We start from the raw sequence: 72,089 nt of genomic DNA, 5'->3' as shown, positions 1-72,089 counted from the left end.
TCCCAAGCGCTTAGTACAGTGCTCTGCACATAGTAAGTGCTTAATAAATACGATTGATTGATTGATTGATTGGTCCAAATTAAGCCATTAGAGACTTTTGCAAGTGCAGATCTAATGCTACTCCTGCACAAATCTACAAGCAATGTCACTTGAGTGTAGCTTACATTAAGGGAGAGCTCAAGGGTGAAAGTAAAAAAAGAATTCTTACTAAAACAGCCAAATCACTACCTTTCAGTCTCTGGTCCAGAAGACAGTGCCAAAATGACCCCACTGTCCACTTTAATTTATTCAAACCAGACTGGGCATACTGGAGGTGCCTTACTTCAGGTTCTTGTAGAGCATTCTACCTTAAGGCCATCCCTGCTGCCAACCAAGACCATGTGGATAAAAACGCTCCTCCCACCCTTGATAAGGGTCCAGTTGTGAAGGATGAGTGGGTTCTGAAGTTGTGAAGCAACATGGCCCAGGCAACTGCGGAGGGAAGAGAGGGTGAACAGGGCAAAGAGGAGGAGATCCTCCACCCCAAGGCTTCACCGGTCTACTTGTTTTGTTGTCTGTCTCCCCCTTCTAGACTGTGAGCCCGTTGTTGGGTGATGATCGTCTCTATATGCTGCTGACTTGTACTTCCTAAGCGTTTAGTACAGTGCTCTGCACACAGTAAGCGCTCAATAAATACAATTGAATGAATGAATGAATATACAGGCTCTGTGCACATACACTGGGGACATCACATAGCTGAGTCTTGCTCTATACACACCTCCAGAGGCATTTTGCAGGGGGTAGATTCACTCGGAGCTGACAACAACCCAGGCCGGCTCTGGTCGGCCCACAAAGCTAATCACTACTGCTGCTCCCTCAGAGAGGGAGGCAGTCAGCGAGGCAGCAGAAAAATTCACAGATGGGGTCTCTGATGACCGGCATAAACAATTTGGTTGCAAGGAACTTTGGAAGGAAGGCGCAGATGATCCAAACAAGAGCTGGAAGGGGCTCAGGATTTGCAGTGTGTCCTCAGGATGCCCTTGCAGGGCTGATATTAATTTCAGGAATGGACATGGTCTTAAAGTGAAACCAGGACCCAAGTGTCCCTTCCCAAGACTGCTGGATAAGGGTGATGTGATTGCAAAAGAGCTGGAACAGTGACAGCCAATGCTATGATCTCCCCATGTTGCATCCAGAACAACTGGCTGAGGTACAGTGGCCTGGTGGATAGAGCACAGACCTGAGAGCCAAAAGGACCTGGGTTCTAATCCCAGATCCGCAACTTACTTGTCTGCTGTGTCACCTTGGGCAGGTCACTTAACTTCTCTGGGCCTCCATTAGCTCATCTATAAAGTGGGGATTAAGACTGTGAGCCCCATGTGGGACAGGGATTGGGTCCAATCTGATTATCTTGTATATGGCCCCACACTTAGTACAGTGCTTGAGACATAGTGAGTGCTTAATTAATACCACTTATTATTATTACTTTATGCTTTATGGTGTGGCATTCCAGACTTTTCTGGTGAAGAGTGGGAATGCTGAAGTGAGATTGGGCTCATCTTCATGAAGTCAGAGTATTGCCTGTGAAAATAAGTTGAGCATCTCACTGCTTTTCACTGCTGGACAGTCTATCCAAACACTTTGACAAGCTACACCTTACTACATTTAGCTGTACTTCGGTTTTGAAAATGATGCTACCGAAGATAAGAGCCTATTGATACATAACCCTGTTGTAGTCTTTGCATTTGTAAGTGTTTAACAAATGCTACAAATATTATCTGTGCGGTGTTAATGAGTTCCTCTATTTCCTGGCATCCCCATCTCCACAAAAAACCTTAGCTCAGTGAGTGCCACAACTTTCCCAAGGAATTTCCACTGGATTGGGATGTCCATTACAGTGTTCTTCCAATAGCTCGATGCTATTTCACATTGGCCGAGACTAGGCTTCACCACTGGAAGTTACATATCAGGTTGCAGTCGTGAATCCTGATGCGAAGTTATAATTCAAAGGCTTAATATAGTGCACTGCATTCAGGAGGCACTCAAATACTGCTACTGCAGAGATGTTCAACAACACAGAACTTCAAATTGTCAGTGCATTCTGATAGTAGGTCAGTATTTGTACAACCCCGTGGATGGATAAGACAATAATGTAGTAATAAAAATAATAAATGGCACTTGTTAAGTGCTTACTATGTGCCAGGCACTGTTCTAAACACTGGGGTGGATACAAGCAAATAGGGTTAGACATAGTCCCTGTCCCACGTGGGGCTCACAGTCTCAATCCCCATTTTACAGATAAGGCAACTAAGGCACAGAGAAGTGAAGCGACTTGTCCAAGGTCACACAGTAGACAAGTGGTGAAGCCGGGATTAGAACTCATGGACGCCTGACTCCAAGGTCTGTGTTTTATCCACTATACTGTGCTGCTTCTCCCAAGCGCTTAGTATACCATAAGCATTCAGTAAATACAACTGACTGATTGCAGAGCACCGTACTAAGCACTTGGGAGAGTACGAAAGAATAAGAGAGACACATTCCATGCCCACAAAGAGCTTACAGTCTCTAGAGGAGGAAAGCCATGCTGATTCTCTCTAGTATCTATACAAGGGATCCCCAACTCCCTGAGGAGGCAGAGAGGGAAAGGGGGAGTGCGGGAAGGGTGCATTATGCAACACCATAAAACGTATAAAAAAAACCCTTTAGAAAACACTCAAAAGGGCTCTTGGTGTATTAACTGAAATGTGAAGACACTGGAGGTGGAAGTCTACAAGACTGCTGTGACCTCCCATTTCTTTTGAGACTGTGAAACCTGGACCTATTAAAGAAAGTACTCCAGGCTTCTAGAACATTTTCCCCAGTTCCAACCATGAAAGCCCTACTGAGAGCTCACCTCCTCCAGGAGGCCTTCCCAGGCTGAGCCCCCTCTTTCCTCTCCCCCTTCATCCCCCCCAGTGCTACCTCCTTCCCCTTCCCACAGCACCTGGATATATGTTTGTACAGATTTATTACTCTATTTTACTTGTACATATTCACTATTCTATTTATTTTGTTAATGATATGCATCTAGCTTTACTTCTATTTATTCTGATGACTTGATACCTGTCCACATGTTTTGTTCTGTTGTCTATCTCCCCGCTCTAGACTGTGAGCCCTTTGTTGGGTAGGGACCATCTCTATATGTTGTCAACTTGTACTTCCCAAGCGCTTAGTACAGTACTCTGCACACAGTAAGCACTCAATAAATACGATTGAATGAATAAATGAACTATATGCAACATCAAGAATCAGAAAAGGACTAGAAGCGTAGCAGAGAAGCAGCATGACCTAGTGGAAAGAGTATAGGCTTAGGAGTCAGAGGACCTGCCTTCTAATCTTGGCACTGTTACCTACCTGCTGTGTGGCCTTGGGTAAGTCACAACTTCTCTTTGCCTCAGTTTCAAAATAGAACTACATTTACAAAATGGAGATTCAATCAACTGTACTTACTGAGCACTTGGGAGAGTACGATATAACAGAGCTGGTAGACACATTCCCTGCCCACAACAAGCTTATAGTCTAGAGAGAGAGAGAGAGAGAGAGAAACTGGAGACAGTGGGTATAGACAACTTTCTCAAAGATTATGGACTGGAATAGTTGGAAGTTCTTTTTTTTTTTAAGGGTAAGGGAGATGTGAGCATGTTTGATAGCACTGGGGAAAAAAGTCATCAGAGAGTGAACAGTTGAAGATAGCAGTCAAGGAGGGGACAAGTGCTTTGACAAGGTACAAAGGGATAGGGTGGGAAGCACATGGTGATTCAATACCTGTTTTTCTTTCTACTTAGAATATGAGCTCCACTGGAAACCTGATGATCTTATATCTATCCTAATGCTTCATACTGACACATAGCAAAATTGCAATTACTATTAGGAGAAGCAGCATGTCTCAGTAGAAAGAGCCCGGGTTTGGGAGTCAGAGGTCATGGGATCTAATCCCGGCTCCACCACTTGTGGACTTGACTTTGGGCAAGTCACTTAACTTCTCTGTGCCTCAGTTACCTCATCTATAAAAATGGGGATTAAGGCTGAGCCTCACGTGGGACAACCTGATCACCTTGTATCCACCCCAGTGCTTAGAACAGTGCTTCACACATAGTAAGCGCTTAACAAATGCCATTATTATTTTTAGTAGTAGTAGTAGTACCAAAAAATGAGTTTCCAGAATGCAAATTACTGGAATTGAATCTAGCCCCCAGCAACATAGCTGAACAGGGCAAGATATGAGAAAAGAATAGGCGACGGTAAGATCTCTCAATTTATTGGGGATTTACTGCGTTCAGATCCTTATACTAAGAGCTTCTACAATATAAACAGATTTGCCAGACTTTACCTTCCCACAAGGAGCTTACAGTCTAGAGACTAAGTGGATAGAGCCCAGGCCTGGGCTCTGGGAGTCAGAAGGTCATGGGTTCTGTTCCTGTTTACACCACTTGTCTGCAGTGTGACCTTGGGCAAGTCACTTTACTTCTCTGTGCCTCAGTTACCTCATGGTAAAATGGGGATTGAGACTGTGAGCCCCATGGGACAGAGACTGTGTCCAACACAATTTGCTTGTATCCACCCCAGAGCTTAGTACAGTGCCTGGCACATAATAAGTGCCTAACAAATACCAGAATTATTATTAGAAGGGCAGCTGTTTTATGGTGTACTGAAAGGGGGTACAAACAAGTAAGCAGGGCAAAAAAAAAAAAAAAATACTCCTCCCAAACTCTGATGACTACAGTCAACAATACCCTTGCTGAATTAAAGTGATGCAGCACAGCAGATAAATGCAACACAGCAGATAAATAAAAAGTAGAGGGATTAACATTTGGCCATGTACCCCCTTAAGGACCATTACACCAGCCACACAACTCATGTAAATATTCTTATACTCTGTCGTGTCTCCTTTTCCTAATCTCTTTAATGTCTATTTTCCCTTTATGCTGTAAGCTTCTCGGGGGCAGGGATCCTCTCTATAAAATCTGTACTGTATTTTCCCCAGCACTTAGTACAATGCTCTGCACCCAGTATGCACTTCGTAAAAACCACTGACCAATTCATTCATTCAAGCATATTTATTGAGTGCTTACTGTGTGCTGAGCACTGTACTAAGTGCTTGGGAAGTACAAATCGGCAATGTATAGATACGGTCCCTACCCAATATTGGGTTCACAGTCTAGAAGGGAGAGACGGACAACAAACCAAAACAAGTAGACAGGTGTCAATACCACCATAATAAATAGAAGTATAGCTATATACAAATCAATCAATTAATCATATTTATTGAGTGCTTACTGTGTGCAGAGCACTATAGTAAGTGCTTGGGAAGTACAAGCTGGCAACATATGGAGACAGTCCCTACCCAACAGTGGGCTCACAGTCTAGAAGGGGGAGACGGAGAACAAAACCAAACATACTAACAAAATCATTTATAAAATAGAGTAATAAATATATACAAATAAAATAGCATAATACATATGTACACCTATACAAGTGCTGTGGAGAGGGGAAGAGGGTAGGGCATCATCAATCGTATTTATTGAGCGCTTACTATGTGCAGAGCACTGTACTAAGCGCTTGGGAAGTACAAATTGGCAACATATAGAGACAGTCCCTACCCAACAGTGGGCTCACAGTCTAAAAGGGGGAGACAGAGAACAAAACCAAACATACTAACAAAATAAAATAGAATAGATATGTACAAGTAAAATAAATAAATAAATAAATAGAGTAATAAATATGTACAAACATATATACATATATACAGAGGAGGGGTGATGGGGAGGGGAGGAGAGGAAAAAGGGGGGTCTCTGTCTGGGAAGGCCTCCTGGAGGAGGTGAGCTCTCAGTAGGGCTTTGAAGAGATGAAGAGAGCTAGTTTGGCAGATGTGTGGAAGGAGGGCATTCCAGGCCAAAGGTAGGATGTGAGCTGGGGGTGGCAAGAATGAGGCACTGTGAGAAGGTTAGTGGCAGAGGAGTGGAGCATTTGGGCTGGGCTGAAGAAGGAGTGAAGGGAGGTGAGGTAGAAGGGGGTGAGGTGATGGAGAGCCTTGAAGCCGTTAATTGATCAAAACCTGTATACTGATTTTGCATAGTTTACACAGGCATTGGATGCCATCAATTAATCGTCCAGGTTTCTGGCAATTGCTAAGCACATGTTGCTTTCCAATCAGAGAGGTAGGGATGAGGTGGTTTGTCAGCCCAGGAAGACAGAAAAGCCAAAGAAAACTGACTTAGAATTCAGTTAAAAATAGACACACATGTTTCCATGAAGATGAGATTGTATTGTGAATACTCCAAATATGAAGAGAGGGGAAGAGCAGAATTTAACTACCTCAGAATTCCTTCTAAGAAGTTGACCATTTATTCCAAGCACACGATTTATGGAACTGGGACCTTTGCACGGAACTACACTGAATAAGGAGCCAATGGCCTAGTCCAGACCCCTATACCCAGAGCATTGAGGAGAAATAAATCAGGAGACCGAGAATCTGGTTAGAATCCAAGAGTTAGCTCTACAAAAAGCCCCGATGCCCACGGCTGAAAATAATTTCCCGGACTGAATGATAGCCAGCTAGCGTTTAATCAATTACAACTGGAAAGACTGCAAGAAAAGATTCAAAATGGAAAAACAGCGCAGGCAGAGGTTTCAGGCTCCATACCCACATGGATTGCCTCTGGGATACAGAAGCTTCAAGCCATGTGAGTGGGACAAGATCTCAGACCAAGAGGAACCTTTACTCAGCGTGGCCGAGAAGCAGTGTGGCTCACTGGAGAGACCATGGGCTTTGGAGTCAGAGTTCATGGGTTCAAATCCTGGCTCTGCCAACTGTCAGCTGTGTGACTTTGGGCAAGTCACTTAACTTCTCTGGGTCTCAGTTACCTCATCTGTAAAATGGGGGTTAAGACTGTGAGCCCCACATGGGACAACCTGATTACCTTGTAACCTCCCCAGCGCTTAGAACAGTGTTTTACACATACTAAGTGCTTAATAAATGCCATCATTATTATTATAATCAACAATCAATGGCATTGATTGGACGCTTACTGTGTGTAGAGCACTGTACCAAGCACTTGAAATGGCACAATAAAGTAGAAACAATCCCTACCCTCAAAGTCCTTAGAAACAGCAGACTCTAATATTACAGGTAGGGGAAACAACTGAGTATAAAGATAGCTAAATATACATGCTGTTGGGGTGGAGTGACTGTAAGTGTTTAGGTCATTCAGACTCAAGTGCATAAGTGACACAATAGGGAGGAAAAATAGGATAAAGCGATTAGAGATTCATTAAGAAAGGCTTCCTGGAGGAGATATAGATTAAGTAGGGATTTGAAGGCAAAGGAAGTAGTGGTCTGTCAAATGTGGAGGAGGGAGATCCAGGCAGCAGGAAGGGTCTGAACAAGGGGTGGATGGTGGGAGAGGTGAGAACAAGGCACAGTGAGTAGAATGGAATTAAAGGAGCAAGATGTAAGGGCTAGATTATAATGGGAGAGGAACAGTGATAAGTAGGGGGTGGGAGACAGACTTTTGATTACAAAATGGAAGGAATCATAAATCCCCAAAATAAATCTTTCTGATCCTGGACACTTTTCCAGCAGTGCCAAGAAAAAAAAAAAAAAAGAAACCTCAGGCCTTTACGTCAGACTGGGGCCAAAGCTGGAGTGAACCTTCTTCCAGCTGAGTCAGAGGATCCAAAGCTGATAGGAACAAAGAAGCTTTGAATTTTACACAATTCCATATAAAGGCCTCCACCCTAGGCAGTAAAGACAATTACCTTCCAGCAACTACTGGAAGGTAGCATAATGGATAGAGCCTGGGCATCAGACGGTCACAGGTTCTAATCCCGACTCTGCCACTCATCTGCTGTGTGACCTTGGGCAAGTCACTTAATTTCTCTGTCTCAGTTACCTCATCTGTAAAATGTGGGTTGAGAGTGTGAGCCCCATGGGGGATAGGGACTGTGTCCAACCCAATTTGCTCGTATCTATCCCAGCGCTTAGTACAGTGTCTTGCACATTGTAAGTGCTTAACAAATACTATTAGTGTGGTAATGGAGCCACACTCCACTCAGCAGTGTGTCTCAGTGGAAAGAGCACTGACTTGGGAGTCAGAGGACGTGGGTTTTAATCCAGCTTTGCCACTTGTCTGCTGTGTGACCTTGGGCAAACCATATAACTTCTTTGTGCCTCAGTTACCTCATCTGTAAAATGGGGATTAAGTCTGTGAGCCCCACATTGGACAACTTGATTATCTTACTTGTATTACAAGTGCTCGGCACATAGTAAGCACTTAAATACCATCATTATTAGCCTCTTCCCTGCATTTCCATTGCCAGTGGGTTTGAAGTCCCACAGCTTTCACCCAGAGACTGGCTGTGATTTAGCAGTCAAAAACTTTCTAACCATGAATTACACCCCACTCCACCGCCTATGCATTTGGAGCTGTACCCTTTAAGCACTTGATATTCACCCACTCTCGGCTCCATAGCACTTATTTGTATACTATAATTTATTTTAATGTCTGTCTTTCCCTCTTGACTAGAAGCTCCTTGTAGACAGGAATGTCTCTACCAACTCTGTTGTCTTGTACTATGCCAAATGCACTGTTCAGTACCCAGAAAGTGCTTAATAAATACTGATGAATTGACCCAGAATGCCAGTAAATGGAAATTACTGTGGTTTCATTCTTACACTGTATAGCTAGAAAACAAGATCTGTATGATAAAGGGGAGACCATCTCTGACTTAACAACCATTAGGAAGGTGTTAGAGTCTTCTCTCCTGGTGGGAAGTATCAAAGTTACATCCTTATCGGGGTTTTATCTTCCCTCCTACTATATATGAACCTAGAGTTTAATGTAACTCAGAGACTTTAATCTGTCTTCAATGCATAAAAACACCAAACCTTCCAACATTATGTAAAATATAGTCACAAAGCTAAAATCACTTTGATTGCTGAACGGACACTCAGAAAACTCATGGCTTTGAAAAATTAAAATAATGTTATTTGTTACGCACTTACTAGGTGCCAAGCACTGTTCTAAGCACTGGGGGAAATACAAGGTAATCATGTTGGTCCATGTGGGGCTCACAGTCTTAATCCCCATTTTACAGATGAGGTAACTGAGGTACAGAGAAGTTAAGTGACTTGCCCAAGGTCACACAGCAGACAAGTGATGGAGTCGGAATTAGAACCCATGACCTCTGACTCCCAAGCCTGGGCTCTTGCCATTAGGCCATGCTGCTCCTCATGAATGTGCAATAACCAACATTGCCAATCAAAATCATCAGTTCCTTCAGATGCTGTCACAGAATGGGAGTTGAAACAAAGGAACAGATTGGGAGAGCTGAAGTTGAAAGGTTAAAAGCAATCCCTCCTGATGTGCTGCTCTATTTCATGTACCACATTTATCTTTCAGGAATGAAGAGTTTAATGAATATTACATTTCAGGTCACTGCATTATACCTCCTGACAAGACTCTGGCTGTTCTAGGTTATGCCAGGTTCCAAAGGGGGTACAGAGTATTATTAAAAGCCCATTGCCACAACATTTCATTCAGTTGCTTTATAACTGTTTTTGTACTCTACAGTGAATGCTGAATAAGTTTCCTCCATGTTATAGAAAAGCACCCTGGAGAGAAGTGCTAAGTATCAGAACCAACAAGGTATTCAGAGGAATTTCCAGTTGAAGTCAACATTGAGTAAAAACCTTTCTATTTTCAACACCTACACTGGAAATAGTTCTTCATCTGAGGGAAATGTTGGACAAAAGCCAAAGTGATACACTTGTGTTGCTAAGAAAGGACAGAGTCAAAACATATCCTAACTATCTTCCTCTTCTTTAGAGTATTTGATTGTTTAATAGTACTCAGATGTACTTACTGTATGCAGAGCACTAAGCTACAATAATAATGATGCGCATTTGTTAGACTGATGCCCCTTTTAGACTGTGAGCCCACTGTTGGGTAGGGACTGTCTCTATATGTTGCCAACTTGTACTTCCCAAGCTCTTAGAACAGTGCTCTGCACACAGTAAGCACTCAATAAATATGATTGATGATGATGATGATTTGTTAAGCACTTACTACGTGCAAAGCACTGGTCTAAGCGCTGGGGGGAATAAAAGGTGATCAGGTTGTCCCACGTGGGGCTCACAGTTTTAATCCCCATTTTACAGATGAGGCAACTGAGGCTCTGAGAAGTTAAGTGACTTGCCCAAGTTCACACAGCAGACATGTGGTGGAGCCGGGATTCAAACCCTTGACCTTTGACTCCAAAGCCCATGTTCTTTCCGCTGAGCCACGCTCCTTCTCAAGCCTGGGAGAAAACAATGCAAAAAAATTGGTAGGCACAGTCCTTGCCCACAAGGGGCTTGCAGGCTGGGAGAGAAGCTTACAATACTGCAGAGGTTAAATGAAATATAAAAACTATTGTACATTAAAATTGAGATAACTCTTCCTTCAGTGAAGTGGAACCCAGCAGATGTAGCTGCACACTATAATTGCTGCCTGTTTCCTGTCAGTCTGATTAAGTTGCACTGTCCCTGCTCCAAGTGTAAGAATCAGTGGCTTCCCATAGGGCACAGCATGAGCCAACTGGCGCATGCAGATAGATAACTATGCGCACCTATGGCTTGCCCTGTTAATTGTATAGATGGGTGAGATCATTGATGACAAAAATCTATAGGTGATGAAATCAAGTTCATCTCCTGAATTCACATTCCAGGAAATCCAAATAAACAATTGCTCCCTGAAATACTAGGACCTGTGGGCTAATCCAAGAATCCAAACCTGGTATTTAAATGGTTTTAGATAAAGAAGACTTTTCATAAACATTTATGAAAAGCCTACATTATCTAAATAGGCTTGGATTCCACCAGATCTGAAGTCAGACATTATGAGTCTATGGAAGAGCAGACCTATTTAGGGTCATTTTGTAAGCCTCTCATTCCAACCTAGAGGGTTAATCAATGACAAAAGAGAAAGAATATTGGCTAATGATGCAATGTCTAGTGGTTCAATATATCTTATACCAGTTATGATCCTTTAAACTACAAAAAAGTCTGCTTGCCTGGTGTGTTGCATGTGTATGCATGTCTGAAGAGTGATTTAATAGCCAATCAAAAGGTGGGTTTTTTGGTATTTGTTAAGCACTTACTACGTGCCAACCACTGTACTGGGTAGATAGGTGGTATGCAATCTGTGTCCCATCTGGGGCTCACAATCTAAGTAGGTATTCTCAATAACTCCCCTCAATATAGCAGAAGTAAATGTTTTGAAAAACGTTTTTGATGAAATACTTCTACGGTAAGATAGAATCCCTTAGACTTGTGTGTACAGCCTCAAAGAACAAATTCAGTTGGTATGTTGTTAGTTTAACATAGTAATCCTATGTTTCTCCCCCCCAAGGTGGATCTGTATTGATATCATTTAAATTTTTCTAAAGCTTTAGAGTTCATGCATTCAGGACTTTTATTCACAGATCTAAACAAGATAGTATGCATTGTCTGCCATACGTAACTCACTTCTGCATAATGCTGATGTTTGGAATATAGAATTTAACAAAGTAAGTTTAGGTTGACTTTTCTCTAATGGGAAGTTATGCTTTCCAGGCACAGGAACATATAAAGAACTAAAAAAAATACCCTTTGCTAATTTCCCAAACATCCACATTTTCTGCCTCTGATGATTTTCAAAGGACACCTAAGAAGTGCCTTCAACTGTGAATGTAGAAAAGAGGAAAGGAAAAGGTCAAGCTCAAGGACGACCTGGGTAAAGGTAAAGTTTAAGAGTCAGAGAACCTGGATTCTAATCCTGGCTCTGCCACTTGTCTGCTGTGTGATCTCAGGCAAACAAGTCCCTTATCTTCTCTGTGATTCAGTTACCTCATCTATTAAATGGGGATTAAAGCTGAGATCATCTTGCGGGACATGGACTATGTCCAACCTAATTAACCTGTACCTTCCCCAGCACTTAGTTGAGTGCTTGGCATATTGGAAGTGCTTAGCAAATGCCATTAAAAAAAGATCATTCTGTTCCTATGATCATACAAATAAAAGAATGCTTTGGGAATGAATCCAGGTTTAAGATGCAGCAAACACTACTTTCTTTTAAAGAAAGGTAATTCCCTCTGGAGCAGATGGGCTAACAGACTTTTAGCAAGTTTCCAGATAAGCTAAGTTAATTGCCAACAGATGTCTTCAGTGCCATATTAAGAAAGAGGGAGTTGACCACAATCTTAACTTGCAGGACAGTGGTAGCTATTTTTTTTTTTTGAGACTGGAGACAGAACTGAGATGAAAAATGGGGAACTATTAACATTGAATTTCACAAAAACAGCAGAAACTCTTCCAGGGTAAGTAAATCTTTAGGCAAAACACTGAGCAGGAAGTGAAGGATAGAGCAATTGAGAGGTTATGTAGTTCCAGAGAGGACTGCACTTAAACTTTTCCTAAAGTAAAGCTTTTCCTTAAACAGTTTCAGAGGATTCCTTAATCTGTACATTTACATCTAGGCAAAGGCAACATGAGAGCAATGCAGGGCCCAGGGCAGGTACCTTGAGGTCCATCTACTTACCACAGGCCTACTATCCACCTGGAGAGGAGAGTTTGGGGAAGGTTCATGAGTGATCTCAACGGATGCAAAAGCAGACAGGCAGAATGGCATGTGTCTCACTGTTCCTGTACTTCAGGAGTTGGGCCTATGATGAGGAAGATGGCACCAGGGGATTGGTTTATCTGTGATGTGCCCCATCCTTCCACATGTCTGATTGGTCAGAGCCACTAATTATAATTTAGCAAATTGCTTCTTGGCTTTCTGCTGGCTGAAGCCAATGTTGGTCCTGCATGAAACAGGGGCTAGGACAATTGTCCCACCTGACCACTTCAGCCTCTAACTGCTAATAGCTCAGTTCTTGGCACATAGAAAGCACTTAATAGATACCATCAGTATTCAACTCATCCCACAAACTTTTTCCATGTCTTTTCAGCTGCAGTGTAAGAGTAATTGCATTCATTGAGAATGTGTACCGTATTAGGTGCTTGGGCAGTACAGAATAATAAAATCGCATGGTTTCTCCCCAAAGTGAGCTTTCACTTCAGCTGGAGTGATGAACAAAAAAACCTTTACAACTATAGAAGTAAAAAAAAAAAGTTGTATGTGAGCACTTACAGTGTAAAGAGTGTTGAACAAAGTGTTGGGAGAATACAATGTAACAGTTGGTAGTTTCCCTGCCTACAGCAAGCTTACCATCTAAAACGGGAGACAGACATTGCTATAAGTAAATTACCGATTCATCAGTGCTGTGGGGCTGAGGGAGGGGTGAATAAAAGGTGCAAATCCAAGTGCAAGAGCAATTCAGAGGGAGTGGGAAAAGAGAAAATGAAGCTTAGTGGGGGAAGGCCTCTCAGAGGAGATGTGCTTTTAATAAGGCTATTAAAATGAATAAAAGCAGGTATACATCCTCTCTAGACTGCAAGCTTTTGTGGGCAGAAAACATGTCTACTAAATCCGTTAGGTGGTACTCTACCACCAAAAGCTTAGTACAGTACTCTGCACACAGTCAGCACTCAAATACAATTAATTTATGTGAGTGTTATGGAGGGTCTAAATTAGGTCAGAATTGAAGGCATGATATGGCACAATTATGGGAAATTAATTGGGGAATGTTTATTATATGAGGCAGGATTTAAGAATGCATTTGATTTAGGAAAGGGCTGCTTCTTTAGATGAAGAAAGGAGGGAAGGAATTCCAGGTCAAGGAAACAGTGTGAGCAAGAGGTTGGAGGTAGTTGTGTTAAGAGTGAGGTAGGGTTGGCTGAGGAGTAAAGGAGGAGGAAAAAAAAAGGTAATAAGAGCAGCTAGGTGAGCTGGGGGTATATTGTGGAGAGTTTTGAAGCTAATTGTGAGGAGTTTTTATTTGAAGTGAAGAGACACATGAGCCAGTGAAGGATTTTGGTGAGAGGAGAATTGTAGATCGAGCAATGCTTCAAGAAGATTATTTGAACAGCAACTTGTAGTATTGATAGGAAGCAGTAGTCAGAAATGACACACCAGGAGGATGATGCAATTCTAGCCAAGACAAGAGTAGAGCTTGTTTCAGGATAGTAGTAGTTTGGCTGGAAAAGAAGTGGTGGATCTGGGAAAATGTGCAGGAAAAGCCTGGCAGGATTTGGCAGTGGACTGGGTGTGAGAGTAGAATGATAATCAAATGGTGAAGATGGTGAAATGGTTGTCAGATGCAACAATTATGTGGTGGGGAATGGTGTTTAGGGGAAAAATGAAGAGTTTAGTTTTTGACATATTGAATTTAAGATGTAAAGGCATCCAGGTTAGAATAGAAGACAGGGCTAATGAGATATATTTGGGGATGTTCTACATAGAGGTGGTAATAATAACTCGATTTGTACTTCCCAAGTGCTTAGTACAGTGCTCTGCACACAGTAAACGCTCAATATGATTGAATGAATGAACTGATGCCACGAGAGCTTATGAGTTCCTCCAGAAGAGGGTTGTAAACCAAGACAAGTAGAAAACCTAGAACAGAGACTTTGGGAACACCCACAGTAAGAAAATTAGTGCGAGGTGGAAGCCAGACCAAAAAAAAAGCAAACAAAACCTTTGACAGAATGGTCAGAGAAGTAGGAGGATAATAAAGTTAGTACTCTGTTTGTAAAACAAAGGGCTGATATTGTTTCTAGGACAAGGGTGTGGTCCAAGGTGTCAACAGCAGCAAATCTTTGAACTTGGCTATAAAAAGGTCATTAGTGTTCTTAAAGAGAGCAGTCTCAGTGGAAGGGAGGAGAGAGACAAAGCCAGACTGCAGAGGATCAAAGAGTTGGTGGAAGGAAGGAAAAAAAAAAAAAAAGTCAAGAGATTATGTCACCCATTCTTGGAGTTTGAACAGAAATGGAAGAAGATCTATGGAGTAAGAATTGTCAGGGAATGGCAGGGGCAAGTGACGGATTTTAAAAAAATATATATATATAAAAGGGGAAACTAGCTTGTGTTTCAGGGCAGAGGGTTGATGAACTATTGGAGGTTGATCAGCTACAGGAGCTATTGGAGAGTGAGAGGGCTGACGATGTCTGTGAGAGACGAGGAGATTAGAAGCAAGTGATTCTTGAAAATGAGGGGTTAGGGTCAGAGACACAACTAGAGAAAATGATGGCTTTAGAAGCCAGTGGTAAATCTTTTTCAAGACAGCTGGAAAGCAGGAGAAAGCAGAAAGCAGGAATAGAGTGTTGAGAAGATTTGGTGAATGACAAGCCGGATAGATTTAATTTGAACAACAAAGTAGTTGACAAGATCAGCAGGGGTTAGGGAGGAATGAGGTGAGGGATTGGGACTTTGGTGGGAGATGAAGGTTTAAAAAGTTGGACACTTCAGGAAACTTTTAGAGCTGGAGAGGGTGCCTTAGAGCTCTATTTGGATGGGCTTCTGGCTGCTCCCCTAGCCTATGCTATATCCAGGGCCAGAGCAGGCCAGGATCACAGGCTCAACTGACTACTGTGTAGTCCTTTTACAGGAAGGGTCATCCCCGAGGAGCAGAGTACATGGCAAAGTCCCTATAGGAAGGTGGCTGTTTTCAGGAGGAGGGAAGGAGAAGGACTTAAGAACTTTGACTACCTGCCATTGTTTGAAGGGTTATTTTTTCCCCCATCTTAAGCTCATTCCGAACTCGTTTGGAACAATTCCAGAAACCAGGAATTCTGAGGGTAGACTTGGTCCCACCCCTAGCCAGGAGGAGTTGGGGTGTGGCCCTTTTGGACCCGAGCCAAGGGCACCTGTCCCAGTTACACTGCCTACAGAGATAATAGACATTCCTCTTTCTCCCTGCAGATCTACAAGGATTCACCTCCTTCAAAACCAGCTTCATCTGATTTCTTCCTGGGTTGATCATCTGTTCTCTCGACTTCGCCATTTTATTGAAAATAAGAAGGGAATGAACGGTCCCCCTTAAATTAATAAAAAAAGCAATCTAGTCTCAAATAGTCACTAACCTTCCCACTAATCTCTTGGTGACTGTGCATGAAAATATAGCCCCAGACTCACAGGTAGTAGTTTCAGTATTGTGGGACTATTTTGCTACTTTTAGACCTAGTGACATTTCTTTAAGACCCTACTAAACCCTTAGGTGATTGTGTGAAACTTCTACACATAGAATGGCAGTGAAATCCTTGAATCCAACTATGTTTATTTCTAAGCCATGGAACATCACATTTTGGACCAGAATACGGTATCTATCAATACCTATTTGTAATTCCCTATTCATTTTACCTTCTCTGCCAGAGCAATGGCTCAAACATTCTCCCTGCAGCACCCTTCCCCACCTCCCTGATCTTTGTAATCTTGAAAGTGTTGAAATGTGTGAAAATGTTGGTTGGCACATTTTGCCAGGGACTTCATATCACCTCAACCACAGATTCCATGCTGTTTGAAGTGCAAATCCTTAAGCCAATTGGGCAATTTTCCTGTCTCTTACACAAATCTATCCCCCAGACTGTGTTGATTTGCCTTGAGTCCTCCCAGTCTATAATGAATGGATCTTGTGAAGCCAAACAGTGATGATGATATTCCATGCTTTGCCACCTTAAGAACTCAAATAGTCCCTAACTTTGTGATCTTCAAAGAAGGCCCAAGGCCCTGGCAACTCTGGCTTGCATAATTATTCCCTTTTAGTTTTCCAGCAACGGCATCTTCAAATAGTGTGGATATCTGGGCATCAGCTTAATTGAATCCCCAGGGTCTGTCAGTTTCTTGCTTGAAGCAGATAAACTTATCCTAATCAGAAAAAACAACAACAAAAACTAAACCCGAATCTTTTGTCCAGGCACGCCCCTACAGAAACTTTTTGACTAATGTTGGTGATCAGTTAATTATTTTCTGGTTTTAGAGAAGCCACAGGATTAATTTTCTGTTGGTTCAACATTTTTTTCACCCTCTTTCTTTTTAACAGTAGGATCATAATGTTGGAAGAGACTATCCCATTTCTTAACTAACTCCAAGAACAGAGACACCACAAAGACTCTTGGAATTCCTCTGCAGTCAACGTTACAGCAATTGTCAGGCGAATTCCTTTCTCTTATTCTAACTCAATTTTTTATATGTTTGGTTCTCTGTGGAAATGAACTGAACAACATTCAAATAAAAAAAACCCCTCACTTCAGAGATTTGAAAACATTTAACTTTCTCAAGCTAGAAGACCCATTTCCACAACCTTTACTTAAGACCACTTTCCAGCTCTTTAGGAAAGTTTCTCCAGAAAGTTCTTCAAAAACATTTTTCATTTTTAATTTGGCAATTTATTATGTAAACATACTGCAAACAGAAAAGCAGCATGGCTCAGTGGAAAGAGCACCACGAACTTTGGAGTCAGAGGTCATGGGTTCAAATCCCAGTTCCGCCAATTGTCAGCTGTGTGACTTTGGGCAAGTCACTTAACTTCTTCTCAGTTACCTCATCTGTAAAATTGGGGTTAAGACTGTGAGCCCCCCGTGGGACAACCTGATCACCTTGTAACCTCCCCAGTGCTTAGAACAGTGCTTTGCACAGAGTAAGCACTTAATAAATGCCATTATTATTATATTAAATGGTGATAACAATAATAGCATTTGTTAAGCACTTACTATGTGCCTAGCACTGTGCTGAGCATGGAGATAGATAAAAGATAATCAGGTCCCACATGGAGCTCACAGTGTAAGTAGGAGGGGCAACAGGTGTTTTGTCCCCATTTTACAGATAAAGGAAGTGAGGCACAGAGAAGTTAAGTGACTTGACCAAGGTCACCCAACAGGCATGTGGTGGAACCAGGATTAGAATACAGGTAAAAAAGAGTGTGAGCACTATGTGAGATAGGGACTGTGTGGAACCCAATCCTCATATCTATTCCAGCATTTAGAACAATGCTTGGCACACAGTAAGTGCTTGACATGTACATAATGATTATTATTACATGACTCCAGGCCCCTGCACTTTCCACCAGGCTACATTCCTTCTGCCTATTAGATAGATTCCTCAAGTTTATAAGTAGACTATATAAATGCATATTTTTAAAAAAAGGAATACAGTTGCATAGATATCAGTATTTTTTTTACTATGGCTTACATATAAGGAATTTAGGGTACTTGATGGTACATTTTGTAGAATATAAGCTCCTTGTTGGAAGGAAATGTGCCTGTTTCTTAGTCTGTCCTTGAGAAGCACAGAATAGTATACGAAAACCAAACTATGTATTAAAAGAATACTAATATCACAAATACAACTATTTCCAAGGAAAATCATCTACATGGCAAATATACTATATTGCTTTTCTCTAGCACTTGTGAATGGCTAGTAACTCAAGATTTTGGGTTCCTTCTGATATGTGAAGCCATGTCAGTGTAAGATTCCTTAATATAAGGCTAAAACCTTCAACCAGGGATTCACCAGACCTCTGGGGTACTTCAAAGTACTCTCAGGACACAGTCATCAATCCAGATAGCAAGGGCGGTCAGCGTTGGGTTAGGAGGAGTATTATTATTATTACTATGCTACAGTAATAGCATAGGAACGAGTGATAAAAACTGAATTTTACTGAGGTGGCCTGATGTTTTGAGGAATGCAGGAGCTGTTTTTTTTTTTTTAAATCCACTTGCTCCATTTGAAGAGTAGCTCTAATCATTTGGGGATTTGTGTTTGAAGAGAGGGAGAAATGATAAATTTACCACTGGGCATTCAAGAATACTGAACAATGAGATGCATATAGTATTTTGTGGTACGATTTATACACAGAGTAATGTGATTACATCACATCCATCATCCACGTAGAATTTACTCAAATCTAGAACATTTCACCAGAAGAACCTCTCGACAAGTCTGGCCCCATTTGGCCTACAAGATTTGCATTCTCCTCCCAGGTTTCTCTGAACATACGCACTTCATCTGATTCATGGAATTGAGAGCAGAAGCCATGGTGAAGGGAAACTCCTTGCTGAAAATAAAGTTACCAGATATGAAGGTACTTGGAGCTGAATTAGTACCTGACAGGGAACGGACCAGTTGAAAACCACACTATACAACAGAAATTTGGGCAACTGGTGACAGAAAAAGAAAGAAGAGTGTGCGTAAGGGAAGGGTTGGATAAAAGAAGAGTCTGGATGTGAGGAAAGAGAAGTCCAAGGAGTGGTGGAAAAGTCCTTCAGATAAAACAGAATGCAAGGCACAGATTCTAAAAAAACAGATTGAAAACCCATCATTTTGAATGTTCAGCTTTCAATTCAAAACATCAAATATTTAAATATCTGTTTTGAGATAAAAAATCTATTTGGAGCAAAAAGGATGATAGTATTCATAAGTAAAAATGGACCACAGCACCAGTTACGTAGGAAAAACTCAAGTAAAAAAAGGATTTGACACTCAAAAGTGACCAACTTTCCCGATATTCCATTTTAAAGTGCAAGTCAATGAAACTAATAGCAGTAGATATACTGACAATTATTTACTCAAATACACTAACTATGGCAAAGTTAGGATGGACTTACAAATTGATATAAGTCTACTTTGGCAGCAAAAATATTGAGAAAAAACAGCACAATTAAAGAAGAGGGGGAAACTTGATTTTTCTCCAATTTTAAGATTTTTGTGGGGAAGAAATCTGATTTCTTGGGGTAAATCCATACCTTTCACGTAGGTTGTCAGGTTTATATGGGTTACCAAATGAGAAGACCAGGCCTGAACTTACCTAGGCAGATAAAAAAAACAACAACAAACAAAAAGAACCCCTCAAGAAAACCCATCAAAAAATAGAGCAGAGTGGAATATTAAAAGGATTGCCTCCTAGCTTCAGCCTCTTGTTGATACATGCCAGTAGCATGTTGGCTTTATAAACAACAACCATCTTGCCAACACACTCACCCTAACCTCCAGGACTTTCTGCTGTATTTCTGCCTACTCATGATTTCCTCTTGCTGTGGCCAGTCATTCATCCAGGCCAAGCACATTGCTTTGGTTCACACATCTTTACAAAGTGTTTTTCTTTTGTACCATTTTGAAGTACCTGCCGATTTCCTGAAAAACTCCTATGCAGTCTGCTGCGGGCTTCAATCTTCTGCCATGCCTGCAGGGATATTTTTTGTTTCATGTACTGCTATCCCTTGCCATGGATCAGACTATATATGTTCTAGCTTTGCTCTATTTCAGCCTGTTATAGGGTCCCCTTTAAACATTGATTAGCTAAGTTATACATTTTTATCATATTTAAGTTTTCTTCATAAAAGCCAGTCTCTCTGTTTCCTTTGTGGCCATGGCTGCATATCCCTGACCTCTCTCGTCTTTTTGGTAATTTGATAGCTCAGACAGAATTCCCAATTCTAGTTTGCAGTTTCACCAGAGTCACACAGAGAGGATCTCTCACTTTCCTTCTCCATGAAGGGATGCCTTTATATGTGTAACACAAACAGCATCTGCCTTTTTTCACTTCCCTATCACATTCCACGGTGTGGTGTGATATTGAAGATCGAGACAGATGCTCTTCTGCTGTCCAGAATCATTCTCTGCCATCCCAGTGTTTCAGATTTCTCCAGCCCATTGAACATGTCGATCTAACAGGTTTTCTTTTTTTTCCCCCCCTAAACAGATATCCACATATTAAGATGCATCTTACCATTTATCATTTCAGTAGTTTCCTTACAATTACTAAATTTCTGTTTGACAAGGTACCAAATAATTCCCTGATTAGGCTAGGTTTTCCTGTTGGAAGTGGAATGTGTTTTTCATTCAGTTCACTGGCGCTGGAGTAGGAAGGGACTTGAGGAAGCAGAAGTGTCAATGAAGTTTACACATTAAGGATGCTATGCTCTGTTCAGGTTTTCTAATTAGGATTATAAATTCTGTAGGCCACAATCCTTCTGAAAGACGTGGCTCCAGGAATGAGAATACCACAATGCAGAGTCTACAAAAAAACAGTTTCTTGTTTTTCATCCCGAGAATGATTCACTAGGTAAACCCAGGTGAGTCATCAAGTAGATATTTTTAAAATGCCCAGCTATTTTTCTGAGTAATAATAGTCAGGTTTGTGTGTTTGGGAGGTGGGGAGGGGGAAAGGAAAGTGAGAAAGGAAAATGTTTCAGCTCCCCCTACTGCTTTTTTCTAAGTAGTTAGCCAGGTAAAGAGCTACACAGTGGCCTGTTCTACCCTCGCAAAGGGATATGGAGAACTGGGACCATTTTTCATGGTATACATTTATAAATACTACTATAAAAAAAAACCCAAGGAACTTCTGTTTATTTCAGATGAAAATATTTTTGACTTTTTCACCTCGGTTCTCCATATCACTGGTAGTGAGAGTAGCGTAGTGGCTAGAGCACGGCCTGGGAGTAAGAAGGCCATGGGTTCTAATCCCAGCTCTGCCACTTACCTGCTATCTGACCTTGGGCAAGTCACTTAACCTCTCTGTGCCTCAATTACCTCATCTGTAAAATGAGGATGAAGACTGAGCCCTACGTGGGAAAACCTGATTACCTTGTATCTACCCCAGCACTTAGAATGGTGCTTGGCACATAGTAAGTGCTTAAATACCAAAATTATTATTATTACTACCCAATTTGCTTGTAACCAACCCAGCATTTAGAACAGTGCCTGGAACATAGTAAGGGCTTAACAAATATCATAGTTATTCCTCTAGACTGAAAGCTTGTTGTGGGCAGGGAATGTGACTGTGTTGTATTGTATTCCTCCAGGTGCTTAGTACAGTGTTCTGCAAACAATAAGCACTCAAATACCATTGGATGAATGAATAGTAGAAACATGGACTACACCAGTAAATGCCAATTCACCCCACGTAGTTCAGTGCATGGAAAGTTCCCCCCACCACTAATTGATCAATTTATCAATGGTATTTGGGTGCTTACTTTGTGCAGAGCACTGTACTAAGTTCTTGATAAGCTGTGGCATGCTGCCTTACAATATTCATTCAAAAACTCACAGTAATTAAGCACCCATTAATGATTGTTCTGTACTAAGAGTAATGGCTTAAGAGAAAAAGAGAGCAAGGCATGGTCCCTCTCCTCAAAAGCGTGTAAGGTCTTAAAAAGGGGAATGGACAACACATAATATATGACAAATATCAGTGATTCAGACATATTAAACTATGCAAGAATTAAATCAAGACAAACATCCTTCCCCTCCCCACAGCACCTATACATATGTATATGTTTGTACATATTTATTACTCTATTTTACTTGTACATATTTATTCTATTTTATTTTGTTAATATGTTTTGTTGCCTGTCTCCCCCTTCTAGACTGTGTGTCTGCTGTTGGGTAGGGACCATCTCTATATGTTGCCAACTTGTACATCCCAAGCACTTAGTACAGTGCTCTGCACACAGTAAGTGCTCAATAAACATGATTGAATGAATTTACAGGTACACAAATACTTGATTCATACAGACCCAGAATGTGAGCACCTCTATTTCGAGAAACTCACAGCCCAGTAGGAATTGTCTCTCCTTTCCAAACATAGCTCTAGGGTTAAGGGAGTGCATGCAGTAGTAGTTCTTGCTTTACGTATGGGGATGTTGAAGTTGAAGTACCTTGGCTCACTGGAGTCCTGCCAGTGAGCTGTGGAGCAGAATTGAACACCCTGCTCTCCTGAGACTCCTCGGAATAACACACCCCGTTCTACTTCAAAGTCCTGGGGGTAATGAAAATAAAAGCTGAACGTAGGTCCCTAAGAATGAAGTGGAAGGGGAACAGACAAGTTTGGTAGATTTGCAGCCTGCCAGGGCATATGGAAAATGCTTCAAGAGTGGACTATGAGGCTACAGGGTATGCTCTCCTCAACAACATCAGGGGAAAAGAGATGCAAGAAGAACAGAAGAAGGAAGGGGCAAAGAGATATAGGAAATAATCTCTAAATAGGGCCAGCTTTTTTCCTACATTACTTTAAGGATCTGCCCTTTTCCTTGCCATCCTTATGGCCATTATACAGATTTAAAAATTTACCACATACCACTGAATTGCTGTCAACAGTGAGAGGGGAAGAGACAGACAGTCTAATTGTGATCTTCCCTCATAAAGCTTCTTTTCTCTTCAGCCTATTAGGACAGAGGCTCATTGGTAGTTTTATATGGGGTACTTTATTATGGCTTGGATGATACCCTCTCAAAAACCTGCAAAGGCTCCCAATTTATCTCACTAAAACAAGACAAAATTCATAATTAGCTTCTCAACAGCCAGCTTCTTCTTTTCTGTCCTTCTCTACCACTAGCTTAAATTCTTCTCCCAACCTAACCTATGAATCTCCTCGGTTTGACCCAAGGCATATGTTTTTACCCCTGTGTGAAACTCACCTCCATTCAAAATCCACCAAACCACTCCACTCCCAACTTTCACAGGCCTCCTGAAAAACCTCTTCCTCAGTCATCCCAGAGAAGCACCGTGGCCCAGTGGAAAGAGCATGGGCTTGGGAGTTAGAGGTCATGGGTTCAAATCCTGGCTCCGCCACTTAGCTGTGTGACTTTGAGTAAGTCACTTCACTTCTCTGTGCTTCAGTTCCCTCATCTGTAAAATGGGGATGAAGACTGTGAGCCCCACGTGGGACAACCTGAACACCTTGTAACCTCCCCAGCGCTTAGAACAGTGCTTTGCACATAGTAAGCACTTAATAAATGCCATTATTATTATTATTATTACCACATCAGCACTCATGGGAAAAATGTATTGAGAAATGACTTTGTTTTAGTTCTTACTCTTTAAATGTATGCATGCATGTTGCCTTGGTTTTTGTGTCCTATTGGATTGTAAGCTGCTTGAGGCAAAGTCTGTGCTCTAGTAATGTAGCCATTCTGAAAACCCTGGGATTGTGGGTCCAGGGTTCTGGTGGCTACAGAGCTCTGAACACAAGAAACTAAAGTTTTCCCTCAACCCCTCTTCTTCCCTCTATAATGAAGGATGTTTCTATTGCAGGAGCCCACAATTCCTTCCCTCGTCCTTTGGCTGAAATCTGTATGCATCACTGCTGACCTTTTTTTCCCCTCTAGATATTTTGGGACATGCATGTGCCCTACTGAATAAATACATCTCTAATTCATTTATTTATATAGATGTTTGTCTCCTCTCTGGACTGTAAGCTCACTGTGGGTCTGAAACATGTCTACCAAGTCTGTTGCATTGTATGCCCCCAAGCACTTAGTATAGTGCTCTGCAAACGGTAAGCACTCAGTAAATACCATTGAATCAATGAATCTAAAGAAGGTAGCAGTCAGGTGTACCCAGCTAAAAATCAGAACACTTGGTCAGAAATCCATGCCCATAACAGTTGGCACTGGTTGCGATCAGTTACCAGGGCATGAATGGTTTAGACTGTAATTTCTACTCTGTTCTTAGAAATTGCGTTTCGTGGTCAAGCACTCAATTGGTAGTACAGTGCGGTTGTCTAGCCCATTCCTTCAATCCAATCATTTATTGCATGCTTACCATGTGCAGAGCACTATACTAAGCACTTGGGAGAATATAACAGAGTTGATATGTACCCATTCCCCATCTACTTTTGATTTATCACCTTGTTTCCTTCCCTTGACTCTCTTACTCCTGTTCAGGGCCCTGTCAGCAGTAGCTGTTGTTCAAGGAGTTACCTATCTTCAGATTTCAAGAATTGCTGGAAAAGTCTGGGAAAGATTGAGTCTCAGAATGCAAGGGCCTGGAAAGCAAGTACCAAACTAATTAGTAGCTATTGAGCACCAGCTTTGTGTAGATCACTGTTCTAAATGCTCTGAAGATGACAATATCATGAAAAGGAGCTTAAATCTAGGGTTGATAGACAGGCATTAAAACAATTTACAATTAGAAGGGAGTAGTGAGCAAATAATATAGTATGTGAAATAGTATGTACAGACGTGAAAGTAGAAGTAGTGAGTGTAAAGGTGATGCAAAAGTGTTGAGCTGTTAGAGGGAAGTGTATGCCTGGGATAGAAGAACAATTACTCAAGAAAAGTCTGTTGGAATTTCAGAAGGGTTTTGAAGATGGAGAAAGATAATATTCTAGTGGATTTGAAGATTGAGGGAAGAAAACCATTAACCAGGGGTTGGACGTGGAAGAGTCCAGAATGGGGCATAAAGAGGTGAGCTTGGGAGAAATGAGGGAGTGGTGCAAGATGGGATGGAGAAGGGAGTGGAATAGATAAAAGGGAGAGATGGATGGAGTGCCTTAAATCCCAACTCCTCTCGGCAGCTACCTAGAACCTGTAAAATTAACTCAAATGCAGCCAGGCTGAAGAACAGCAGAATCCTGACCCAAGGAAATGCCAACCCTAAGAATAGTCAGGCCCCATGACTTTGGAGATTATTCTCATCAGGGAGAGACTCATCTGGCAATGAAAATAGAAGGCAAACTGAAGTTAGAAACACTATTATTGTCCTGTTAAGTAATTCAAGTTTTTCTTTGTTTTGTTTTCAAAGGGAGTTTTAAATATCCAGATCCTCCCATGTGAAAGGATACATTCCTTCCTAATTACTAGAAAGACATTTCAAACAATATAAAGGTAATACTATATGCTAAAATAGAATACAATATTATAGAAAACAAATTATGAATCTTTGGATGCAAAAAACCCTGTGTTCAGCCATATCCTACTATTTCCATGATTATAAATTCATCTTACATACTGAAAGTGAACACTGGTTGTTTAAAACACAGAAATTCAACTGTCACATAATGTGAAATATATGTTTCTCTATGCATAGCTCACTAACATCTCTTTACATATGTTTGTGCATACAGTTATATATACATATATATACACACACACACACCATATTATAGAGGAGATTTTTCTCCTTCTGTCTACCAGCAATAGCTAGTCAATATTTACACTCTCAAATATCGATGATCCAATGCATACATAGGAAACCTGTAGAAAACATCTCCATTTTCAAATAGAGTTTTAATTATTTGTAAAGACTTCAACTGTTCAATAGATAATGTCATGGATTGGTCCTCACAGTATGAAATTCAACCATCCAGAACCCCCACAGTATTATAAATAGTCTTCTGAAGCCAGAGTTGATTGATGTTTGGCATAAAACTCTATTCCTCTGAGCATGTATATTCCTTCTGTTCTCTATTTTCATACTAAAAGTACTTGGACTGATTTTTTATTCAAATTTCCAATTTACGTAGGGTTTAAAGCATTAAATACTTAAAGCCCCTTTCTGATCTTTATTTCCCTTTTCTGTTTGATAGGTAACTAAATCTTTTCCTCAACGCAAATAAGGGTTGGAGATTTAGCACATTCCTGTGGGGAGAGGAAAGGTTTATTAATTATATTGAGAATCAAATAATATGCTTTCCTGACATTAATGATCCATCAGTTGCCACCCTAAGTATCCTATGGGATAGCTTTAAAACCTCTATCAGGATCTAGATTACTGCATTTATGGTTACTTAGAAGAAGGAATTTAATGAATGACATTCTGAATTTAAATCTCAAGATAGCTCAGATTCTCTTTTTAAATTGCAACAAAGAAAAAGTTGTTTTAACTGAATATCTGGGAGTGTGAAATGCAATATAAAATAAAAATAATCCCAAAGTACTGATCACCAATAAGATTAATGAAATGTGAATTTTCCCTTCCTGAACTTTGTTGGAGCTCTAAATTGTTTAGCAGTCCTGTTTAGAAACTACAGTTGTTAGGCCAAGTAGAGATTTAATTTTGAGAGCCAAAAGCTAGGAGAAAATGATGTAATTCGTAGAAAATAGCCACCATGCTATGAAGCAATGAAGAAACAGGAAGAACAATGCTTATCATACCCAAACTAGCCAGACAGGGAGAGGACACAGTAGCACTCAGTGAAAATAAGCCTCCTGTTGGAGAAAGAGACATGGATATAGTTGGGGAATATGCCATTTTCTTGACTTTAAGGGGTCAACTGTTTAAACACTGAAGAGTCAAGCATCAACTCAACTAATGTTCTGCTGTTGACAGCCCAAGTGCAGTTCAAACCAATTTGACATGGCTTCTGGTACAGCTCCTTAGAGTGCAAAATGATCTTCCAAAGAACCACAGCCATAGCTGACTGTTGAATCTTGTATGACACTTCATTTCTGAACCCCAGTTGAAATTTGTCTCAGAATTTTGCTATGTAAACAAAGAAATGCAAACTAAATCAGGAAGGTGGTCGTGTCCTTGGGGAACAGAATCATACTTGACACATAACAAAAAAAAGGGGACCCCATAAGCTCAGTCTATGGCCCTTAAACAATACCCAAAGCAAATACTCGAGAAGCAGTGTGGCCTAGCGGAAGGAGTCCAAGCCTGGAAGTCTGAGGAACTGGGTTCTAAACCTGCCTCTGCCATGCACCTGCTGTGAGACCTTGGGCAACTTATTTAACTTTTCTGGGTCTCAGTTCCCTCATCTGTAATTCATTCATTCATATTTATTGAGTGCTTACTGTGTGCAGAGCACTGTATTAAGCACTTGGGAAGTACAAGTTGGCAACATATAGAGATGAGTAATGTAAAGATTCACTACCTGTTCTCCTTCCTACTTAGACTGTGAACATCATGTGGGACCTATTTATCTTGTATCTATCTCAGTGCTTAGAACAGTGCTCGGCATATAGAAGGGCCTAATATCACAATTCTCATTGTTATTATTAAGGCAGCATAAGTTGTGTGACAGATTCTATTACTCAAAAGCCCTTTTAAGTGCCCCACTAGCCTCACCTATGAGAATTCACCATTACATTAGGCAATTCTGTCACAGCTAAGACTGTTTGTTTCTTTTTTAAAGAAATGTTAAAACTCTTCCCAACATCTTCTAGGAGGTCATTCTCTGAAGTCTCAAACTTCTCCACTTTTCATCCTTCAACTGGTAACTCAGTCCATGTACCCACTAAGCATCTAAGTTATACTACCCTCAGCTGTACTTATGTTCATATTTTTAAATACTCTATTACTCTCCCTATACACAATTAATTTTAGTGTCTAGATTGTGAACCCGCAGAGGGATCATATCTCCCTACTGATCTTTCCCAAGAACATAATACAGTGCTCTGCACACAGAATGTGCTCAATAAATGCTATTGATGATGGTGATCTCAAGATTCACACAGTATAGCTGAATGGCCCGATTCTGTTTCTGCTGGCATCACCAGCATATATGCTAGAAAAACCAACAACATATCCAGATTGTCCCTGCGGCAACAATCCACTGCTGGGAACAGCTGGTTTTCCATTCTCTTTGCATACTAGTATCCATAACAAACATCCACAACTCCATGCACAGCTATTATTGGTTGGCACAATTCTCATCCTATCCTCATGGAGGATAAGAACAATCCTAGACCAGGAGGTAATGAGTGACCTCTGAGGCCAGAGGACCAAGATAAGGAATTGAGGACTAATTAATCACTTTTCTCTCCCTTGGAAGTGCAGTCCCCTTCTGGACAAAGGCAGTGATTCTAGGGTAGTGATTTCTTCCTCCCAGGTGACATTGGCAAAGGATATTGCGACACCAAGGGCAGTGGATTGGATACACAACTTTCGTGCAGAGTCTGGAATTGCAGGAAGTAAAGCTGACTACATAATACTTCCCCTTTTCTTTCTGTGCATGAGGGAAAACCTTCTTAATTTGAGAACGAAACATGCTCAGGTGGCCTTTGAGGCCTCAACATACAATCACCTTTATCAGCATTCATTCAATCGTATTTATTGAGTGCTTACTGTGTGCACAGCACTTGGGAAGTACAAGTCAGCAACATATAGAGACGGTCCCTACTCAACAACAGGCTCACAGTCTAGAAGGGGGAGACAGACAACAAAACAAAGCATAGGTTCATTCACAACTGTTGGTTGCAGTCTGGTAGGTCCTGAAGCTAAAGAGGACATTACCTCATCTGCTTTAAAATTCTCCCAAATCATCCTCCAAGTTAGCATAATTTCCTCCCCTTACTTGCAAGCCATCCCAATTCAGGGTCACCTAACCTTGCCCTCCTGCTGAAATACACAGTGCCACCATATCCAGGGTGGATTAAAGCAGTGGTTCAAGGGGCTGAAAACAGGGGCTACAGACTAAAAGGTTGCTCCCCAACATATCATACAATGCAATGCACATTTAAGACAGCAGCTGCTAAGACAGTCACTACCTTCCCTACTTATTCGTTCAACTTGTATCATTCATCAAAAACCACCCCAAAATGTGGCCCGATCATGCATAAGCCCTGTGTCACTTCCCCTCCAGCAGGGAAAGTTGTTTTTCCTCCCTGCAGCTTCCTCCCCTTGGCAGGGACAATGACCAGAAGCCATTGAGGAGCCTCAGTCCCAGGCCAGACAATTCAGAAGATCCTAGCTCAGCTAAGTTGAGAAAGGGAAAGAGTCCTTACACCAGCTTGGAGAGCATCAGGGATGGAGGATCCCATCATCTCTCACCCTCTCTTTCTTGTTCCCTTCTTCAAAAACAGCTTGGCTGCAAGGGAGATAACCCAGGAGGGGTCTCACCAGGTGCAGCCTCGAGGAAAAGTTTGACTCAGAGCTGAACATACAGTTAGCCAGACTAGTAACAGTTCATGGGAGTTATGCCCAGAGCAAAAGTGCATGCTATCAGCTCACCTGGGCTACTAGAGTGAATTGTGAATTTCACATTGTGAATTTTTTGTACCTTCTTCAGTTCCATTTCAATCAGCATCTCTCTCCCTGCCCATCAACACTACATGCTGTTTCATCAACCCCCTACTCAAATTCCTGTCATGTCCAAGCATGCTGGTAGCTTGTCCTGATGACACTATACTAGACAGGATTTATGGAGAAAGGTGACCAGCATCTGCTGGGTGGTGAGCTGAAGAGAAAGACTAAGCAGGGAGTATCATAGGAATGTTCTAAAGACAAAATGAATAATAATAATGCTATTTGTTAAGCACTTACTCAACATTAAGATAATTAGGGCAGACACAGTACCTGTCCCACATGGGGCTCCCAGTCAAATTGCACTACCTCAAAGACATACAGCAAATAGACTTTTGGGAAAAAACAAACAACAACAAAAAACAAAACAAAAAGAAACCTAGTAACTGACAGGTCATCTTGGAATGCAGCAACTAGAATAGGTGTGGCTGTCCTCACAGCAGAGCCTGGGGAAAAAAGTGATATTAAGAGAAGAATTATAACAGCATGAAATGTAGTAAGTTGTAGCATCTCAGGAAAGGTAAGTCTTAACATTGGTGTAGTTGGAAGGTGCATCCCTCAGACTTTTCTACAATTTCCTTATGACTGATCCCCTCACTGACAAGTGACATCTTCAAAACTGATTACATGTATATAAAAACATATGTCCATTATGGAAGAGATTCAAATTCAGACATGAGTCATATTTACCACATACACAGAGTAAATCAACAACGCCCAGTTTATTTTCCCTCCCCCACTGCTGTTCCCTTTTCTCTCCTGGCACTAAGAAAGTTTTGCTAGGATATGGTGTCCAATAAAAACTTTCCTCTATATAAAACTAATTTTAACCTTGCAAAGAAAAAGTGCAAGTGATCATCCAAACTTTTAAAAATATTAATACGACCAGTATAAGTTGCCTTAACTGGATTAAAAGGGACCATAAGCCTACTGTTTTGAGTCAGGAATCTAGAGTGGCATGTTTACCTTTTAGTAACCATATTAACAATAAACTCTATTTTTCTCCATTTGTATCGACCCCTCGGCCTGTAGCATTCCCTTTGAAGTCAATAGGAGCTCTGCGTTTGGCTTGGGAGAAGGAACAGAGCCCTTAAAATTATAATAATTAAAATAAGAACACCTCAGGGCCACTACCAGACTCAATCATCACGCCATTCCCCATTTATTCCTGGGAAACCCAGCTATGAGCTAAATAATTTGAATGTATAGTGAAGCTATTATGATAAGTATGCTCTTTGAGTTAGGTGTCCTCTGCGATCTTCATGCCTGTGTAAACCCCAACAACATCACGGAGTTTTATTAGAGTATGGCCATTGGTCAAGAGCTTCCTGCTTTCAGGCTCATGCTCCTACAGGCTTTATGCTCAAAGGTATTTTCAGTATCAAAACCACTGTTTTAGGATTACCGCATAACAATCTGTGAAGCCTGGGTTTTCCTTCTTGGTATCCATTTCCCATCTAAATTTCATAAGATCATCAAAGAAGGATGGGGGTTTGGGGCATAGAGAGACGGGGATGTTTTATAATCCACAGATTCAAAAGAAAAATGCAGGTCAACACAGGGTCTGGACCTAAGCAATGAAAAAGATGACCATTAAACATTTCTTACTGAGAATAGCAGAATTCCTCATTGAATTCCATATATATATATGGAATATATATATATGGAATATATATATATATATATACACACACACACATATATATATATATATATATATATATATATATATATATACACCACTTAACAGGCATCTCAAACATTATTTTAGACACACACATTATATATATATATATATATATATATATATATATATATAGGAACTACATCCTCTACTATAGGCAGGGTGAACACAGTTGTATACTGCACAGCACAGTTTTTAGCTGGTCTTCTCCCTGTATAAAGTAATGTTTGAGATGTCTGTTATTAAATGGCATCAAGAGTCATCTTATGTCTTCACTGCAAGTCCTCTTACCACGCTTAGATGGTAGGGTGGCTTTTTGAGGCCTTTGCAGATACCAGACAGCCAGATGCATGTGACACACTCAGTAGATCTGCAACAAAATGTAATCATGTTCTTTTATAAAAAAATTAAAGTGGACAAAGGCATCCAATGCCATATTTGCAAGATAGGGTAGATTAGCTAAAGCCATACTTGCCAGTGTAACAGCAACTGACCACCTATCAGATGACCCACATCTCCTTATTTTAACCTGCCCAAAGTGACATAGCCAATATATATTAGGCACAATAAAATATCAATGTCAAAGCCTAGATGTTGATAAATAGGTAGGATTTGTTAAAATATTCTGTCTTTTCCTCTATTTTGGTGTCTATGACTCCTCACTTGCCCTTTTCTTTGTTATCATCTAAACTTTCCTCTTCTTTTTTTGAAAGAACATCTCTAACACTATTTTAGACAGGGAGGAGACCAGCTAAAAACTGCTATCCAGTATACAACCATGGTCGCCCTGCCTAGAGTAGAAGATGTTGTTCCTCAACATATATATGGAATTCAATAAGGAATTCAGTTATTCCCAGTAAGAGATTTGTAGTGGTCATCTTTGTTATTGCACATGTCCAGACTCTATGTTGACCCTCAGCAAGTGCTTATTGAGTGCAGAGGACTATGCATAACATTTAGAAGAGCTAAGCGGAAGCAAAACATTTGTTTCTGCTTTTAATTGAATGGGCTAGAGATAAAAATGTCTCTAGAGCAAGGAGGGATAACAAGGATCATGTATTAGAGGGACTATGACAAATGAAAGATCAGAATGAATGTTTGAAGGTATGTATGTATAATAATAATAATAATAATAATAATAATAATAGTGGTATTTGTTCAGTGCTTAATACGTACCAATCACAAGGTAGTCAGGTTAGACACAGTCCCTGTCCCACCATGGGCTCACAGTCTTAATACCCATTTTACAGATGAAGTAACTGAGGCCCAGGGAAGTTAAGTGACTTGCCCAATGTCATACTGCAGACATGTGGCAGAGCTCAGATTAGAACGAACATATTCTGGCACCCAGGCCTGTGCTTTCTCACCTAGGCCATACTGCTTCCCCATTCAACCGTATGTAAGCGCTGAGGATGGCTATGACTCTGTACATGCTAAGAGTGACTGCCATTGAGTTGGTTTTTGGATTTAATTGGGTAAAGCTGACCAGTGGGGCTAGGAATATTAGGAGGCTTTAAAATGGAGAGGGTTATGATGGATTTGGGGAAGAAAAAAAAAAAAAAAAGGGCTCCTGACCAGGGAAGCACTGTGATCAGGAAATTGGAGGTAGCAAAGTTAAGCTAGGCACAGTTAGACTGTGGGCTTGAGACTTTTTAAAACACGTTAGAGGTCTAAAGTCTCCAGCCTGGTCTCTGAAATCACTTTATTTGCAAGCATAAAAGAGAGGAGAATTCCTCTCATTTCAAATTAGAGGTAAAAAACAAACAATTTGTGTGTGGTCAATTGAAACTGCTCTAACAATACCCTTAGCTATCTTTTTTTTTATATACTCAAGGTTAATGAGCCTTTTTAGTTTGAGTCATTTTCTATGAAAAATACTTTCATTATTCTCAGCATTTGGCAGGCTGGGAGATAATTAGAAGACTGTCCTCTCTAATTGGATCCGCCCACTCTATATCCATTCTCTCTTATGCGTCTGCTTAAGCTATAGAATGGTCATTTCTCCATGGGTCATCATGGAAATACCCCCCAATCTACCCCAGTCTTACTGTGTGCAGAGCACTGTACTAAGCACTTAGTAGAGTATAGCAATAAACAGCCACATTCCCTGCCCAAAACAAGTCAGTTGGATCTCCTCTTCCTTATTCAGTGCCTGCTGCTTGGGTCTTGAGATGGAAAAGCTATTTACTTATTTCACCAACCCAAGTTCTCTTTATTAGCCAATTTAAGTGTTATCTCTGGCTTGTTAATGTCGACTGTATGACATATGGACATAAGATAATGGCCCTTGCTGCTTAGATTTGTGAACTCCTGATAGGACAGACAAGAATTTAACTGATAATCTTCTACCATACTAGCATTTAGGTACATAGTGTTTAATAATTGCATTAAATATATAAAATAAAATAACTGGAGCAATAAACCCACTTTTTTGGCTCCAATACACCCTTGATTGCTTTAAGGGGAAAGGAAAACTTCTTGTACCCCTGCCCCTTATTTTCACTTGAATAGGTTTTCCCTTCCACTATCACTACACTTCAAACATCCCCAACACAGCTATGGAGCCATGTGACTGGGGAGGTGCTGAGAACTAGAGCTCTCATGGCCCATGCAATCGCAGAATTGATGCTAGTGCAGTCCCAACTCACATCATTCCCAACCTTGCTCCTGGGAATTCACATTCTAACCCCTGTCCACCACAAACTTCAACATCTTTTTTGAAACACACGGCATTTATTCATTCAATCATATTTATTGAGCACTTGCTTTGTGCAGAGCACTGTACTAAGAGCTTAAACCATGTACTACCTTCTTAGCTACTAGTTGCAATTATATATTTGTTCCTCTGGCTCTGTCTTTATTTTTCTGAGTCATTTTAAGACTTTCCTCTCCCCTTCTTTACTACACTGACCTTTGGAGACTTCAATATCCACGTGAATATTCCCAGAGACAACCCACCTGCACAATCCCTATCACTCCTTAAGTCTAACAGCTTCCTTCTCTACTTCACCCACATTAGATGTCATCAATAGTTATTGTATCATTTCTAAATTCATCAACTGGAAACATCGATGTCTTTCTTCTTCCTTTTATGACATTTGTATGTGTTATGTGCCAAGAACTATACTAAGCACTGGGAAAGATACATGTTAATCACACAAGATACAGTCCCTGTCCCACATGAGGCTCGCAGTCTAAATAGGAGGGAGACCAGCTATTTTGCAGTTGAGGAAACTGAGACAGAGAGAAATCGAGTGAATTGCCCAAGGTCACACAGCAGACACATGACAGAGGTGGATTGGAAGTAAGGTCAGTGTGGTTTAGTGGATACAGCATGGGCTTGGGAGCCAGAAGGACCTGAGTTCTAATCCCACTCTGCTGCATGACCTTGGACACGTCAACTTCTCTGGGCCTCAGTTACCTCATCTGTAAAATGCAGATTAAGAATGTGAGCCATGTGGGACAGGGACTGTGGCCCGAACTGATTACCTTGTATCCACCCCAGTGTTTAGAACCATGATTGGCACACAGTAAGTGCTTAACAAGTACCATTATTACCAGATCCTCTGGCTCCAAGGCCCATGCTTCATCCATTAGACCATGCTGCTTTCCCACTGTTTGACTACAACAATCTCATCTCAAACTGAATTCTCAAAAAATTGTTCCCTGACCTGAGATCTCCAGTTTTTTGATCCCTTCCATACCTACACCAAACTTCTCTGCCTGGATTTGCTACTTATTCTTCCCTACTTGATCCACAAATTTATGCATTGTAAAGACCAACTGCGTCTACTTTCTCTCTTCCAACTCATCCCAATATAATCTGGTTTCACCCCTTTCATGACAATGAAACTGCATTTTTCAAAGTCACCAGTGACCTCCTTGCCCAACTTAATGACCTCTACTGCATCCTAAACTTTTGACCTTTCCTGGACAATCTCTTCTCTGGCAATGCTAGGTAACCTTGGTTTTTACCAGCCCAGTTCTCTCTGGGGTTTTCCTCTGATGATTCTCAGTCTTTCACTGGCTCTTCTGCCTCTCACCCCCTCACTGTGGGTGACCCTTCAGGGTCTATTATGTTCACTTTATACTCAAACAACTCTTCTACTCTCATGGCTTCAATCACCTTGATGTGGATCACTTGCCAGTCTCTACCTCTCCCCTGCAATCTCACATCTCCTTCTGCCTCTGCTTTGTGTAAAGACTCATTTACATAGCTTTGAGGGGAGCATTTCATCTGCTCATTTATTAGGACTTTCAAGTTTCCCAAGATGTAAATAAGGACTGGCATGCAGGGCTGGCTTCTGAAAGTAAGTGAATGAGTCAACATATTCAGGATGCAGAGTTAAATCAGGTGGCAGTGGCAACTTAGAACTGGGACAATTGGAAGTTCCAGAGTGCCCAGCTGGAGTCAGATATCCCCTGAGTTAATGGGTTGTGTTTCCTTCAGATTTTGCACATTTTTTTTTAAATAAAGTGAGTACCTGCTTTTCATGGTGCCCAGTTGGTTGGCTGGGTGCAATATGTCTTTATAGTGTTTATCAGGGTCTTGTTAACTTAGTTTTAATATGGCACAGAACCTCATTTTATGGATGAAACCATAAATGCATAAAAGATAGTATTGGAAACTTTACAAACAGCATTTGGCTTTTTCCAGACAGGCAAGCCTTAAAATTGCCTTGCCCAAGCCCATTAAACAAGAAAAAAGCTCTTTTAACTACACAAAATAACCTGTTCATTGCACATAGGTTATCATTGAAAATTCTCATTTTGGAGTTTTTCCACTGATTTTTTTAAAAAAATATATGAATCTCCAGTTTGCCAAACGTCAACATCAGCTCAAATAATTCTGGTATGGCAGAGAGATAAACTGCAGCTATCAGAAGGAACAGAGAATGGGAGCCAGAGGGAAAATTTTGATCGTATACACAGATTTACAGTTTGGAATAGGTGGCATCTTGATGCTAAAAATGCAGTTCACAAGTTAGCCAGTAATCATTACTTTAGTGACTCCACCATGCTCAGGAGAATCTTAAACTCAAAATAAAATTTCTCTGTTAAAGTATTTGACAATTCTCAGTTCCTGATGTCTCACACTCAGTCTTACTTTATAGTCACATCTGTTAGTTTAAAGCATTTTTAGTTTATTGAAGAAAGCTTTACAAAGAAAAAACAGATGATGAAAATCTCATCTGTCAAAACTGTTATTAAAACCAGTAACAGTGTGAAATTTTGTTTAAATCGAAAGCATCATTTATTTTTATCAAACATTTTATAAACAATCATATTTGAGAAAGATTTTGGAGACCTGGAAAACGTGAGACAAGTTGCAGCTCATTATGTTGCTTTGTTTAATGTGCGGCTCAGAGATAAGCGGTGGATGCTTTCTGATACCTCAATGGGAGGTACGTTTACTGGTGTGTGATGAGAGTCCCAGAAAAATCACCTCTGCACAAATGCACATTTATCAGACACAAACAAGAGAGGAAGCACTGTGAACAATTGATGAGAACAAGGAGGAATGAAAGAAGAATATTTTGAAGTGAAGAGACAGCAGGGTGTTGGGACTAAATATGTAAGATGCTTGCTGTGATTGAGTTTTATTTGAAAGTTAGCCTAAAAGCACAAAAATATAGGGGATGTCCACACTGAATCAGACTAATGTCTGCCCAGGCCAGAATTCTGGGGCTCACAGTGGCAACAAGTGTGGAAGGGTGATAGTTGTCTTCACATCACACAACTCTGATGGTTATGAGTACACTGAATCATGTAGGGGAATCAGAACATGAGGTAATTTGAAATGTAATGGGAAAATGAGAGGAAAAACAGTAATGGCCAGAACAAGTCAAATTTCCCTTCTCTTTGGCATCCTGAGTATTTCTTCCATGTACAGAGCTGTTACTGGTATCCAAGGGAGTTCCCAGTTCAGAAGAGGCACAAGGATGCTGTTGCGAAGGAAACAGCTTTATGTGTTCATTATGTCACATGTGAAAACATCTGGCATCATCTGAAAGGGCATCTTAAATGGGTGAATGTCTCCCTACAAACTGACTTTATACTGGTGAAAATTCAACAAGAAAACTGGCATGCATAGCTCCACATTACTGACAAACCTGATTATATGAGGACTTTAAGAGGTTCTGATGGATTTACACTTTTCCTTTAGATCTTGTGAAAAAAAGCAAAATAAAAAAATGGTGTTTAACTTATCCCGTGAAAATGGTCAAAGAACACTGGTTGAATACCTGTAGGCTGCTTAGCCATGAACAAGGTTGTTTTTGGTGGCAATCCTTATTTTGAGACACTCCCCATGGTGATTCAATATAAATCTCCTCTCAGACCTCCTCCCTGCTTCCAATCTCTCTCCAATCCAGACATTGCTTTACTTCCCACATTAATTCTCTAAATTACCATTTTCCCCATGTCTGCCCACTTCTCAAAAGGCTCCAATCATTGCACATTCTTTCCAGAAGCTCCTATTAGCTTTAAGGCACTCAATCAGATCTCTCACCCCAATATTTACTCTCCCTCACTCTCCACTCACACTCTAGCTTGTAAGCTTTGCTCCCCACAAGCTAACCTAACTCACTGTCTCTCATTCTCTATCCTTCCTGCCACCAATTCCTTGTTCACACATTACTTTTTTTCTCCCCTTTTAAATGGTATTTATTAAGCACTTACTATATGCTGGGGTAGACACGAGTTAATAAGCTAGATAGCGTTCCTGTCATACATGGGGCTCACAGTCGAAGAGAACAGGCATTGAATCCCCATTTTTCAGTGAAGGAAACTGAGGCACAGAGAAGTGAAGTGATGTGCCCGAGGCAATCCAGCAGGTAAGTGGTGGAGCCAAGATTAGAACCCAGTTCCTCTGGCTCCAAGACCCTACTTCATCCACTACACCATGCAGCTTCTCTTCTTTATGAAACTCATTCCCCTTTGACATCTGACAGATCTCTCTGCTCATCTTCAAGGTCCTTCTGAAATCTCATCTCCTCCAGGAGGCATTCACTGTTTAATAGTTCATTTCCCCACCTATATCTCACATTCTACTGTTATTTCATCACTTTACATCATCAATCGTATTTATTGAGTGCTTACTATGTGCAGAGCACTGTACTGAGTGTAAAGAGCACTTTACACATCTAAGGCCTTGGGTCTCACCTTTTTGCACTGCTCAGTAGCATTTGTGTACATATCTTTAAACTTATTTCCTCCTACCTGTATATTATTTTTAGTGCTTGTCTCCACTATTGGGTTTTAAGATCCTTGAGAGTAAGGATTGTATTTACTAACTATTGTATCCTCTCAAGCATTTACTATAGTGCTTGGTGCAGAGTAAGACCTCAACAAGTTCATTCATTCAATCATATTTATTGAGCGCTTACTGTGTGCAGAGCACTGTAGTATGTGTTTGGGAGGTACAAGTTGGCAACATATAGAGACAGTCAGAGAAGCAGCATGGCCTCGTGGAAAGATCACAGGCCTGGGAGTTAGAAGATCATGGGTTCTAATTCCAGCTACGCCACTTGTCTTCATCTCTATGTTGCCAATTTGTACTTCCCAAGCGCTTAGTACAGTGCTGTGCACACAGTAAGCACTCAAATATGATTGAATGAATAAATGAATTCTCATTTCTGGCAATAGCAAAATGATTCAAGAAGATTTCACAAGAGAATGGCATGTTTGAAGATCCTTTGGCTACTTATATCCACTGATGATTTTAGGTGCACAAAATGTATTTTTTGAATGTCAGGGGCTGCATTAAAAAAAGGTGGTATCAATAAGCATGAAGGACTGGTCCATCACTGATGAATACAGGAAAGGTGAAAACAGATGAAATGACATAGGTCTCTAGAAACATGCTTCTTCATATCAGTACAAATTAGGGCTTCTATTGGATAGATTTTGAGCCATCAGATAGGAACTGTGTCTAATTCCCACCTATGTATTCCCTCCCAGAGTACTGTGCAATCAATTATATTGAACACAGTGTGGGTAGAGCACTGTACTAAGCACTTGGGGGAGTATAATACAGAGTTGGTAGATGAGGTCCTTGCCTACATGAGCTTACAGTCTAGAAGGGGAGCTCTGCATGCAGTTAATGTTTAATCCTCTTGTTGAGGAATGGTCTATGGGTCTGAGAACTGTTCAAATAGCTATATAACTGTTTGAATACATTCATGACACAGGTAGCCTCTCTAATAACTTTTTCTCCATCCCTCAGATTCAGTTGCTAGTGTTGAGAGGTAGATGACGCAAAAGGTGAATCTAATGATGAAATAATGGATTTGTTCATAGAAACCTACTATTCCCTACATATCTCTTGGGAAAAAATCAGCTATTCCAGGGTCAACATCATGTGATATCAATCAGTGGTATTTGAGTGCTTCTCATATTCCAAGTACTGTAGTCAGTGGTTAGGAGAGTACAACAGAACTGGTAGACATTTTCTAACCAAAAGGAGCTTTCAGTCTAGAGGGGATAGCTGGGTAAGAGACCCCAAAGAAGAATGCACCATTGACAGTGAAATAAAAAAGCTGTATAGCATGTTCAGTGTCCTCATTTATAAAATCAGGGAGGACAGGACAACTCAATCAAACCAGTAGCTTCCAAGGCCAGGTAATTTGATGGATATTTTCTGATGGATGGAGGTCACGGATCTAATTTTTAGGCTGGTCCTATTTTACCCAAAGTAGAAGTGAAAATTTTGGGAAGGGTCTCCGTGTTGACTTTTCTGTCCTTGCATGTGTTTTGAAAACATGCTACTTGGCCATCAAAATAAGGTTTGCTCTCATTTATCTAACAATTCCATCATGTTGTGTGGATTAGTCACAGGATGAAAGGATTTAAAATGAACACACTTGATCTGTACCCTTCAAACATTTAATATTCACCCCACCCTTAGCCCTATAGCATGTATATGTATGTAAGTCCATAAATTTATATAAATATCTGTCTCCCCCTCTAGACCATAAACTCCTTGTGGACAGGGCATATGCCTACCATCTCTGTTGTACTGTACCCTGCCAAGCATTTATTACAGTGCTCTGCAAATAATGAGCACTCAGTAATTGACTGAAATACAATGGATTGACTCCATCTGTACATAAATCTTAATTTACAATTTTCCTGTTAACATTTTTGAATGATTAATTTTTTAACCTGCTTTTCTTATTGATATGATTCATCATTATTATCCTCTGTGCTTAACTTGTCCACTTAAATTGTAACACATTGGCAGGGGATTGTTTTTTAATTAGATCATCATGCAATTGCCCTCGTGCTTTTTACAGAGATTTACACAGTGTAAGTGCTTAATAATTGCTATTACTACAAATATTGATATGGAAAATGTATTAATTTTCAAATGATCAAGAGAAACTGCTGAATAAAATATATGCACGTGAAAGAGTATTAAAAATGGAATATTAATAGCAGAAACATGATATAAATGGATACTAAAAGGAATGACCATTTTCTGTTCATTGTTTAGAATGTCATAGAAACCATTTCAAACCACTCTAAAATCCACACTGAATATATTGCTGCATCAAGTAATTTGGAAACCAAAAACTATTGAGCCTTCTGTGGATTTATGGAGTAGAATTGGCTCATCCACATCTATAGAAGGAAAGCCCTGCATATTGCTGGAGCCATGCAGACATATTAGCAGGGGAAATAGAAGAAGAATGAGGTGAAGAGATGGGGAAGAAGAAGAAAAGGGAGAGAAAAGGGGGAGGGAGAAAGGTGCACGCACATGAGTCGGCTTTCATTTTCAAAGATGATTATATGAATGGTAAGAGCCTATAAATCAGCTGCAAATGTGGCTAAAGAGACCGTCTGGCAAACACAAATGAACACATCACATGCCTATATTAATTATTTTCTATTAGGTTTGTTTTAGACTGGACCTGTTTCAAGCCTTTTTCTCAGTAATAATAATAATGTTATTCTAAGTGCTGGGGTAAATACAAGGTGATCAGGTTGGACACAGTCCCTGTCCCACATGGAGCTCAAAGGCTTAATCTCCATTTTACAGAAGAGATAAATGAAGCACAAAAAAGTGAAGTGACTTGCCCAAAGTCAAACAGCAGACATATGACAGAGTCAGGATTAGAACTCACATCCTCTGACTCCCAGGATCCTGCTATTTCCATTAGCCCATGCTGCTTTTATAAATACTAGAGTATTACTGTATTCTCTAAGCATTTGGCCAAGGAGAGAAATTCTATTCCCCACTGCTGCCTGCCAAACTGGTCTGTCCTTTCCAACAGAATAATGGTATTTTTCCATTTTATGAGATTAAGCTAGTCCCTACCCAACACAGGGCATTCCTAAATAGACATTCAGATCAATTCAATAGATGGAAGAGGTAGTTATTGAACAGCATAGTATATTCGTCTAGTGGCAAGAGCACAGGCTTGGGTTCTAATCCCAGCTCTGCCACTTGTCTGCTATGTGACCTTGGGCAAGCCACTTAACTTCTCTGTGCCTCAGTGACCTCATCTGGAAAATGGGAATTGAGACTGTGAGCCCCACATAGGGCAATTTGATTACTTTGTATCAACCACAGTGCCTAGAACAGTGCTTGGTGCATAGTCCTTAAATAGAATAATTATTATATTAGGCACTTAGGGAGTACAGAATCAAGAAATGTCATGTTTTCTGCCACAAGGATCTTGCGCTAACAGGGAAGATGGACAGAAAAAATATTCCCAGTTAGAATAGTCAGAATGAATTGAGAAGCAGCGTGGCTCAGTGGAAAGAGCATGGGCTTTGGAGTCAGAGGTCATGGGTTCAAATCCTAGCTCTGCCAATTGTCAGCTGTGTGACTTTGGGAAAGTCATTTAATTTCTCTGTGCCTCAGTTACCTCATCTGTAAAATGGGGATTAAGACTGTGAGGCCCCCATGGGACAACCTGATCACCTTGTAACCTCCCCAGTGCTTAGAACAGTGCTTTGCACATAGTAAGCACTTCATAAATGCCATCATTATTATTATTATTTTATACCCAAGATATATTGATCCCTATCCTTGACTTTTGTGTTTTTGTTTTATGATTTTATCTTTTTCTTAGGTCTGTCACCAGTCCCCTTTCCTGCTTTATTTTTATTTCGTGAGCCCCTTGAGGGCCAGGGACCTGTAATCCCCATCTATTTTCCCAGTTCTTAGAACAGCAGCTGCTAAATATTATTAGTACTAAAAGACTGCAGAAGAGCGTACAAATAGGGATACAGCTATCTCACTGATGGGAGCACTACTCACATCCTACCTTGACTACTGTATCAGCCACCTCACTGATCTCCCTGCCTCTCCCCTCTCAAGTCAATACTTCACTCGGCTTTCTGGATCATTTTCTCTTGGAAAATATATAAAAAAAAAAAACACTTTGTTTCAGTCTATCTCACCAATTCTAAAAAAAAAAGCCTCCAATGGTTGCTCACCCATCTCCACATCCAACAGAAATTCCTAACAACTTTAATGCACTTAATTGGCTCTTTTCCTACCTTACCTCACTATTCTCTCCCACTACAACTCAACCTACCACATTTCACTCTTCCACCACTAGCCTACTCACTATGCCTCAAATCTCAGCTTTCTCATCACTAACCCTTTACCCACATCCTTCTTCTGGCCTGGAACAACCACCCTATTCATATCTGATAAACCACCATTCTCCCTACCTTCAAAGTCTCACTAAAATGATATCTCCTCTAAGGGAGCTTTCCTGATTAAGGCCTCACTTGCCTTATTTGCCCTCCATTCTTCATCATCTATGCAGCTGTGTCTGTACCTCCCTTAAGTATTTTGATTTTCACCACACTCTCTCAGCAATTATGTACACGATAATCTGCAATTCATTTTGATGTCATCATTGGTTTTGGGCATGGTGAGACATAGGTACTAATTGCAACAGACCTATTTTAAATTAAGGCCTTGAATTATTATATCCTCACTAAAAGAGAACTATTCTGTGACTATTGATAAGCATGAATCAGATAAGCTCCTATAACCATCTTGTGGACAGTGATAATGTTTTCTTATTTTATTCTGTCAAGTGCTTAGTCCACTGCTTTGCACATAATAAGCCCTCAAAAAAAAATAAATACGAGGCATGCAACTCTGCATTTTTCTTTTCCTTAAATAGCATTGACTTTATTGTGACAGAGTATTTAATTTCAGTTTATTAAATGACCAAACGTACATGAATAGAGTTAATTAAATTTCATTTCTTTCAAATTTGATTTGATGTATACATTGTCTTCATTTGGTGTACAACAGACTTCTCAAACCCAATAACATTTTTTCCATCAAGCACAAAATCCACAAACAAGCCTACAGGATTAAAAGGTAAATAGCCTTTTCATACCAGTTTAACTGTGTGATGACGTACATTGCTTATTTTCTTATGAACACTGGCATTTTGTGAAAGCATGAATCCAGGTATAAAATTACACAGTGACTTCTGTTTCAATTTTGGGGTATCTTAAGATAAGAATGTAGGGAAAATGCAAAACTCCAAGTGATACAGCTCATTCGATTGAATTTACCCTAGAATCTTGATAATAAAACCTTTATCTTCAATTTAAACTGAGAAAAATCTCCCTTGGTCAAGTGACTCAATTCATGACACAGATGCCAAAGGGAATAGATAGCCACACACTTGAAATACCACTTGAGGAGAACATAGTATGCCAAGAAATTTATTGATTCAAATTCATTAACAGTCACCGGAAGAGTCCATTTGACATTTCATACTACATGGGATTCAACACAAGTGACTTGCGAGAGAGTGGTGTTTGGACTCAAAAATATGTTCACTTAACTTGCCTACAAGGGATTAGAAAGCTGAACATGAATGGCCTATTCAAAGCATGTGCTAAACAACTCATCAACACACAATTTAGCTTACCCGATAAGAGAAAGACATCTTGGACACATCCAAGATTTCAGCAGTGAGCAACACCATATTGACTGTCATTTTCAAAAGGAAAGGCCTAAAGGATGCTCATATTACTGATGTTCTGTTGCCAAAGCTAGATTACATATCACCCGCTAAACTTTCCCTGATGACAGAACGAAGAGCACCCAATACAACCTAGTTTGCTCAATGCCACTGTCTTGGAGAAACAAGGTTCATGCAAGAAATGTGACAAGAAAGCAACCTTACCACATAAAAATGCCACTGTCTCTAGAAATGTGATCAACAAATGAGTTTCTTTGAGGTACATTCTAGTAGGCAGTCTGTAAGACTATGAATGCCACCAGCAGACACTACTGGGTCCAGTTTGTTAAGAATAAAGTAATGCATCCTTCACTAAGCAAAATGCCTCTCCAACACCTCGATGATTCTCAAGATTTACAAAACGGATACTTTTTGACTGCTATGTTACACAATACAGGAAAAAATACAATGAACACTAATGATAAGTTATGTAGAAATACTACTGAAACAAGTGTATCAGGTTAGGAAGAACCAAAGTCTTTCATTCATTTCTGAAGGTGAACGTGGACATTGCTTAAACTACTGAAAAATATAGATAGTTCCACCTCCACAGACAAATGAGGAAGCCTTAGAGACCAATCAAGTAATAATGTTTATTGAGTACTCACTATAAGTAGAGCAATCTACTAAGGGCTTGGGAGAGTATAGTACAGAGTTGACAGAAATGATCTCTGACCACAACGAGTTTATAGACTAGAAGTTGAGACAGACATTAACATCAATAAATGCTTCAAAATGCATAATTTAAAGATGTACATACGTGCTGTAGGGTTGAGGATTAGGTGAATAGCCACTATAGTCAAAGATCCAAGTTCATAGATGTTGTAGAAGGGAGAGGGAGATGGGGAAAAGGGGGCTTATTCACGGAAGGCCTCTTGGAGGAGATGGTGATGATAATAAGGCTTTGAAGTGATGGTCTGGCATATACTGAGGTAGAGGGACTTCCAGACTATGGGGAGGACATGGGAAAGGGGTTGGCAATGAGATAAACAAGATCAGGGCACAATGAGTAACCTGGCACTAGAGTAGTGAAGTGTGCAGCGTGGGTAGTAACAGGACATCAGTAAGGTGAGGTGGGAGAGGGCAAACAATGAGTGCCTTAAAGCTGATGGTAAGGAGTTTCTGTTTGATGGGAGGTGGATGGGTAGCCATTAGAAGTTCTTAACAAGTGGGAGATATGGACAACTTTTTTTTTGAAAAATAATTTGTGCAGCAGAAAAGTATGGACTGGAGTGGGAAGAGATAGGAGGTAGGGAGGTTAGCAAGGAGGCAGATACAATTTCAAGATGGGATAGGAAAAAAATACTTGAATCTGCTTGGCAGCAGTTTGAATGTAGGGGAAAGGGCAGATTTTAGCAATGTAATGTTTCTTCAGTATCCCTTCAGCATCTTCTTCCAATAAAGATGGCATTATATTGAGAACTATTAGTTCATTAACATATTAAGACATGACTTTTGCTCCAATATTTGATCAAGTCCTTCACCTGTTACTGCAAACAGAAATGTCAAAACTCCCAAGTCTAATGGTTCACAGGTACACCATGAGACTTCAAAGATGCTACTTAAGAAGAAAAGGTAAAAAAACTGACTATGGAAATTGTCACAAACTTCGGGTGGTGACTCACTCACCTAACTCCTAAACGTGGATGAGTGGAAACACACACATAATAATAATGATAATAATAATAATGGCATTTATTAAGCTCTTACTATGTGCAAAGCACCATTCTAAGCACTGGGGAGGTTACAAAGAGATCAGGTTGTCCCACGGGGGGCTCACAGTCGTAATACCAGCGCTTAGAACAGTGCTCAGCACTTAGAACAGTGCTTTGCACATAGTAAGCGCTTAATAAATGCCATCATTATTTTACAGATGAGGGAACTGAGGCACAGAGAAGTGACTCGCCCAAAGTCACACAGCTGACAACTGGCAAAGCCGGGATTTGAACCCATACACAAGGATATACAAATGATTGTCAATCACCCATCCTGCCCCCTCAAGTGTGGCAGGGTGAGGTCAAGTGACAGTGAGACGGGCCACTTTTCCCCCCACTATCAATTGTATTTATTAAGCAATTACTGTGTGTAGAGCACTGTACTAAGAGCTTGGGAAAGTATAATATAAACAGATTCCCTGCCCACAATGAGTTTCCCATCTAGAGGGAAGACAGACATCAATATAAATAAACAACAGGTAAGTACTATACCACAGTGCCAGAGCCACAGCCAAGAAAGCACTCTGCAGGGATCCATCCCACTCAGCACTGGACCTAATCCTGCTCTCTCCACCATGGCAGTGTAAGGCCCGTCAGCAGCAGAAACTCACCTGCTCCTCCAATCTTAAAGCATCAGACCAGCTAATGAGCCCCTTGATCCCTCGTTGCCCAGCCTCATCCATTGGGCAGTGGGGGGAGAATGTAGTGGTTAGGAAGTTTTTTGAACTCTCAGCTCACTGAGGCTGGAGTGGCTGTTGCGACTTTTCATCTATGAACAATCCAGCCTAGGCAGGAAGAAAGAAGCATGAAATTGCTCCTTTAAGCACCACGATCTGTAGCTCCTATTCTTATTCCTGTCTTGTTTTTCTGTTTTCTTCTTCACTTTCCCTTGGGTTCCATCAACCACCTTCCTGGACTCATAGATTGTAAGCCCCTTGACCTTTAGGGCCCATGTCATTCTCACCCATGTACTTTTTCCCCCACCACTTGATAGAGTGCTTTCCATACAGTTGGCACTAAAATTACTATTACTATAATAATAATAATAGTAATAACAGTATTTGTTAAGCACTTGCCACATGCCAAGCATTGGGGTTGATACAAGGTTATCAGTTTGGACACAGTCTCTGTCCCACATGGGGATCACAGTCTAGATAGGAGGGAGTAGGAACTAATCCCCATTTTACAGACAAGGAAACAGGCACAGAGAAGTTAAGTAATTTGCCCAAGGTCACACAGCAGGCAAGAGGTGGAGCTGTGATTTGGATTTAGGTCCTCTGACTCTCAGGCCCACTCTTGACTAGGCCACATTGCTTTCCCTGTTTTCCAGAACAACCCAGGTGCTACAATTACCATGAAGGAGTCTGTAATTATCTGTCAGTTTTCCTCATTCAAGGCCTTACTGAGAGCTCACCTCCTCCAGGAGGCCTTCCCAGACTGAGCCCCCTCCTTCCTCTCCCCCTCACCCCCCTCTTCATCCCCCCGTCTTACCTCCTTCCCTTCCCTACAGCACCTGTATATATATATATATATATATATATATGTTTTTACATATTTATTACTCTATTTTACCTGTACATATCTATTCTATTTATTTTATTTTGTTAAGATGTGTGGTTTTTTTCCCTGTCTCCCCCTTCTAGACTGAGACCACTGTTGGGTAGGGACTGTCTCTATATGTTGCCAATTTGTACTTCCCAAGCGCTTAGTACAGTGCTCTGCACACAGTAAGCACTCAGTAAATACAACTGATTGATTGTCAGTGTCATCTTGTAAATTGTATGCAAAGCCAAGGATCATTGGTGACAGAGAAGTAAGAAAAGCAGCATGGCTGAATGGAAAAAACACAGGGCTGGTGATCAGAGGAACTGAGTTTTAATTCCAGCTCTGCCATTTGTCTGCTATGTGACCTTGGGCAAGTCACTTCACTTCTTTGTGCCTCAGTTCCCTTGTCTGCAAAATAGAAATTCAATACCTGTCCTCCTTCCTATTTAGACCGAGACCCCCTTCTGGGACTTGATCATCTGTCTAGTCCAGTGCTTAGTACAGTACTTGGCACATAGTAAGCACTTAAAAGTCACAATTATCATCATTAGGTCATTGAATTCTGGCATCTAGATTTGCTAAATCTTAATTTCTGCATCTGATGTGTTCTTGTGGAGAATTAAAATGTCATGACAACATGGCATCAGAAATAGTATGAAATTGTAATGCCTAATTGCAATTTTCAATATTCTGTAAGTGGCTTTGTGACCTATACCTATCCCCAGATATTTTCTCTCAAATAGCGAGTCACAACCTGTGAGTCCTAACACCCAGTTGGTCTGTCCTTCTTTGGGTGGGATATGTGAGGAGAATAAAGAAAACAGCATACTCAAACAGATGCTGCATATTGAACCAAAACAGAAAAAACTATTAACAGGATGGAGAAAAGAATATTTTTAAAGGCAATTCAGAAAAAAAACCCCAAACAATATGGCATAGTTGTAGACATTTGGGAGACAGCAGCAAAAGACATACCAGCCTAGTATTCAACAATCAAAAATAGGGTGACCCTTTTATTGGAGAAGATCCAAGATCACAAGCAATGAGCGACAAATGAAGAGTGTCAGACAATATCGATAAATAACACATGTAAAAACAGCAGAGTGCCAATTTGAATATGAACCTGATGTGGAAAGGTTGTCATCAGGCATTGATTGGCCTTACCAGCTACACAAACAATTTCACAGTACTGCTATTTTCCAAACCTGGTTGAAAGATATATGTGTATATATATAGATAGCTATTTACTCACACACACACACACACACACACACATCCCCCCCCCCCCTCCTTACTTATCCTTTCCTCTTTACTTTTCAGTGAAGGAATGTTATAATTAATAATTTGACTGGTTACTCTGTGCTGAACACTGTACTAAGTGTAGAAAGTAAGTAGACAAGATTACTACCTTCATTCAATCGTATTTGAGCGCTTACTGTGTGCAGAGCACTGCACTAAGTGCTCGGGAAGTACAAGCAGCATGGCTCAGAGGAAAGAGCCCGGGCTTTGGAGTCAGAGGTAATGGGTTCAAATCCCAGCTCCTCCAATTGTCAGCTGTGTGACTTTGGGCAAGTCACTTAACTTCTCTGTGCCTCAGTTCCCTCATCTGTAAAATGGGGATTAAGACTGTGAACCCCCTGTGGGATAACCTGATCACCTTGTAACCTCCACAGTGCTTAGAACAGTGCTTTGCACATAGTAAGCACTTAATAAATGCCATTATTATTATTACTACAAATCGGCAACATATATAAAGGTATTCACACAGTGCTGTTGGGTCAAAACTTGCCCAAATCTTCTCTCTGTGCTGGAACTCCCTCCCGCTTCACATGACAGACCACCATACTACTCACCTTTAAAGTCTGATTAAAACCCACAATCTTCTCCAAGAGGCCTTGCCTGATTAAACTACTTTTTTCTCTACTCTTTTCTCTCTGCATTGCCTACGTACTTGGATCTGTACCCTCTAAGCACCTGATATTCATACCACCCTCAGTCACACAGCAGTTACATACTTATCCATAATGTATTTTAGTGTCCATCTCCCTCTAGGACTGAGTCCTTTGAAGGCAGAGTGAGTCTATCAACTCTGTTAACTGTACTCTCAAGCATTTAGTACAGTGCTCTGCACACATTTGTCAATACCACTAACTTTGAGTATAAATGAGGATTTGGATCTGAATTACTATTCACTGTTGGAAGAAACTTGGCAATTCAGAGAAAACATCTTGACTAACAGGGGTAGTCCAAAGGGCTATGAGGTGGAAAACACAAATGCAGGTGAGTTAGAAAAAGATTCCAGAAGTGTCTAGGACATAAACCCAAGCAGCCAAAGAGGCAAGGTGAGAGAGGAAGAGAAAAAAGGAGGAGAAAATGAGAGTGTAATGTCATTGTCCTAGAACGATGTTTTAAGTTTAAACAGTTTATATCAAAATATTAAAAATAATTTTTAACATCCCCCCTCCAAAGCAATACCAGTGGAATAACTTATTACAAAGGCTGCCTCATTGCACAGAGTTCCTTCTCTGGTAAAAATAAGTTATTTTGGTATGTGCAGCCAATTGAATAATCTGATTGGCTGAATATTTACCATAAATAGTGATTTATAAGGCACTCTAAGTGTTAGTAAAGCTGGGTTTCTACAATGCCAAATTATGAATTCAATCCTTGTTAATTTTTCCATTGCAATATGTGGTGGGAAACAGCTATTAAAAATATACAACCGTTACTATATTTACTCAAAGCTCAAACGTCATCAGAATAAATCGCCCGAGAGGAAACATCTTGCTCATAGTGTTTCTGAATAGAGTAGCTGAAAGTTTCATGTGCAGAACATCTAGCTTCATAATAAGGAAGCATTCATAACATATGTGCGATATTTATTAGCTCGAAAGATACAGTTAAGTGCTTTATGAAAGAGTCATTGTGCCCTTGATTTTACAATAAACTATTAAGTATCTAGAAGCAGAACTAATTCAAGTTGGATGTTTGCTTAAAATTCACAAAGCGAAATACTAAAAATAATTCAAATCTTGTCATTTGATTTTGGATTTGTCTGAGCATACACACCTTATGGCTACCTAGGTAAACTAATGAGTGCCACCTGCAAGAGGGTCTTTCATGCTTCTTGGAATTTAATAGCCCTCAACTAATGTAAATCAACCCTGATTGGAGGCTGCATGCGTTTGTAGGTGGAATTGCCTAATTTGGATATGGGTTAAAGGTAGACAAGTGTATCAAAAGAAAGGACAAGTGATGAAACCTTTCCTAAATGTTCCATTCTCCCGTTGTGGTTTGATCAGAGTACATCTTCACTGCAAACCATGTCTGCTTAAATTGCCTGCTACCTTACTTTGAATCATAGAGCTATAAACGTGGAGCCCCCCTCTTTTTAGTAACTCACCTGCTACATTATACCTTTAGCTGTTTTCCACGTAGTCAAGTGGTGTTTTATTAAGAAAGTTTCTTTGGAACATGGCAAAGGAAGTTTCAGACATGCCCAGACAACTGAGAATAAACTCACTAAATTATTTTCTCTCAGGAGCAAGCTGTTATATTTGGCAATTAAGGGACATGGGGATCCAGAAAAAATGTGATTACATGTGAGGTAAATAAATCTGCTATGGAAATACACCTATTAAATATGGGAAAAAAAGTCCTGTGGAGATTCTAGATTTGCAGAATCCAAATGTCAATTACCAAAGTTCAAATGGTTCAACAGTGATTGATAGTTGTGGTACTAAGTTCTGGTGTCAATACAAGATCATCGGAACAGACATAGTAACCACTCCATACAATTTGATAGGGAAAGCAGTTATCTTTAGCTCCATTTTATAGATGAGGAAGTTGAGGCATGGTGAAGTTACTGACTTGCTCAAGGTTTTACAGCAGGCCAGTGGCAGAGCTGGGACTCGAAACTAAACTTCCTGAATCCCAGTCCCATTTTCTTTCCACTTGATTACTCTTCTATCCTAAGTGTTGGGCTTTGCCACAGAATTTAAGTTAATAGCCCCATAGCATTAAATGAAACTGGGTTTATCAGAGAAAAGTAACTAGTAAGCACTGAACTTTCCCAAACACCCAGATTTTGGGCACAGAAATTTAGGTAATCACAAACTATTATAAATACACCAGAAAGCCTAGACACATTGGGAATTCAATTAATCACTTATTTACTGCTTGCAGAGCACTGTACTAAGTGCTTGAAGAATACAACAAATTTGGCAAACACATTCCCTGTCCGCAATCCACTGCAGTATAGAGGGTGAAAATGGCATTAGCATTAATAAGTGTTGTATATATACAGAAGGTCTGTGGGTTGAGGGAGGAGTGAATGAAGGGTGAAAATCCAAATACAAGGACAATGCAGAACAGAGTGGGAGAAGAGGAAATGAGGGTTTAGTCAGGGAAGGTCTCTTGAAGGAGATGTGCTTTTAATAAGGCTTTGAAGGTGGTGAGAGTGATCATCTGTTGGCTATGAATGGAAAGGACATTCCAGACCAGAAACAGGATGTGGGCAAGAATTCAGCAAGATTGAGTTAGATGAACTTGAGTTACATTAAGTAGGTTGGCATTGCACAAACTAAGTCTGAGGATTGAGTTGTAGTGGGAAATCAGGCAGGTAAGGTAGGATGGAGTGGCTTGATTAAGTGCTTTAAAGCCTATGGTAAGCAATTTCTGTTTGATGCAGAAGTGGATGGGCAACCACTGGAGGTCCACGAGGAGTGGAGAGACATGGAATGAATGGCTTTATAGAAATATTATTCAAATAGCAGAGTGATGAGGGGACTGGAATGGAGAGAGACAGGAGGCAGGGAGGTCTGAAAAGAGGATAATGCAGTAATCAAGGAAAATGCAGTACCATTATAGGAGTTGAGATGGAGAGTAAAGGGAGGATTTTAGTAATGTTGTGAACGTTGAACCAATAGGATTTAGTGACAAATTGAGTGAGAGCAATGAATTAAGGAGAACACAAGGTTGCCAGCTTGTGAGACAAGAAGGATCTTGGTGTGTCCAAAATGATCGGAAATCAACAGAAGAGCAGCATTTGGGTGGAAAAATAAGGAGTTCAATTTAGCTAATACAAAATTCTAAGTAGGTATACTCACAAGCTGCAACTTCAACAGGATATTCAGCAAAGACCCCACCCTGTGTTCACAGAAAGAGAGAGATGGGGAGGAGTGGCTTTCTCTCCTGATTTTAAAAGGTTCCACGTGGCTTGCAGATTGGTTCTCACCTGGCTTGGTAATTTGTTCTTACCTGGCTTGCTGATTGGTTCTCATTCCCATGTGATTCTAGCAAATGTAGCCCCCAAGCAAGAGCTGCCTCAAGAATAACTATCGTATTTCCCCTTCAGTTCTTTGATTTCAGTTCCACCACAAAATATAGCCTGAACATTGTCACATCCATATTCGGCCAACATGTAGGATACTTATAGTTGGGTAGGGATCATCTCTACATGTTGCCAACTTGTACTTCCCAAGCGCTTAGTACAGTGCTCTGCACAAAGGAAGAGCTCAACAAATACGATTGAATGAATGAAGCCTTAAACTGTGGGAGCAGAAGGAGGTGCCTGGAAGCAAACAAGGGCAGGAGAAACAGCCTGTGGTTCCTGAGGCCAGAAATGACTGGATAAGAAGGGAAAACAGTCATCAGATTTTCATTTATTTGTATTTCATGGTTCCCAAGATGGAAATAATTTAGGTAAACAGAACTTAAACTTTTACGGCAGTGTTGGTTCAACCTTCACAACCTCACTTCGCACCCTTTCCTCTCCATCCAAATTGCTACTACGTTAATCCAAACATTTATCCAATCTCACCTTGATTACTGCATCAGCCTCTTTGCTGACCTTCCTGCCCCCTGTCTCTCCCCACTCCAGTCCATACTATACTCTGCTGTATGGATCACGTTTTTACAGAACCATTCAGTCCATGTTTTCCACTCCTCCTCAAGAACCTCCAGTGGTTGCCCACCCCCCACCCATCGAACAGAAATTGCTTACCATAGGCTCTAAAGCACTCAATCATCTCGTCCCTCCTGTTTCCTCCACGATTTTCTACTAAATAATAATAATAATGGCATTTATTAAGCGCTTACTATATGCAAAGCACTGTTCTAAGTGCCGGGGAGGATACAAGGTGATCAGGTTGTCCCACGGGGGGCTCACAGTCTTCATCCCCATTTTACAGATGAGGGAACTGAGGCACAGAGAAGTTAAGTGACTTGCCCAAAGTCACACAGCTGATAACTGGTGGAGCCAGGATTTGAACCCATAGCCTCTGACTCCAAAGCCCATGCTCTTTCCATTGAGCCATGCTGCTTCTCTACTCAACCCACATACTTATCTGCTCTAATGCCAACCAACTCTCTGTACTCTGGTTTCACCTGTCACCAACCCCTAGCCCATGTCCTGTCTCCAGTCTGGAATTCCCTCTATCTTCATATCTGACAGATGTTCACTCTCCCCGACCTTCAAAGCCTTATTAAAAACACATCTCCTCCGAGAGGCCTTCCCTGACTTAGCCTTCATTTCCTCTACTCCCACCCCCCTCTGCATTGTCCCTGTACTAGGCTTTCATCCTTCCTTATCCCCTTCTTCAGTCCCAAAGCTCATACCTACATATTAAGTTTGTGTTAATATCTGTCTTCCCCTCTAGGCTGCAAGTTCATTCATTCATTCAATTGTATTGCGTGCTTACAGTGTGCAAAGTACTGCACTAAGCACTTGGGATAATACAATATAACAACAAAGCTCTCTGTCTACATTTCTCCCCACAGTGAGTTCACAGTTTAGAGGGGGAGACAGACGTTAATATAAATAAATAAAATGATAAATGAGTGAATAAATTACAGATATATACATATGCTCTGTGGGGATGGAGGGAGGATAAATGAGGAGCAAGTAAGAGTGGCACAGAAAGAGACTGGTAGGAGAGGAGGGCTTAGCCAGGGAACATGTCTTGGAGGAAATAATAATAATAATAATAATGATAATAATGGCATTTGTTAAGCACTTTCTATGTGCAAAGCACTGGAGGGATACAAAGTGATCAGGTTGTCCCACGTGGGGCACAGTCTTCATCCCCATTTTACAGATGAGGTAACTGAGGCACAGAGAAGTTAAATGACTTGCCCAAAGTCACACAGCTGACAGGTGGCAGAGCCGAGATTAGAACCCATGACCTCTGCCTCCCAAGCCCAGGCTCTTTCCACTGAGCCACGCTGCTTCTCATGTGAAATGTGACTTCAATAAGGTTTTGAAGTGGGGGAGAGCAATTATCTGTCTGAAATGAGGAGGGAGGGTGTTCCAGGCCAGAGGTAGGATTTGTGCGAAAGGTCGACAGTGAGATAGATGAGATCGAGGTACAATGAGGAGGTTATCATTAGAGGAACGAAGGGTATATGTGAGTTGTAGTAGGAGAATAGTGGGGTGAGGTAGAAGGGCAAGGTGTTTAAGTGCTTCAAAGCCAGTGCCTTTGTGGGCAGGGTTTGTGTCAACCACTTCTGTTATATTGCAGCGTGGCTCAGTGGAAAGAACACGGGCTTTGGAGTCAGAGGTCATGGGTTCGAATCCCCATTCTGCCACTTGGCAGCTGTGTGACTTTGGGCAGTTCACTTCACTTCTCTGTGCCTCAGTTCCCTCATCTGTAAAATGGAGATTAAGACTGTGAGCCCCCTGTGGGACAACCTGATCACCTTGTAACCTCCCCAGCGCTTAGAACAGTGCTTTGCACATCGTAAGCATTTAATAAATGTTATTATTATTATTATTATTATTATTATTATTATTATTATTGCACTTCCCCAAGTGCTTCACACAGTGCTCTGCACACAGTAAGCTCAATTAATATGATTGATTGATGGAAACTGCAGAATCCTACTTTTATCTTCTAAGCATTTGGCAACAATAAAATATACAAAATGCCATGCTATACAAGGTGTCCATTCAATTTATTATTCTGTCTCTTAAAGTGTTACTAGATGATACATCGGAGAAAAACATGATCATTTCCTTCCTTAACACCTACTCTCATGATTAGAAACTTCACTTCTAAAATATTTAATTTTTTTCTGTTAATAACCTATTATAAACTATAAGTGGCCTATTATGGGCCAGGTTCAAGTTTATCTAAACCCTTCTATCAGATGAAGAGCTTCCTTTTACAAGATTAATTTACCACTTTCAAACTTACATTGCCCACTCATCGTGGAATTTGGTGACTGTCAATTCTATGTTCAAACTATCGACATCTATCGTGGTTGAATAAACTTCCATAATGTTCTCTTTAAGCCCTCTCTGTCCCTATCCAGACTAAAGATACCAATTTTTTCAGTTTATTGGACCAATATGGCCCTTATTCTACCTCACTGATAATTTGAGTTATCCCTTGTCTCTATCTTTCCTTTATCAGATTTATTCCTCTTGAGTTACAGTAATCGGTATGGCACCCAGCACTCCATATTTGCAATAGGATGGCATTTATTAACACTTACTATGTGCAAATAAAGCACAATGCAAATACTGGGGTAGATACAACACAGATGGGGCTGGAGAGATACAAGGCAGATTGGACACAGTGCCTTTTCTACATGGGATTCATAGTCCAAAGACTAGGCAGAGCAGGTGTCTTATCCCATTTTACAGACAAAGAATGAAGCACAGAGAAGTTTAATGACTTGCCTAAGGTCACCCAGCAGGCAAGTGGCAGAGCCCAGACTAGAATCCAGGTCTCCTGACTCCCAAACCTGTGCTTTTTCCTTTAGGCTATACTGCTTACCCAAAGTTCTTGTGCATACCTTTTGTATAACGGTAAAATGTTTTCTGTGTGGGGCTCCATGACAGATTATTGCATTTTGCATTATGAAACAAAATCAGGTGGAAACCTTCAAGATGATACCATAATGGAGCATTTTGTGGCACTCCCTGCCCTAGTTTATAGTGTGAAGTAGCTGGACCTTCTGCTAAGGGGGTGGTGTCAGGGAAGAGGAAGGTGAGACTATCCTCCAGTACTGACCCCCAGCAGAGTCATGGGGGACAAAGTCTGTATGGAAGCAAGTTTGGATTGTGGGGTGGCCTGGGAATTGTCTCCCCTGGCCCAAGATCTCTTCCCTGTAGCTTCTGGTCTAAAGCTGGGATAGGCCGGCTTTGATTTTGGCACCTCTGCCATGATTCACATGGGGTCACTGCTGCTCTTGGGTCTGTAGAGTGAGGATGAGCCGGAGAGCTGCTGAAATTGCTGCTGTACACCTGCATTGTGAAGGGGTTGCATTAGATTGTGTCATATGACTGTGGTGGGAGGAGGCGGTTCTAAATTGGATCATCGTTCAACCCTTCACCTCGGGATTAGCAGGATTGATTTGTCACCCAGACAATAATGTAAGCCAACCAAATGCCTCCTAGAAATATTGCAACAGAATCGCTACACCCTGTGTTGTGTTCAGTGCCTCTCATAATGATGCAGGAATGTTGTTGGCCTTCTTTTATTCCTACTGCACGTTGGGAAAATGACTCTAGGGAACCACTGATAATGATTCCAATATTCTACTCCTGAGTTTACTGAAAGCTTAGCTATCACCATCATTTAGGCATAAATTTCCTTCCATGTAATACCTAAGCTTCCATTTTCTCCTGTGACTAAACAAATACTGATAAAAATAAAGGCAAATTAAACTCCTTTGCACAACTCTGCCAATAATGTTTTGTCCTTAGAGTAGCATGAAATGGAACAAGTTTCCCAAGAGAGTAGGTGTAAAAAGAGAAGAGCTGGGGATTTAGAACGAAGGTTTATGTACACCATCAATTAACAAATGAGAGGCAAAAGATGATCCAGTGAATAGAGATAAGAAGAAATGTAGGTAAGTATCATGTCAGAGGCCTGAAGGTGGTTGAAGAAAAAGGGAGTAGTTAATGTGTCAAAGGAGCCAAGACAGCCGGGAAGATCAGGACAGAGTAGTGTTCATTGGCTATGATCTTAAGGTCATTGGTAGCATTAGAGACTGGTAACTTTAGAGGGTCTGAAAATCTGATTGTAGTGGGTCAAGAAGAGGGTTTTTTATGGGATTTGTTAAGTGCTCACTATGTGTCAAACACTGTTTTAAGTGCTGGGGTAGATACAAATTAAGTTTAAAATTAAGTTTTAAAAATAAATTCATTATTAGAGTTGTTGTAGAATATATCCATTCATTCATTCAATCGTATTTATTGAGCGCTTACTGTGTGTACTGTACTAAGCGCTTGGGAAGTACAAGTTGGCAACATGAAAATGAAGGATGTAAATGACGTGTTCCAGGAGTTTGGTTAGGAGTGGGAGCAGGGATGTGGGGTAATGACTCAAAGAGGCTGTGGGATCAGGGGAGAGCTTTTTAAATATGGGGGAAACTTGGCATGTTTGAAAACAGAAGGGAAGGAACCAACAGAAAGTGAGAGGTTGAAAATGGCAGTGAGGGAAGGGAGAAGAGGGGGCAAATGCTTTTGGGACATGGAAGAAAATAGAGTCAGAGTGCAGAGTCACAGGCAGAAGAGGTGCATTTGGAGAGTAGGTGAAAGACCAAGAACTCTTGAGAAGCATCAGGGATGCAGGAAGAGGTAATACATTAGTGAGGATGTGCTGAGAGAATTTAGGGAAGTTTTTTTCCCTGATAGTGTCAATTTTTTTCAACAAAACACTTGGTGAGGTTGACAGAAAAGATTGGGAGGGAGCACTGGGAACTTCAAAAAGGAGTTAAAAGGTTGAGTCTTGATGGAAGTCGTGGACGTGGGATTTGATGAGGGAAGAAGACAGTACTGAGTCATATCAGATCATTGTGCCTCCCTCACTCAAATCTCTGCTACTGTTAACTACTTGCTCACCCCTTCCCTTCTACCTGGAACTTCCTTCCACTTCATAACTGACAGACCAGCAACCTCACTATTGCATTTCTAATAGCAGAAGTCAGGCAGGTGCCTGGACTTTGGCCAGCTGCATTTAAATTCACAGACAGAAAAGTTGAAGAAGTTAAGTGTCAAGGTTTCCAAGACCCAAGGATCAGTGGCGAGAGAATATGAAGGAAGAGGTGGGCAATGGGGCAGGGAACGTTTTGGTTAATTATCGTGTATTGTACTCTCCCAAGTGCTTAGAACAGTGTTCTGATCATAGTAAGCACTCAATAAATACCACTGATTGATTGATTGAGAAGGCAGATTTAAGGACATGAACCTTTGCACCAAGGGAAGAGAGGGTGGGAAAGGGATGCAGAAAGTGTGTGATTCCCTGAGTTAATCAGAGTGGGTCCAGAGTATAGAGGACATGGTATAGGGTAAGGACCAAGTTTGCGGGGGAGATAGTTGGGTGGGAGGTGGCTGGTTAGGAGATTGTGTTTGATAGTGGTAAATTGGAGCTGATGAGGTTAGAGATGTGGCAGTGTTTCGAGACGATTAGATCTAGTGTGTGTCCATACTAATGTATGGCTGAGAAGGCTGTGAAACAGAAGATCGGCAGAATTGAGAGGTGATGGGAAAAGGATGGTGGGAAGTTGGCAGGCTCATCAACTTGGGTTTGAGAGTGGGAGTAGGTGGGTTACTTTTAGTCCATCAGTGTTTATGCCATGATAAGAGATCCAGCATGTAATGGAAATCCTGACTTCCCTTAAAGGGAGGTCTTATTTTGGGAAAGGTTGGCATGTTTATGTTTCTTGAGGTTATGTGATCTCAGTTTTTCCTTTAAAACATCTGCCGCAGGTGCTGGAGAAACACTGCTCATATTTTTGTATGAGCATGGTATAAATAATGTCCACTTTCAATAAACGTTTAAAACAGAAACAGATGCTATTAAAAACATAAAATCAGCTGGTCACATTCCAGAGACCAATTCTAGAATAACTTCTCCCCTCCAACCCCTTTGAAAAGATTTTCCTTCTGTTTGACTGAGACACAAATAGAGTGTACAGCACTTATCTTTCGTGGCTCAGTGGAAAAAGCGTGGGCTTAGGAGTCAGAGGTCATGGGTTCAAATCCCGGCTCTGCCACTTGTCAGCTGTGTGACCTTGGGCAAGCCACTTAACTTCTCTGTGCCTCAGTTACCTCATCTGTAAAATGGGGATTGACTGTGAGCCTCACGAGGGAAAACCTGATCACCTTGTACCTCCCCCAGCCCTTAGAACAGTGCTTCACACATAGTAAGTGCTTAACAAATACCATCATTATTTCATTCAAGAAATGTGTTATATATTAGTTTTGAAAATAAACCATCCCCCCTCGACTCTGACCAGAAAATTATCCTAGACCTGCTAGATCCATCCCTTTCCCTCTAACTTTTCTTCTTTTAGTTCTCAGGCATTTGGAGTAGATTTTTAGCATACGTTGGAGTGGATCTATTTTTTTTTATGTTGCCTGGAAGGAGTGAAAATCACAGGAGTTAGAACTCTTTTATCTCAACCTATTCCACGTTCTCTAGTCTTCTCTATGTCATGTTTCTGAAAAGGGCCTCAGGGCATAGAAGGATATGTCGTATCTTATAAATGCCGTAAATTCATTAGAGAGTTAAGATATTCAGGCATGTTTGCTATGTATTTATACATAGCTAAGCAGAGCATTAAAAACTCTTCCTAACAGATTTAAAGACTGAGAAAGGTTTTCCTTTCACAAACAGCAGGATCTTCTCACATCCTGGGAACAGCTTAGTAATATTTAGAAGACAAAGGGTGTTTTGTCCTCACTTTTCACTTAAAAGAAAAAAAATGTGGCTTGCCTCCTTAAAGGTTCTGTTTCTAAAGATGAGATGGAGGGAATATGACCCAGAAAAGTTAGAATCTATTTAAAAAGCATGTTTTTGTTTTATTAGTTGGATCGTCTCTTTAAAACTATTGGGAAGGGTAGCTAAGTGAGAATTCTCCACTTATTTGTAAAGCTTATATTAGGATATGATCACACAAGATATAAGATAATTATGTAAATTTATATTATTATTACCATGATGAATAATAATTGGAAATACAAATTGGGTAATTTTCTGTTGTTTTATTCATTCATTCATTCAATCATATTTATTGAGCGCTTACTGTGTGCACAGCACTATACTAAGCACTTGGGAAGTACAAGTTGGCAACATATAGAGACGGTCCCTACCCAACAGTGAGCTTACAGTCTAGAAGGGGGAAACAGGCAACAAAACAGAACACATTAACAAAATAAAATAAATAGAATAGTAAATATGTACAAGTAAAATAAATAGAGTAATAAATCTGTACAAACATATATACAGGTGCTGTGGGGAGGGGAAGGAGATAGGGCTGGGGGTATGGGAAGGGGGAGGAGGGGGAGAGGAAGGAAGGGGCTCAGTCTGGGAAGGCCTCCTGGAGGAGGTGAGCTCTCAGTAGGGCTTTGAAGGGAGGAAGAGAGCTAGCTTGGTGGATGTGTGGAGGGAGGGCATTCTAGGCCAGGGGAAGGACGTGGGCAGGGGGTCGATGGCGGGACGGGCGAGAATGAGGAACAGTGAGGAGGTTAGTGGCAGAGGAGTGGAGGGTGTGGGCTGGGCTGTAGAAGGAAAGAAGGGAGGTGAGGTGGGGGGGCGAGGTGATAGCCTTGAAGCCGAGGGTGAGGAGTTTTTGCCTGATGCGTAGGTTGATTGGTAGCCACTGGAGATTGTTGAGGAGGGGAGTATCATGCCCAGAGTGTTTCTGCACAAAGATGATCTGGGCAGCAGCATGAAGTATAGATTGAAGTGGGGAGAGACAGGAGGATGGGAGATCAGAGAGGAGGCTGATGCAGTAATCCAGTCGGGATAGGATAAGAGATTGAACCAGCAGGGTAGCGGTTTGGATGGAGAGGAAAGGGCGGATCTTGGTGATGTTGCAGAGGTGAGACGAGCAGGTTTTGGTGACGGATTGGATGTGAGGGGTGAACGAGAGAGTGGAGTTGAGGATGACACCAAGGTTGCAGGCTTGTGAGATGGGAAGGATGGTAGTGCCGTCAACAGTGATAGGAAAGTCAGGGAGAGGGCAGGGTTTGGGAGGGAAGATAAGGAGTTCAGTCTTGAACATATTGAGCTTTAGATGGCAGGCAGATGGAGATCCAGATGGAGATGTCTTGAAGGCAGGAGGAGAGATGAGCCTGAAGGGAGGGAGAGAGAACAGGGGCAGAGATGTAGATTTGGGTGTCATCAGTGTAGAGATGATAGTTGAAGCCGTGGGAGCGAATAAGGTCACCAAGGGAGTGAGTGTAGATAGAGAACAGAAGGGGACCAAGAACTGACCTTTGAAGAACGCTTACAGTAAGGGGATGGGAGGGGGAGGAGGAGCCTGCAAAAGAGACTGAGCATGAAGGGCCGGAGAGATAAGAGGAGAACCAGGAGAGGACAGAGTCTGTGAAGCCAAGGTTGGATAGCGTGTTGAGCAGAAGTGGGTGGTCCACAGTGTCGAAGGCAGCTGAGAGGTCGAGGAGGATTAGGATAGAGTAGGAGCCATTGGATTTGGTAAGCAGGAGGTCACTGGTGACCTTTGAGAGTGCAGTGCATAATACCAGTGCACCTCCTGAGGGATTAGGTTGTGAGTCCATCAAGGACAGAGACTGGGTATAATACCCACTTCTGTATTTTTTCCCAGCACTTGGTACAGTACTCTGCACATATTAAATGTTTCATAAATACTAGTATTGCTATTAGTGAAACCCCTTTTCTCAAGAAGGAAAAACAGATATGAGTCCTCCTTTTGAAGATAGGGAAACTGAGGCAGAGAATGATTATTGGCATTGGTAGAAAACTTGAACCCAAGCCTTCTGACTCCCAGCTCTGCATTCTATGCACTTGAGGAAATTGCTTCTTTAAAAGTTGGGTGATACATCTGGGAAATACACTGCTAATTTGCACACATAGGATCTCCTTTTCTACCATTTTAGTATTCTTTACGTGGGGCATGGCTAACTGTAAAGGATATGGAAGGATGGATGACATATTACAGGGACATGCATAGAGAAAAAAGGAGTTGGAGAATGTTTTGATAAATAGGACTCTCCTACAGGAAATCATGGAAGTTTTGTGGTCTAGGCAAAAGTTCAACATTAAAGAGATATAATACCCTGGTTCTTCTACTCTCTGTGTGGCCTTAAAGAAGTTCTTAACCTTCTGGCCTTCTACTCTTCTCAGTTGATTCACTAATGACTTTTCATGAATAGAAAGACTTAGCTGGAACATTATTCAGGAATATTGTCCAAGTAAAAAGAGCCTTTATCGTTTTTTAACTTTCATAAAATCAGAGGACTACAAATGACCCCAAGAGGTGATCTGGCACATTAATCTACTTCAAGGCAATAATGCTTAAAATTAACTTGAAGATTTGAGTATCTGTTTTGTTAGGAGGTCTTTGAACTTGGGGAGGGCTCGGATAGGTCAGATTTGGGAAGGAAGGGTAGGTCCAGAGGAAGAGTATGTCAGGGGACATGGAGGTGGGAGAGTTGAGAGTAAGGGAAAGCTACAAGGTTAGTTTAGTAGGAACAAAGATGTTAAGCGGGGGAGTATTAGGGGAAGAGTTCTGGGAGGAAACCCTTTCCACCCCTGCTCCTTTTGCATGTGGCTAAGTAATGTGAAAGTACTATGGATTAGTAGAGCATTTATTTTTACGAAGTTAAAATAAATGTGAGCCATGTTTTCATCAAATAATGGTAAGGCCGTCTGTGGAAAATAAAGATTAATACCAAAGTTTTCTACACTCTGAACTTCTGCAAAGCATGGCAGTACATTTTAGATCAGTACATTAATGTCTGTCTCCCCTTCTAGCCTGCAAGCTCATTTTGGGCCAGGAATATGTTTATCAACTCTGTTGTAATGCACTCTCCGAGGTATACAGTAAGCATCCAATAAATACCATTTATGATGATGATGTTGATCTATTTGTAGTTTTGAAATTATTTAAGCAACCGTGAACAATGTTCCATTCCACGTCACGGGACTGTAATTGCTTCCCATGTATTTAGTGAAATTTCTTTCATCAAGTCTATCCCTTGGGGGAGGAAACTGATAACTGTCTAGGTATTTCCAGATATTTCCCATTTAGACCCAGGATTTAGAACTCAGAGGCAAAATTTTAATGAGTAGGTTGAGATATAAAAGGAGAGCCAAATCAGATTTGAATGGTTGTACACCACCACCAGATATACAGATTTCTATACATGCACAGACACCATAAGCACACAAAAAGACTTACTTACAAGTTAATAAAAGAAATAGGACATCTGATAAGATGTGGTCCAATAAGCAAGAAGAAAAGGAAAAAATTTCCTCCTTTCCTAAATTAAAGAGCTCTGTTTAGCTTACTGATTAAGTCTCCTTCCCAGAAGACTCTGGGAAATAAAGTGTCCAGGCAGCAGGTGCAGCAAGAACGTACTTCCTACTTTCCCTTCATTCCATGACCTCAGTTACCCATCAAGAGAAATCTGAACATTTTCACAACAGGCTCTTCCAAATTTGTAAAATTTATTATTATTATTATTATTTTTGGTAAGGAGACCCCCCTCAACCACTTTTTACACATATTTCAGTACTTATACACCTTCAACCACTAATCAGTTCCTTATGTACAACCGCAGTGCCTCCTGCAATAGTTTGAGTCTTTGGCTTTGTATCTATTCTCTGTGGACATTGAGAACAGCTGGCTACTCTCCTCGATAATTCCCTCTAATATCATAGCATATCACCTCCCAGCCTGCAGTTCTATAGGCTCAAAAATCTAAGTTCTTAACTCATATAATTATCAGCAACAGAATCATCATGATTTTAACCTACAATCATTTCAGATATTTCCTTTCTCCCCTCTTTGTCTTGCTCCATCCACATATTGCCCCAAGGAACCCCCAGTAGTCCGAGCAAGATATGAGGAGCAGAGGACAGATATTTTCTTGCCCAGATCAGTCCAGAAGAACAAACTTCCATAAATCTATCTCCAACTAATATTATCAAAAGAACCAAGCACTCACCTTGCCCCTCCTACCTCACCTCACTAAACTCCTGCCTCAACCCAGCCCACACACTTCAGTTCTGAAGTCAACCTTCTCAATGTTGCTAGGGAATATGTCTGTTACAAAATAATAATAATATGATAATAATGGCATTTATTAAGCACTTACTATGTGCAAAGCACTGTTCTAAGTGCTGGGGAGGTTACAAGGTGATCAGGTTGTCCCACGTGGGGCTCACAGTCTTAATCCCCATTTTACAGATGACGTAACTGAGGCACAGAGAAGTTAAGTGACTTGCCCCAAGTCACACAGCTGACAGGTGGCAGAGCAGGGATTTGAACCCATGACCTCTGACTCCAAAGCCCGTGCTCTTTCCACTGAGCCACGCTGCTTCTCTAATTACTCTCTAATCCCGAATTACTCTACATTGTTATACTGTACACTCCGAAGTGTTCAGTACAGTGTGCTGCACACAGTAAGTGTTCAATAAATACGATTGACTGACTTGCCAAAGAAAATATCAATTACCAATACTCCTTTCACTGAGTTGAAAAGCAGACTGGAAGCTCAGCAATTATTAGGCAGCAGGATGAGGCCACTTGTAATCGTTTTACATCCAAGCCGTCACCAAAACCTGCCGGTCTCAGCTCTGCAACATTGCCAAGATCAGCCCTTTCCTCTCCATCCATACCGCTACCCTGCTCGTTCAAGCTCTCATCCTATCCCGTCTGGACTACTGCATCAGCCTTCTCTCTGATCTCCCATCCTCGTGTCTCTCCCCACTTCAATCCATACTTCACGCCGCTGCCCGGATTGTCTTTGTCCAGAAACACTCTGGGCATGTTACTCCCCTCCTTAAAAATCTCCAGTGGCTACCAATCAATCTGCGCATCAGGCAGAAACTCCTCACCCTGGGCTTCAAGGCTGTCCATCACCTCGCCCCCTCCTACCTCACCTCCCTTCTCTCCTTCTACAGCCCACCCCACACCCTCCGCTCCTCTGCTGCTAATCTCACCGTACCTCGTTCTTGCCTGTCCCGCCATCGACCCCAGGCCCATGTCATCCCCCGGGCCTGGAATGCCCTCCCTCTGCCCACCCACCAAGCTAGCTCTCTTCCTCCCTTCAAGGCCCTACTGAGAGTTCATCTCCTCCAGGAGGCCTTCCCAGACTGAGCCCTTTCCTTCCTATCCCCCTCGTCCCCCTCTCCGTCCCCACCATCTTACCTCCTTCCCTTCCCCACAGCACCTGTATATATGTATATATGTTTGTACATATTTATTACTCCATTTATTTTGCTTGTACATATCTATTCTATTTATTTTATTTTGTTAGTATGTTTGGTTTTGTTCTCTGTCTCCCCCTTTTAGACTGTGAGCCCACTATTGGGTAGGGACTGTCTCTATATGTTGCCAACTTGTACTTCCCAAGCACTTAGTACAGTGCTCTGCACACAGTAAGCGCTCAATAAATACGATTGATGATGATGATGAACACCAAACCTCAGATCCCCAACAATACCTTTAGGAATCTTGCCCCACTGCACTGTCCCTACCCTTTCATTCTCCCATCCCTTGACTCAGTAGAAACCCCCCACTTCATCATCTTTGTCTTATTCCTGACCCCTCACTATTGAAGCAGCACTTTGGTCTCCAAAGATCGCCTCTTTCCCGCCACCTAATAAACTCTTAGATGTGCTAATCCCCCTGGATCTCTGTGCCATCTTAAAACCATGGATCATTCCCTCCTCTCTGAAACACTTTCAGACCTTACTTTCACTGACCCAGGACTCACCTGGTTCTCCTCCTCCTTTTCCTTCTTCTTCTTATTGTATCTGTTAAGCGTGCACTGCATGTCAGGCATTGTCCTAAGCTCTGGGGATGATACAAGTTAATCAGTTTGAACACAGTCTCTGTGACACACGGGACTCACGGCCTCAGCTGGAGGAAAAACAGTGCTTTAAAACAAATGATAAAATGCATTTCTTGCTTTGCCATTGTGAATAGGGTATGTGCCTATGAACTCTGCTTTATTGTACTCTTCCAAGTGCTTAGTACAGTGCTCTGCATATAGTAAGTGATTAATAAATGCCATTGATGATTGATTGATAATTCCAACCTCTTCACTGTGCCTTATATCTTTGCCACCTTTAACCTCTTGCTAACCTCCGGCCCTAAACTTCCAACAGCCAGCAAACTTCCCATCTTCAAAACCCTACTGATATCACATCACTTCCAGCAAGTCTTCCTAGACTACGCTCTTAACCTCCACTGTTTTGTCCCTTCCTATTATTGTTTTATCTATGACAATAATGATGATAAGCATGGGAAAGATACAAGGTTCTCAGTCTGGACAGAGTCCCTGCCCCCCAGGGTGCTCATAGTCTAGGTAGGAGAAAGCAGGATTTAATATCCATATTACAGAGAAGGAAACTGAGGCAGAAGTAATTTAAGGGACTTGCCCAAGATCACACACAACAGATTAGTGGCAGAGTTGGGATTAGAACCTGAGTCCCCTGACATTGAGGCACGTGCCCATTCCACTAGGCGACGTTGCCTCTCTGCACTTAGTTCTATCATTTAAGAACTTAGTGACTCACTCCAACCCCTACACCCACAACATTTATTTACCTATCCTTTAGTTAGTTGTTTCTCTAACCTATAATTCATTTAAATACCTGCCTCCTCTAAACTGTAAGATCTCCAAGAGCAAGGATTGTGTCTACGCAATCAATTGCACACTCACAAGTGCTTAGTTCATTTTCTGCACAGAATAAGTGCTCAGTAAATATCATTGATTGAGTTGGACTTATTAAAAAATAACTTATGGCTCCTAAAGAGTTTATAGAGAAGGATACCAGTCATAAAGGCTTCCACAGACATTAAGGATTATCTGCACAAACCTGGATCATCTGTGTTTTTAATTCTAACGTAAAATTTATGTCTGTGTCCTATTCAATGGGCATTAATCACCTACAATTTTGCTGGCCTTGTTTTCTGGGCGTTGGGTAATTTACATCACAGTTTTCATATCTCTGATTGCTGGGTATGAGGTAAACTGGCATATTTTAGAAAATGCTGTTGTGTGGGCTAGGGATGTTGATTGCTTCTGGCCAAGGATCTCTGCAAAGCTCTAGGGTTTGGTTTTGTGAATGCTGAAACACTTTGTGAAATTTCAATAAACACTCTCTCTCTCTCTCTCTCACACACACACACACCCAGAGAAGCACACACACTGATATACTCACTGTCAAAATTGTGAAATGTTCCTCTTCCCACTGCTCCTCCCCACTTTATTCAATTTTACAAATATTTTTTGTTCTTTAGAGCCTTTTGAAAATTTCAATTTCACAAAATTGCAGAATGGCTTCCGGAGGCACAGAATGCTTGTCCCTGGTCAAAACAACAACAACAACAACAACAACAACAACAACAACAAAAACCTCTATGCTCACAAAGTGTTCTTACTGTCCTTCCTGTTCTAATTTTCCTACCGTATTTGTTAAGGGCTTACTTTGTTCCGGACACAGAGAAGCAGCATGGCTCAGGGGAAAGAGCCCAGGCTTTGGAGTCAGAGGTCATGGGTTCAAATCCCAGCTCTGCCAATTGCTAGCTGTGTGACTTTGGGCAAGTCACTTAACTTCTCTGGGCCTCAGTTACCTCATCTGTAAAATGGGGATGAAGACTGTGAGCCCCCTGGGGGAACGACCTGATCTCCTTGTAACCTCCTCAGTGCTTAGAAGGACAATAGGCCTAAAACAATGGTTTGAACCGCAAATTTCTGAGCATTGTCCATAAAATAAACCTGGACGTGTTGCCGGTGCTTTACACATAGTAAGTGCTTAATAAATGCCATCATCATCGTTATTATAAGCACTGGGGTAGATACAAGATAACTGTGTTGGACTCAATCCCTGTCCCACATTCAGTTCACAGTCTTAATGCCCATTTTACAGATGAAGTAACTGAGGCACAAAGAAGTTAAGGGACTTGTGCAGTCTGGAGGTACCTCATTTAGTAAAGAGTCATCTAGCACTTGGAAATCTGGCTTGTGTTCTCAGTAACAAAAATTATTGTTCTAAGATTATTCATTCTGCTAACATAAAAGTAACCTAAATGACTTCTAAGTGCTCCATGACCATCTATCAAAAGTATCATCTATTCAGTGCTTAGAACAGTGCTTGGCACATAGTAAGTGCTTAACAAATACCATTATTATTATTATTATCATCTATTATCTCCCCTCAGTACTGTTTCGAAAGCAGAAGCTTGGAAGAAGAATAATCAGGTTCAAATGCCTCATCAAGCTACTATAGTTTGAGAAGGATCTATATCCAATGATCTTTACATAAAGGAATAGTTTGGCCTCGAATAAGGTTTTGCAGCTTGGCCTTGGCCTAGTGGATAGACTACAGGCCTAGGAGTCCGAAGGACCTGGGTTCTAATTCTGGCTCCGCCACTCGTTTGCTGTGGGACTTTGGGCAAGTCACTTAACTTCTCTGTGCCTCAGTTGCCTCATCTGTCAAATAGGGATTAAGACGGGGCACCCCATGTGGGACATGGACTGTGTCCAAATTAATTAGCTTGTATCTACCCCAGTGCTTAGTACAGTGCCTGGAACTGGAACTATGGCAAGTGCTTAAAAAAAAACCAGAAAAAAGATTTCTAAAAGAGCAAATGGTGGGGGAAGTAGAGAACCAGCGTGGCCTAATGATTGGAGTGTGGACCTTGGAGTCGGAGGACCTGCAAACTAATCCATTTCTGCCACCTGTCTGCTGTGTTACCTTGGGCAAGTTACTCAACTCCTCTGTGCCTTAGTTTCCTCATCTGTAAAACGGGAATTCAGTGTCTGTTCTCCCACCCACTTAGAATGTGTGCTCCATGTGAGTGGGAGACTTGTATCTCCCCCAGTGCTTTGAACAGCGATTGGCACTTAGTAAGTGCTTAGCAAACGACACAGCATTAACAAAAGTCACTTCTCTGTGCCTCGGCTAACTCATCTTTCTGTAAACTGAGTATTGAGACTGTGAGCCTCATGTGGGACATGGAGTGTGTTCAGACTAGCTTATAATAATAATAATAATAATGATGGCATTTATTAAGCACTTACTACATGCAAAGCACTGTTCTAAACACTGGGGAGGTTACAAGGTGATCAGGTTGTCCCGTGGGGGGCTCATAGTCTTAATCCCCATTTTACAGATGAGGTTCTGAGGCCCAGAGAAGTTAAGTGACTTGCCCAAAGTCACACAGCTGACAATTGGCGGAGCCGGGGTTTGAACCCATGACATCTGATTCCAAAGCCCGTGCTCTTTCCACTGAGCCACGCTGCTTCTCTTGCAGACCCTGGCACAAAGTAAGTGCTTAACAAATATCATAAAAGAATGAAAAACCAACAGAAAACAACAAACAAAAAGAGAGTGGTCCAATAACAATCTTGATATCAATTCCATCTCACATTTCTCTCAGAGACACTAGAAACACTTTTCATACAAATTAGTCCTAAAAATTACTCAAAAATAAGGAGCAGGAAGAACTGGATCACAGGAAAGGCCATTTAGGAAGTAAGTCACTCTGTCCCTGCAGCACAACCACTAATGCACTTTTAAATCATAAACTCAGATGTTTCATAAGGCCTGAGTAGAGACACCTTTTTAAATCAAAGACAAGGGCAGTTTACAATTCATACTTTTTGTCATGGTGAAGCGGAGTAGCAGCATTGTCTAGTGGATAGAGCACCGACTTCAGAATCAGAGCAGCCTGGATTTTTTAATCTTGGCTCTGCTACGTGTCTGCTGTGTGACCTTGGGCAAGTCACTTAACTTTTCTGGGTCTGTTTTCCTTCGTACTTGGATACTGAGCCCCATGTGGAACATGGACTGTATCTACCCCGATTAACTTGTGTATACCCCAGTGCTTAGTCCAGTGCCTGGCACATAGTAGCTCTTAACATATACCATTAAAAAGTGATATGTAGGTGGAAAATAGAAAAGCTCTACTTATAGGAGACCCTGAGAGTCATCTTTGCTCCCTCTCCCTCACCATGAGATTATGTTCTTTGGCATGTCTTCTAATTCTTCTATTTAATTGATATTGTTACTCAGGCTTATCTTCTCTTATTTCAGGTCTCCTTATGTACTGAAGTGCTAATTTTTTCTTATCTACTCTTATTAGTTACATCTTATCAAATAGCAACAGAACAATTCAGGGAAGATAATGGATTTTATTGTTTGCTTTTCTACAGAAGATAGTTTCTGTTTCCCTATCCCTGTCATTTAGCTCTGTCCTACTGGATTAAGCCTCAGAATATATGCAGTGGGTGTGTAGGAGAATCTGAAATTAGGCCGATGTACTATTGCCAGGATCCCTCATATGGGTTTGGAGGTAGTAATATCAATCAATTAATAGTATTTATTAAGTGCTTACAGTGTGCACTGTTCTAAGTGCTTGGGAGAGTACAATATAATAGAGTTAGTAGAATGCTTCCTGCTCAAAATAACCTTGCAGTCTAGTGATATGAGTCTCCATAAACATCATTCTGGGGTTTTGGGGGAAATCAATCAACCAGTTAATCGTTCTTATTCAGCACTTACTCTGCAAAAAACACAGTGCACTTGGGAGAGCACAGTAGATTTAGTAGATGTGATCCCTGACCTCAAAGAGCTTACTACAGTCAAGTGGGGTAGACAATTCCTGTCAACAGCAACCGGGTTGCAGAAGTTTAAATTTAATCCAGGAAATTGTGATTGAAAGGCAACTTCTCTTGCCTGGAAAAATCCTTTCCCAAGGCAATGTAATAGATCAATGTACATAATAGAGTAATCAGTACTGGAATCAATGGTACTCACTGAGCTCTGCACCACTATAGGACATGGCTTTTTCTGGTTTAGCTTGAGAGTGATCCAGAACTCAAAGTCCTTGACTCACAAATGCACAGAGGCGGTAGTGACGTGAGTGTAGGCCCCATTTCTCCCTCCCTAATTGCCTGATTGATCATTCCCAGGCTTTCTCTCCCCTCAATTCCAGTTCCACTGTCAGCTGCGTGACTTTGGGCAAGTGGCTTAACGTCTCTGTGCCTCAGTTACCTCATCTGTAAAATCCTCTAGACTGTGAGCCCGTTGTTGGGTAGGGACCATCTCTATATGTTGCCAACTTGTACTTCCCAAGCACTTAGTGCGGTGCTCTGCACACAGTAAGCGCTCAATAAATACAACTGAATGAATGAATGAATGGGGATTAAGACTGTGAGCCCCCTTTGGGACAACCTGATCACCTTGTAACCTCCCCAGCGCTTAGAACAGTGCTTTGCACACAGAGCGCTTAATAAATGCCATCATTATAGAGGGGGCAGAGAGACGTTAGTATAGGAGAAGCAGCGTGGCTCGGTGGAAAGAGCACAGGCTTGGGAGTCAGAGGACACAGGTTCTAATTCCGCTCCGCCACTTGTCAGCTGTGTGACTTTGGTCAAGTCACTTAACTTGAGAAGCAGCGTGGCTCAGTGGAAAGAGCCCGGGCTTTGGAGTTAAAGGTCATGGATTCAAATCCCGGCTCC

The sequence above is a fragment of the Tachyglossus aculeatus genome, chromosome 3, assembly GCF_015852505.1.
Source record: "Tachyglossus aculeatus isolate mTacAcu1 chromosome 3, mTacAcu1.pri, whole genome shotgun sequence".
In the NCBI taxonomy this organism is placed as follows: Eukaryota; Metazoa; Chordata; class Mammalia; order Monotremata; family Tachyglossidae; genus Tachyglossus; species Tachyglossus aculeatus.
The sequence above is the reverse complement of the archived record's forward strand: the minus strand, read 5'-3'. Positions refer to the sequence as shown.